At 38.3% G+C, this 72,089-nt stretch overlaps 3 protein-coding genes, 3 long non-coding RNA genes and 1 pseudogene across 14 annotated transcripts; 3 read left to right on the top strand and 4 right to left on the bottom strand.

Moving 5' to 3' along the window:
• Positions 1-2,006: 2,006 nt before the first annotated feature.
• On the top strand, positions 2,007-3,296 carry LOC126611784 (F-box/kelch-repeat protein At3g23880-like). Its single transcript, XM_050280145.1, has one exon. The coding sequence runs from the start codon at positions 2,007-2,009 to the stop codon at positions 3,294-3,296; it is 1,290 nt and encodes a 429-aa protein (XP_050136102.1).
• A 4,106-nt stretch (positions 3,297-7,402) lies between these two features.
• LOC126609724 (7-deoxyloganetin glucosyltransferase-like) lies at positions 7,403-9,235 on the bottom strand. Its single transcript, XM_050277638.1, has 2 exons — positions 8,704-9,235; positions 7,403-8,596 (listed from the first exon to the last, which is right to left on the bottom strand). Exons 1-2 carry the CDS (start codon positions 9,233-9,235, stop codon positions 7,665-7,667), a joined length of 1,464 nt encoding a protein of 487 aa, XP_050133595.1. The 3' UTR covers positions 7,403-7,664.
• A 3,197-nt stretch (positions 9,236-12,432) lies between these two features.
• Positions 12,433-30,195, top strand: LOC126609746 (uncharacterized). Of its 7 annotated transcripts, none has more exons than XR_007618256.1 (7): positions 12,433-12,594; positions 12,709-13,027; positions 13,153-13,274; positions 13,380-13,477; positions 13,570-13,657; positions 29,388-29,669; positions 29,768-30,195. It is a non-coding gene; the product is annotated as an uncharacterized LOC126609746 (long non-coding RNA). The 7 variants fall into 7 exon arrangements; XR_007618255.1 differs by lacking the exons at positions 29,388-29,669; positions 29,768-30,195 and adding exons at positions 15,045-15,134; positions 16,401-16,790; XR_007618257.1 differs by lacking the exons at positions 29,388-29,669; positions 29,768-30,195 and adding an exon at positions 16,401-16,790.
• Positions 30,196-38,163: 7,968 nt separating this feature from the next.
• LOC126609745 (uncharacterized) lies at positions 38,164-40,458 on the bottom strand. The gene is made up of 2 exons (XR_007618250.1): positions 40,036-40,458; positions 38,164-39,897 (listed from the first exon to the last, which is right to left on the bottom strand). It is a non-coding gene; the product is annotated as an uncharacterized LOC126609745 (long non-coding RNA).
• Positions 40,459-50,164: 9,706 nt separating this feature from the next.
• On the bottom strand, positions 50,165-53,101 carry LOC126609737 (7-deoxyloganetin glucosyltransferase-like; annotated as a pseudogene).
• Positions 53,102-56,041: 2,940 nt separating this feature from the next.
• On the bottom strand, positions 56,042-58,393 carry LOC126609725 (7-deoxyloganetin glucosyltransferase-like). 2 transcript variants are annotated; one of them, XM_050277640.1, is made up of 4 exons: positions 58,229-58,393; positions 57,991-58,040; positions 57,338-57,897; positions 56,042-57,031 (listed from the first exon to the last, which is right to left on the bottom strand). In XM_050277640.1, exons 3-4 carry the CDS (start codon positions 57,840-57,842, stop codon positions 56,100-56,102), a joined length of 1,437 nt encoding a protein of 478 aa, XP_050133597.1. In that variant the 5' UTR covers positions 57,843-57,897; positions 57,991-58,040; positions 58,229-58,393; the 3' UTR covers positions 56,042-56,099. The 2 variants fall into 2 exon arrangements, with proteins under 2 accessions (XP_050133597.1, XP_050133596.1); XM_050277639.1 differs by having other exon boundaries at positions 57,991-58,059.
• Positions 58,394-59,666: 1,273 nt separating this feature from the next.
• LOC126609743 (uncharacterized) lies at positions 59,667-61,668 on the top strand. Of its 2 annotated transcripts, none has more exons than XR_007618249.1 (3): positions 59,667-60,023; positions 60,208-60,458; positions 60,618-61,668. It is a non-coding gene; the product is annotated as an uncharacterized LOC126609743 (long non-coding RNA). The 2 variants fall into 2 exon arrangements; XR_007618248.1 differs by having other exon boundaries at positions 60,230-60,458.
• Positions 61,669-72,089: the final 10,421 nt, after the last annotated feature.

Below are 72,089 nucleotides of genomic sequence, written 5' to 3' on the forward strand. Positions count from 1 at the left end.
CGGTGCCTCCCCCTGCCTTACTTAATACTTTGCCAAGTTAACAGACATATCAATCTCAGGGCAAAAGGAAAGATTTCCATCTTCACCAGTCTCATTTTAGTAAAAGAAGTAAGGGACACTATCGCGATAACTAAGGGTATCGCCACGATAATCCCCGACCCCAGGCAGTCAACACAGTGGGTCAAGCACGTGTCAAGACAGGCCCTACCCAGAGGTATGATGCATACATTCGCCCTGATATTACACACGCAACTGTAATTGTTAGTAGGTTCATGTTTAATCCTGGAAGAGAGCATTTGAATGCTGCTAAATGGATATTAAGGTATCAATACTACAACGAACAATGGCAATATCAAGCATAGAAGCAGAATACATGGCGATCCTTGAGGCCATCAAATAAGCAATCTGGACTTTGGGGTTATTAGGAGACTTAGGTGTGGAACAACACAAGTTGGTGGTATATTGTGATAGTCAAAGTGCAATTTATTTGGCCAGGTATCAAGTACATCATCCAAGGACTAAGCACATTGATGAACGATACCATCTTGTGAGAGAAGTGAAAACTGAAGATGAGATTCGTCTCAAGAAGGTTGCTACAGAAGATAACCCAACTGACATGTTGACAAAGATGGTTAATGCAGCCATGTTCGAGCACTGTTTGGATTTGGTGCAGATGAAGCAAGTTTGATCTTGCAAATATGGTGGAGCAACAGAAGCAGTTATGTTGGATTCCTCAGTATGAATTTCATGCCAAGATGGATATTGTTGGATTTGGCATTAAATCAACATGTGCCTAAACTAAAACAAGAATTAGGAAAAGTGTTGTACTTGGATAGCTTGGACGCAAGTTATCATTGAGTACAACTTTCTAGTTTGTTTTGGATTCGATTTTAGTCTATGATTTGGTTTCCTATATCCTATAGGATTTGTGTAAAACCCACGGTATCTATTAGTATAAATAGATGGCTTTGGGAGAGATTTTGTATGTGAGTTTGAGTGGCATAAGTTTGTATACGTGAGAGTGCTTTGTGTTTGTGAGTTCTCTTGTATTCGTTGACAATCAATAAAGCTTCCGTTAGGTACTCCTATATTGGAGGAACTCTAAATCGTGTTGTGTGTTTTATTTATTGCTTGATTGTTTGGTCTAGTTTTCAACAGGAACTTCTACTAAAATTTGAAGGCAGTTGAATGAAAGGCTGATAGAAGTGCATAGCTTTCGAAGAAACAGAAGAATGAAGAATGAAGCTAAGGACTTGTTTAATACTCTATTTGAATCTAACTTTTCAACTTAAAAACACTTTTCAAGTTTTAGTCATTAAAAACTTGTTTGGTAGAAATATTTTCAAAAACTGAACTAAAGACTAACTTAAAAATAGTCTACTCTCTAAAAACACCAAAAGTGAGTTTTTAGAGTACTTAAACTTAAAACTCACTCATTTCTTTTCCCGCTCTCCTCCCCTCTCACTCCAAATCCATCTCTCTTTTCTTCTATGTTTCTCCTTCTCTTTTTTTTCTTCTTCTTTCCCTCTCCTCCAATCCCCTCTCTTCATTCTCTCTCTTCTTTCTCTCTCTCCTCCTCCTCCTCTCCATCTCCTCTAATCCTCTCTCTTCTTTCTCTCTCTTCCGACCCTCTCTTACTTTCTTTCCTCTTCTCTCTTCTTTCTCCCTTCGACTCCCTCTCTTTGAATCTATTTGTCCAGTATAAGTTTTAAGATTTAAAAATTTTAAATCTCATACCAAATGAGTTTTTGAATCTTAAAGAAAAATGATTTCAAGAGATGTTCTTAAGAAATATTTTGAGAAATGATGAAATTTTTTTAATATGATACCAAACAAACTCTAAGCCAATCTCACGATTTGTCTATAACATTTTTTTTAGTTTTAATTTTTTATAATTGTACAGTTTAGAGAGTTTAAAATTGGTATTAAAATTATTTTTAAAGCTTGTGTGTAGTAATGAAATATGTGGGCTCATTCAGACATTCCCATTTTTTTATATATAGTTCATGAAGTACCTTGTCGACACAATGCTTTCTGCAATGACAAACTCAAGGGGTTGTTCTTGTATTTACCGCCTTTTTCCAAGAATCTCCACTTCGAAACTCCCGCCAGCAGCTGGAAGCAACACTACCACTGCGGACGGCCCCAATAGCCCCCGGCAGCTGAAGCAACCTCCCCCCTCTGATGGTAAACTCCGTCAACGAGTACCTCTCATTGACTACAACGACATTATTATCGAGATCCTCTCAAGGCTCCCAGTCAGATCTTTACTCCAATTTCGGTGTGTATGCAAGTCATGGCGCGCTTTAATCTCCAATCCTCATTTCGTTACGAAGCACCTCAGCCACGCTGTACTCACATGCATGAACAACACCAGAACCTTCACCCTCTTTATCTCGTCCACGCGTATCCACTCCATTGTCCACATCGCATTGAATGATCAGCAGAGTGATTCTCATGTTCGTGTTACAGTTAAAGAGCTTGATTTTCCAGTGATGATCCCGGATATTGTTCTTACACGAATTGTGGGTTCCTGCAACGGCTTGATATGTCTAGAAGTAAACTGCAACAAAATTATCATATGGAATCCTTGTACTGGGCAGTCCAAGGTATTACCAAAACCTCTTTATTCCGGTTCGCTGTTTTATGGATTCGGGTATGATTCCACCACGGATGATTACAAGGTAATCCGAGGATCGTCTAAAACAACACTTGGTTCTAAAGAAGTCACGATTCAAGTTTTCTCACTCAAATCCGATTCATGGAGGAGTGCTGACGATGATCACGGCAATTATATTCACTTGGAAGGGAAGGGTTGCTTCTTAAACGGAGCTCTACATTGGGTAGAAGTTAGTATGGTTGCTTCGCGAATTTTGTCTTTCGATTTAGCAGAGGAGAAATTTAAGGAGAAGTTGCCATTGCCCTACCTTGGCAACAACAACTGTGTCTTTGTGGGAGTTGGTGTTAGTAAAAATTGTCTATTTGTGTATTCTTACCCGTTGGAAATGGATCTTCGGATATGGGTGATGAAGGAGTACGGAGTCGCAAAATCTTGGACTGAAGTCGTGAAAATTTCTTTGGATCAGATCCTACCTGAAGAGCGCAACGAATCTTTCAAGCCTCTATGCATTTTAGAGAATGATGAAGTTTTGTTGGACCACAAGCGAAACATATTGGCGTTGTATAATCCGAAGGGAAAGACGTTTAGAAACATTGCTATCGGGACTCAATCGGAAGTAGCGGTTTACATGGAAACGTTAGTCTCGCCGGTTACCGACAGGGGAACGGACATCTGAATCAGACCAAATGTGAGCCCTTGCAATTGTTTCCTTCACACTTTTTGCTTCATTTCCTTCGCACATTAAGCATTGTATTAATTAGTGTATTCGACATGTGTATTTGTCAATTTTTTTTTCTTCCATTATATATGATTGCCTAATATGTTCCTTCGCGCTAGAGATTTGATTAATCATATGTTTGATTGCAGACAATTGTGTGTTTTTAGATATAAAATGAGCAGTAGTTTTCAGCTTGGTCAATTTGGCTTGGATAGAAGGATGTACTGAAAACAATGCACGCATATAGCACTTTGCATTACAATATAATGTTATTTTTATTCATTTATAAGTAAGAGGTCTTAGTTTCAAATATTGTGAATGTTGAATTCGATATCAATTTATTTCTCTCACCCCTTATTGTAAAATATTGTTATATCATTACTCGTCTCTACATACGATCTAACTATCAAATTAACTGTTATTTACCATTATCATTTTTTCTCAAATTTTTTTTTGACAAATGATAGGATAATGTACATTAAACTACGGGAAGGGAAATTTGAATCTGGAATCTCAGGTGCAAGGACAAATGCTCTTAACTAACTGAGCTACAAATCACTTGCAAGTAGGAGTGGGTGTGTGAAATCCCGTCCCCGGAATTTCACTATCCATTACGTATCCCGTAATTTAAATTTGTAATTTACCGTTTACGTTATTTTTATTAGTTAATTTTAATTCCGTAAATTTTGGGAATTAAATTGAATCGTTATTGGGTTTGAATTTTTGTAATTAATCTTAAAAATTCGTTGACCTTTCGAGGTCACAATTAATGTTTTCGAATAGATTTCGAAACCACAAGCACATAGGTGAAAGATGTTTGCGAATCAAGATTATAACGGAAAAGTTACAGGCGTTTGGATTCATGTTTTTTTTAAGTGAATTCCCACCTTGTCGGAGGGCTGACCAATCAGACTCAAGGCAAGGAAGCCACGTGAGTGGCTGGGAAGGAAAAAAAAAAAAAAAAAGAAGCTGCCTGATGGCAGCAAAGAAGAGGGGAAAAAAAAGGAAAGGTGCGGGAGAGTGAGGGATGAGGGCATTGGCTGCCTAATCAGAGAAAAAAGTATGAACCAATTAGGAGAGGAGGGGGAGAGATGGATGAATGAGAAACAAGGGAAAGGAAGGAAAGGAGGGAAGGAGAAAATGAGGGGGAAAACCGGGTTTCCCCTTGAGTCGTGCGACCCGACCGAGCACCACGGCCAAATTTGATCATTTTTCTGACAAATCAAGGCAAACTTGACCTAGAAACAACTCCCTAGCCTGCCCTCTTCCATTTCCACCCAAAATTAGAAGGAATTTGGTAGTAGTTTTAGGGAAAAACGAACGGTGGTTCGTGTGGGTGTACGGCGGCGATCCGCAAATCGTGAAGCTAACTCAACCAATAGGCTCCCCTCAACCTCAGGAACAAAGCCTAAGCAGTGGTGGAGGCGTCGGAGCGAGTATGGAGGATGAATTGAAGCACACCTAATTCTAGGGTTCCGCATGGTTCGTGGGAGGTTTCAGGCGTTTCCTGACCGAATTAAACTTCAGCCCAGGTATGAAAATTGCTCCCCTCACTGAGATCTACTTGCCTGTAAAATTTGGTAATTTTCGAAAATAGTTGAATTTTTCGACAAGACAGGGTAGCCGGCCGCCATGTGCGGCGGCGCGTGGGAAGAGACCCCACCTGCCCTTCCTAGACTAATTTGGATACCTTGATTCCATATGTGATGTTCGATTGATGAAATCTCATCATATGATTATAGTTTTGATAGAGACCGCCACTTGGACATTATATGAATTGACGATCTGACTGTTGGATCGGCACTAAATATAAATACGTAATAGTACATAATAATTGAGGATATTAGGAACTGATGGATCATGAATCTAACGTACGGATCTTCTCGGATTGGTTTTGTAAGTTTGTAAAATTGAACGTCGACCGCCACGTAATTTTATCAATTGATGGAGATCTAATCGTTGGATCGTTCCAAAACTTTAGGATGTTGTTCTAGAAGCTTAATGAAACTCTTGGGAAGTTATGAATTCGAGATCTGTGGGTGGATCTTCAAAACTGAGTTAGGTAGGATTGTCGATCTTACAAGTGACCATGTTGACCGAGGGTTAACTTTTGGATAAAATGTTCCGAATCATTTGTAAATGATGAGTTTAGTGTGACTAGAGACCCAATAGAGCCTAGTGGATCTATCTTGGTTAGTGAGCTATTCCAGTTAATGCTTACCTCGATTTACGTGATTGGAACACCTTATTGTGACATGCATTTGTATATTTAAATTTTTGATAATATGAATGATGTCTATGATTATTTTTATGACGATGTGAACCTAGAATCTTATTAGAAGTATTATGTAGATCTTTTATGCTTGTATGACAAGATAGTTAGTGTTCATGATAAGTTGATAGTGCAGGTGCCTACTTTGGAAATCATAGGGATTGAGGTAAGGGTAGATTTTGTGTTGAACTGATTGCACCAGGTAACAGTGGTGCTTAGGCAGTCCTGCTTGATATATCCGCGATGGGGGACTGTTAGGGGTGATCATGCTTGGTATATCCATAATGGGTGATCACTGCCTACGTTATTAGACTATGCCTATGGTTCTTCTTGGTTTATCCGCGATGGGGGACCATACACATTTTAGGAGTGATCATGCTTGGTATATACACGATGGGTGATCACTACCTAGAGTTAGGATGTGGTCCTGCTGGTATATCCGCGAAGGGGGACCATACGTATTTCAGGGGTGATTATGCTTGGTATATCTATGATGGGTGATCACTACTTTCACGAATAGACTATGCTTATAGTTCTGCTTAGTATATCTGCGATGAGGGACCATATGCATCCTAGGAGTGATCATGCTTGGTATATCCGTGATAGGTGATCACTACTTAGAGCTATAGGATATAGTCCTGCTTGGTATATCCGCGATAGGGGACTGATATGGGTTTTCATGCTTGGTATATCTGCGATGGGTGATCACTGCCTACGTTATTAGACTATGCCTATGGTTCTGTTTGGTTTATCCGTGATGAGGGACCATATACATTTTAGGAGTGATCATGCTTGATATATTCGCGAAGGGGGACCATACGTATTCAGGGGTGGTCATGCTTGTTATATTTGCAATGGGTGATCATTGCCTGCACGATGAGATTATGCTTATGGTTATTCTTGCCAGATTCACGATGGGGGACCATACACATACCAAGGGTGATGAGGATTAGTGGTACTTGGGACATTTCAGTAGGTGACATATTTTAGTTGGATTCTGCTGAGTGGTCCGGAATCATATCTTGGTTTGGATTCTGTTGAGTGGTCCGGAATCCCCTTTGGTGTCTTAGTTTCGTTGAGTGGTCCGAAATCACATCATTTAACTTGTTGGTTCCTTGGTTTTGATCCCATTCTTCGGAGATGTAGGCTTTGGCCGAACTGTGTCACTCTAGCCCCGCATTTCAGTGTTTTGTACGTGATATTGTTTGGTGTGATTATTGAATGCTGTTGGATATAGTTGTTATGATTATGATTAGACTCGTTGACCAATGTGGCTAGAGATTATGTTGCGCTTCGTTTAATGTTCCTTGTGATGTTACATACCTGTGGTGTGGTTTTATGTTGAGACATAGTGAATTATGTGATGATTGTTCGAGTACAGTGAAGGACGAACTATGAATGACTTGATCCCTGTTTAGGATACGTAGGCAGTCTAACGAGGAGGTTAGATGCAGACATAAAGTATACAAAAATTACTACGCAATTTGGATCGTGAGCTGTGCTTTGCACATATCCTAAAGGCGGGGTATGTTAGATATACGGATACTTGGTGACATCACGTGTCGATCTTGGACGTATGTCGGGATCTGGGCGTGACAGGGTACTGGTCGAGCCGGGTTCATTTTTGGTGGATTAGGACTCGACTTGTTTTTTCTGTAATGAGCCCGAGCCGGTCCGGGTTTATGTATTTTCATTAGTGGACCAACTCATTTGGATTGTTTGGAACAGTCTGGCTTATACCTATTAACGAAACTCTCAACTAAAAAGAGGTGAAAAGACTAAACTAACTCTGTCAAAAAAGCTAAAGAATGAACCAAAATATAGTTGTGGGCAATAATAAATTAAACATAAATCCCATAAAACCACCGCAGGTCAGGAACTTCATGTACGCTCTAAAAGAAGTCAATCTAACAGGTGGTATTGCCTATAGGAATAGTCTGTTTTAAACAACATACAATAGCCTCTAAGCACTACATTTTTGTAAGTTAATTAAGACCAACAATAACATCGACTACAACAAAGTTAAGCCGAATAAGGGTTGCCAAGGACAACACCTAGCCTTTCCTTAATAGCACTTGACTCACTAAATAGTCTAAGTTGGTCCATGAAGAGCCATGTGGATCAGTTGCCTTTTCTGCTAGTTTCTTCAACTCCATGGCCTTGTTTTTCATTTTCTTACCCGTCTCTCCCACAATCATCTCTTTGACAATGTTCTCGACGTCGTCTCTCTTGGCATCCTTACTGATCTCCATGCCAATACCCCATTCACTACAAGTATAGAGACAATTTGTTCGTTGTTCGCCGAATAAGGGACAACAGAGCATAGGCACTCCAGCAGACAGACTCTCAATGGTTGAATTCCAACCACTGTGTGTTAAAAACCCTCCAACTGATGGATGGTTAAGGACTTGCTCTTGTGGGCACCAACTTGTTATTAGACCTTTTTCCATAGTTTCTGCCACAAACTCGGGTGGAAAAATCGTCGATTCACCAGCTACCAAATCAGGTCTTATTACCCAAAAGAATGGAAGCTTGCTATTTGCAAGTCCCCAACCAAACTCAATAAGATGTTGTGCCGTGACAACCGCTAAACTGCCAAAATTCACATAAACAACAGAATTTGGCGCCTTGGCGTTTATCCATTCCAGGCACTTTGTTTCTTCTTTCCGCAGACTGTAACCCATAGGCTCCAAAGGGTCTTTTGGTATCTGATTGAGAAGCAACTGGAGAGGGCCAACAACATAAACATGTGGAAGCATAGATGACAAAGCATCCAAAACATCTGGCTCCAACGCATCAAAAGTATGAACAACAACTGCTGAAGCTTTATGAACTCCAACAGCTGCTTCCAAGGTGAAGTTAAAATTGATGTCATTGGGATTAGTAGTTTGAAAGGAAGCCGGAAGATCCCTTAAACGGATAGCTTTTACTCTTAGAATCCAATCTATGACCTTATCCAGAAAACCATTTGTGAAATAACTCTCATCTGCAACGCAACACTTAAATAAGTCAACGAAATTTCATTATTTGTTTAGGAACAACCAGTTCACCATAAAATCAAAAAGTTGCTTCATTAGCATTTATATATCTGACCTTTGAGTGGTGCAAGTCCTTTTTCCACCAAAGTGGGGTATTGCTTACAACTCATGAATCCGACCGCAGCCAAAGTGAAGAACACTGCGATAGGGAGTCCAAGTTCCTCAGCAGCTGTGATGGCAAAAGGCATGAAACCATCTGAAACAATGGAAGTCACAGGAGGTCCAACACTGTTGTTGGAACTCGCCGCTTCATTGAGTTTCAAGAGGAGGTTACGAAATGGAGCCAAGAAATTTTTTCTCATGGAATCACATAACAAAGGGATGTTTTGGGTTGTTGCATCAGCCTCTGAATCTGGAAGGCCATCTGGTATTGTTTGAAACCGAAAATCGGGGAAGTCATCAACAGAATTTGGTCCTAAAGATTTAAGAAAGTGCCTGTGGTTGAACTCCGTATTGACAAAAGTTACATGAAAACCTATGTAGTGTAGGAGCTTTGCTAACTTGAGCATAGCCTTTATATGGCTTTGTAATGGAAGGGGAATGCATACAGTGTGAGGCTTATTACAGACTACAATATTGGAACTCATATCTTAGATTGTGTGGTTTTAACTCACACTGAGGTAGCTCAAGTTTATACGTCTAACAACATTTTTGTGCAAGTCCGGCCGCCATCTGACAGAGTTGTAGAAAGAGACAAGGGTATGGAAATAAATAACGGGTGGCGTCGACGGAGTTTTGTCTATTCTATTGTCATATATATATGTTAAGTAATCTTCAACTAAAGGGGTTAAATATATTTTCGTTCAGAATTATAATCTTACAAAAATAATTCTACTAATAAAAAATTTTAAGATTGAGACTCAAAAATTATTTTTGAGTTAAAATAATTAAATTTAAGTTGAACATCAACCATGCCAACCACAACAATTTTCTTAATATAAAGGACATTTTCTCAATTGCTGGACCTACTACAATTTCTCGTCGATATGATTGCTTTACCATGTTTTATAACTAGTGTCTGTCCACACGTGTTTGTTTGTTTTGTTTTTTTTTAATTGAAGGAAAGAGGAAGAGAGTGAGAGAGAAAAGGGAAGAGAGGGAGAGAGATTTATTTTTTTATTTTTTTTATTTTGTAAATTAGAGATGATAAAATCACCTTTAGGTGAGGATTAAACAAAAACAACAATTTTGTTTTGTTTTGTGAAATTACGTTATTTTTCTTAATTTTTTTGTTGTGGTAGAAAACAAAAAGTATTTTTACCGTTTTTGGTTGACAAAAAGAGTTCCATTAACATGTAGTTTATAATAGCTAGTTTCATGTTACTAACATGCAAGCCATTTGCACATCTCCACCTAAATGATTCCCCCTGTCTAAAAAACTTGACTTTGTCTCTTCTATTCCTACTCATAAATTTAAAGGAAAACTAATAAAAATTGTTTAAAAACTTTGAGTTTTAACGATAAGGACAAAATAAAGGATAAAATAAATAGTATCAGGATTGACTTTTTAGTGTAAAAATATGGTTTTTCGTTAAAGTGAACAGTACCAGAAGCTTTTCGTTAAAGTTCCCTAAATTTAATTTATACTAGTATATGCCCACGGAGGTAGATTCTGCCATCCTGTTTTATGTGGTCACGGTTAAGTCACGTCAACATTTTATATTATTTTTTTATAGAGATAATAAGACAAAAAGGAATAGTAATATAAAATGTTGACGTGACTTAACCGTGACCACACAAACAAGAAGGCACGGGAGGGTAGAGAATCAGCCTCCTATGCCCACACACAAAGTGTGTGTGAAGCTTTTTACTTTTATTTTTAAAATTGAAGAAGAGAGGAAGTGAGGTGAGAGAGAATTGGGAGTGGAGAGAGGGAAGTTAAAAAAAAATATTAGAAATGATAAAATCACCTGTAGGTGTAGGTGAGGTTTAAACAAAAAATAATAAAATTTGTTTTGTGAAATTACGTTACTATCTTTAACTTTTTTGTTGTAATAGAAGATAAAAATGTCTTTTTACTCTCTTTTAGTTGACAAAAAGAATTTCATTAATATGTAGTGTAGAGTAGTGATTAATTGGAAACGATAATTAATCAATATGTTATTAAAACATGCATATTACTATTTCTTTGTCCTTATTTGGCGGGTAAAATATTCCCAAAATGTTAATATAGTTAAAACAGCTTGCGTGCTAGTAGAATCTACTTGACTTGTGTAGAAGTGAAAATGTTGAATAAGAAAGTAAGTGAGAAGGTTGTTAACATTCTTCTGGAGTTCTAGAAATAATTTCCGTAAAGGGATATGGTCTTTCAATCTTTATGTATTAACCGAATAAATGTTAAAAATATCAACCATTCAAACTACTAATGTGTATAATTTCATAGGCTTTTGTTAATCGTTTATGTAGCATGGGTAGAGCTTACGTTTTGTATTTGAGGATACTAATGTGAGAAAATTAGAACGTTTTATCGCCGTATTGGAAATTAGAAGCACACTTCAAAGTGCATATGCAATTTAGTAATACTACGTAAATTAATTTTTTAGACTAAATTTATAAATATTCTAATGTGTCACAATTAAAAAAGAAACACGTTAATCAGTACTTAAGTAATAATTTAATTATCAATAATCATGTTTTAGAGTACCCTTTGCAATTAGTACTACTGGTAAAAAAACGTGAAGGTTGCTTCCTATCAAACGGACGACGTGAAACTAATGGCGCGTTTAATAATCCGTAATCAAATTGAGAAGAATTGAATTGAGAAGGAATTGGATTGATGGGGAATTGAAATGAGGTGGAATCAGAATCGGATTCCTGTTGAAGTTGTTTACTAAAACTGTCTGGAATTGGAGTAGGAATGATGTTGAGTTCATATAAGTTGTTTACTAATTCACTTCAATTGGAATGAAAACTCGGTTGATTACTATGTTGCCCTTACATAAATAAATTATTTTTATACTAATTAATCAAACTAATTTATTGTTCAAAAAAAAAAAAAATTAATCAAACTAATTTTATATACCAAAATTTATCTCTATAAAAATAATTAACTTTACTCAATCCTTCCATTTGCTGTCTTCACCACCATAAAAAAACCCTTTGTCTATCTTCCCACCCACACCACGCCTCTCTCATCCTTTTCCCAGCCGCAACAGCTTCCCCACGACTAAAAAACCCATTGTCTTCCCACACCACCCCTCTCATCCTTTTCCCAGCCGCAACAGCCCTCCCCATCCCCGCCTTTCCCTGCCCTCCACCCCACTTACCCCCATAGCCACCACCCATAGATCGGCAAGTCATGGTCCAGCAGAATGGTCTCGTCGGCAAATCATGGTCCAGCGGAGTGGTCACTCATCCTTTTATAGAGAGTTGCTGCATAGGGTTGCTGGAGAGGATGGCGGAGGACAACCATAAGATGGAAGGGTATTTTGGAAAGAAACATTTGATTCCGGATGGAGGCTTCTCCCCGGAATCCAAATATTAGCTCCATCTCGGTAATTCAATTCCGGGTAATTTCGGAATTCGATTCCGGATTTTAGGTGGACCCCACGCTTTTTTTGATTTCCTATGTGTTAGTAAATGTCGGAATCCTTCCAAAGGAGTGCAATTCCGTTCCCCCCTACTCCTCCCCCGCTTGGTACTTGGTAAACACGCCATAAGCGTTGTTTCGCCTTCTCACCGACTGGGTCTATTGGGCCGCGGTCCACCGAGAAATTTTTTTATAGCCGTTAGAAAGAAAGAGCTCCCTTACATTTAAACCGACGGCTCAGATTCACTCAATTCAAACCTCGATGCAATCAAAACACTACCCTCACAAATCCCTCCGATCCTATCAACAAACGGTCTCTTTCTCTCTCTCTCTCTAGCTCTCTGAGATCTTCGTCTAAAATTCACAACCCTCTCTCTCTAGAACTCGCATTCTTGCTGTGATTCGATTCCATGGAAGGTACTCTCCTGAGTGTCCTCTCTCCCCAATTATTTCTTTATTTATTTATTTAATTTCTCGTTAAATCGTGGAGCGAGTGGTGTAATAATCGCTAATTTTTCCTCTTTAATTCAGATCAAGCGGTGGAAATGTTCCCCAAAACTGCAAAGACTTCGTTCCAAATCATGACTCCAAGCCCTCTTCGACCTCTGAGCAGGTTCCTTTTGTTTTATTTTATTCAATTTGCCCACTTTTTAATTTTTTGAATTACAAGAAAGTGTTGAATTTGAGGTTCGGATTCGATTATTACTGCTTCTTATAGTTTTAATTTTGTTTCCGGTCCAAGAAAATGTAGAAACGGGAAAATTTCCGACTCAATTTCATCCCTCTTTTTTTTGAGTTAGAACTTAAAACCCGATTACAACACGGTTGGACAGTGACGTAAGCGACAAAGGTGGGTAATTTCTGAAATTCTTGGTTTTTTAATCTTTAATTTCTGAAACTTTTCAACTAAACTGTTACATTGTGAATTTCAATTGAGTAGTTGAAGTCAGGCTCTGATTATATCATTATTTTCAGAATGTACTCCTGATAGTCTGATTATATTATTGGTGAGAGTAGCACGTCGAACGGAACTCAACAAGGTTCTCCATGTCAGATGGTCCTTCCAGTTTTCCAGATGATCTCAACTGGCGTATCAGGTATATATAAACCATGAATTTCTGTTTGTTTATTTTGTTTTCATTTCCCCAATCCAATTGATGACTTTGATTACTTCGCCTTCGTGTTCCTGTAATGTCTTACAGGATAGGTTTAAGGACCGGGAATCTTCAGGTGTTGAGATTGTGCCGGTATTATCACAACCCCATGGCTGTTGGACGGGACAAAGTGGTTATATGTGCAGGTAGACTTCACCCCATCCGCCCTAAGTTTCATTCAAAGTGGTTCCGCTTCTGAAGTACAGAATTGATGCTTTCTGTGGTTATACATTTTCAGGCTGGTTTTTCCAGAGCCAAGCAAATTTATAATCCTCTCTCTCCACAGCTGCTGTGCTGTGTTATGCGGGCAGAAGCAGATGACTGAGGTATCCTTACTGTTCTCGTTCACATTTCTCAGTTTGCTTTTGTTACATTTGTTGTCGTTATATTTCAAGTATGCGTGTACTTGTTTATTTGACAATTGGGTTCGTATGAGATCATTTGGCTGAATGTCGATGTACAAGTTTGGTTATGGCCGGACCGGCTGAATCCCTTTTGTCATTTTGCTTGCTCAAAGTTGAACATGGGATTGAAGATAGATATTGTTCTGTGAATATATAACTTCGAAATCGGACAAGAACCTATTCTCAGTGGCGGATCCAGGAAATAATGTTTGGGGGGTTAATAAGGATAGCGCGCGCAGCGCGCAATTTTTTTTTAACAGAAACGACATGCATATCGTCATTTCATACCTGGAGGAAGAAGCTATGGGCGTGGTCAGATATTTACCGACTAGGTGACTCCCTTTGTTACGTTTACAAACAAATATTCTCCTCTTATTGTACATTGATGAACTGTATTGGTGGCTATACGACCATCATCAGTTCACATGAATAAGCCTATTGTTTGGATTTCTGTCGTCATATCCTATCTACCATCGAGACATCTTCGACTTCAGCAAACCTCGGTGCAAACGCATAAGAATATTATGCTGCCATCTTGGTCTTCTTCCTCTAGTTTCCTGCCCTTCTTTGGCCGCAGAATTTTGTACTCGGGTTTAAAATCCTTGTTCAAAGGTCCTGAACGTTCAAACCTGGAGGAAGAGATTGCTTCAACTTGTCGGCCTTCTCGAAATCAAACACACAAAGTGTGTAAAGGTACTTGGAGCACCGAACCTTGAACTTGACAGCATCCTTGGTTCTTTCAGACCTTTCGTCGAACACTTGGTGTGCAGCCAAGGGGTCTCACCAACAGCTCCAAGGGGTCGCACCAGCAGCTCCAATGGGTCTCTACGGTTGTTTCCATGGCTTCCAAGGGGTCGTGTGACCCCATTGACCCCACTGTGGATCCGCCACTGCCTATTCTTGAGTCTTGATCTGCGCCAGACAAGGTGCTACCATTGACTTGTTTACTAGTTTAACTCACAGTTTAGGTGTAAATAATTTGTTGCAACATCACTTATTGTAGTCTTCACCCCGGGGCCGATTTTTGGCCTCTAGGGTTCCTCATCAATAAGAATTTTGCTCTAGGGTTATTCTAAGTTTAAGTAGTAAATATATCTGAAAATGCCGCACGCTTTAATGGTCTTGGACGAAGCCATTTTTTCTTAAGGAAGCAAAGCTGCAAGGCGCACGTTGGAGGGAAGGTTTCTTCATTGGATGATGTTGAGGTCATTGTCTATTTATGTGAAAAAGGTGACATATTCATACTTGCATGATAGGTGTAAACAAAGAAAAAGAAATATGAGTTTTTGGTTTTGTTCTCATGCTTTAGGATTTGAAGAGAGAGCCTTGTCTGATGAAGTCAAGCTCATTACAAATTCCTTTTCGGACCCTGCAGTTCTAAACACCTTTCAGCTGCTAAGTGAGCCTTTTATTTTAATTACTCTCAATTACTTTCGAACTTTCCTTCTCTTTTTAATTGTAATTTGTTGTTTCTGGATTTACAAATGCCGAAGCTTCATCCGAATTGCCCTAGTATGCCTTCTGAAAACTCACTTTATAACTGCTACTTGTTGTGACTATGCTTAGAAACATGCATAGGAGTTAACTGCTAGATAAACAAGATCATGAATGATCTTAGAGACTTAGCAATTCAATGATAGGCTAGGAACCCATATCTGCTAGTCTGCTTTGACTGTACTCTGCGTGAAATTTGATTGCATTGAACTGCTTAAATTTTTTGCAATATGATAGTCTTAGAACTGCCGTGGTTGATGTGAATGAATGAATTGCTGCTGGATGCAGGATCCAATTTTTCTTTATTTGCCTTGCACGTCTTAGATGAAATAGGGCCGCCTTGTATGTCTTGATTGCAACCTGCAAAAGGCCAAAGTTTTTCAATCAATAACCTGTTTTTATCAACTCAGTTTTTCACAATAGAAGTTTCTCCAAGCAAAAATTTACTTTGAAAAGATAAGAATTTTATCCAACAAAACAAATACTTTTTCGAATTAAAAACACACCTAGGCAAACAAAAATTTTATTGCAAACAAGGATTTTCAACTAGTATTATTGAAAGAAAGCAAAACTCAAAGCGAAATGTATTTTTGTTGGATTTTTTTTCAAAGTGTTAAGAAAGTTGGGCTGCCTTCCAATAAACGCTTTATTTATTATGTCTATAGACATGGTAGAAGTCTGATGGTCAACTGATTAGTTTTTTCAGAGTCATTGACTCATGTGTGACATCGTATGATGACTGCAAGTATGGTTTCAGCTTGTGATCATTCACTTTGAATGTGTTACCACTTTACTCAGTGTTGCTCGTTCCAACCGGACTTCAACTTCTATGGAAACAACTTAAACCTTAATTTAAACTACAACACTTTTTGCCCTGGTTGAAACTCTTTTCTAAATTTGATTGTCATGAAACCCCTTAGTTTTCTCCTTGTAGATCTTTGCACTTTCAATATGCCTCATTACGAATTTTGTCTAGCTTGTTGAGTTGCAGTTTACGCTTATCACTAGCAGAATCATAAGCGAAATTTAGCTGTTTGATAGCCCAGTAAACCTTATACTCAAGCTCCATAGGTAGATGACACGCTTTCCCACAAATGAACTAAAAAGGAAACATCCCAATCAGAGTTTTATACGTTGTTCTCAAAGCTTATAGAGCATCGTTTAATTTCAGATTCCAGTCCTTGCAAGTGAAGTAGGATGCGCTTTATCTCTTTGTTGGAGTCTTCAATGTGCCTAGATGTCTGAGGATGATATGCAGTGGCTACACAATGGGTTATCCCATATTTCTCAAGGAGTGCAACAAAAGGCTTATCCAAGAAGTGCTTACCTTCATCGATGATAATAGCTCTTGGAATATTGAAATGCAGATAAATCATACCTTGGAGGAAGTTCAGGACCACTGACCTTTTGTTAGTAGGTGTTCTAATTGCCTAGAACCACTTAGAAACGTATCATATAGCCACAAGAATGTATTGGTCCCCATGGGATGATGGGAATGGTCCCATGAAATCAATGCTCCAAACATCAAATAATTCAACAACCAGAATACTCTGTTGCGACATCTCATTCTGCTTAGACTGAATGCTCACTTGTGGATAACGATCACAAGCTTGACACCAATTATTTGCATCTTTGAAAAGTGAAGTCCAAAACAACTCACTTTGCAAAATCTTAGTCGCTATCCTCTTCGGCTCAAAGTGACCAAACGTATAGTGATGGGCAAATTTCAAAATATGGTGTTAACATTGTGCGCTTTTAGGCGCACACAATGGCGCATACCAAAGAAAAGACCTAAGAGCATAAGGCTCAAGGAGTTCATAGAAGGCCGCCCCGAGCACTCGAGTTGGCTGAGACAAAAATGGAGTTTCCCTCGATTGCATGGAACACGTGAGCAAACTGACAGCTTTATAGCAAAAGCCTCCAAGGGCATAACGACTCAAGTGCCATTTGGATTATGCGGTGGCTCGTAGTAAGCAAGATGCTTAGTATGAGACGTAAAGGTAGTCAAGATAATGCTCGACGAGAAGTGGCAGAGTAATTAAGGTTTGAGTGAGATGCTTGGCTCATTTAGACCTAAAAAGGCATGCCACCCTGACTGGGAAAGGTTCATTCCACTGACGAGAGCTTAGTTAAATAGGTGGAAATGTGTAAGTGAGTTAGTACAAGTTGTTGGCGCATTAAATGCCAATTTGAGAGGCTCAAAGACTGAGAGGCCTATATGAAGAGATTAAGACATGATTTAATATGTGGGTCGGACAATAGAAGAGAAAAAAAGTGATTGTATGAGCTGGGCGCTATTTAGTCTTAAAGCTAATACATTATGAGAATATAGTGGCCATAACCCAATTTTGAGGGGTGAACCCCTTATATCTTTAAGTCCATTTCATTTCAGTCCATATCCTAAGCTTACCCTAAGGGATTTAATTAAGTTTGTTAACCTTACAATTTTGAACGTTCAATCCTTTGTCTGGAAGAATATCGTTCGTCGATTCAAAATTCCGCATACCATACTCATAGATAATGGACCACAATTCATTATCCTTGAAGTCACAGACTGGTACAAGGAACTTGGCATTCGCCACTTCACTTCTACTTCGCAATACATGCAAGGTAATGAGCAAGCAGAAGATTTGGCATCATCTATGGGAAACGCATATGATTTGGTTGTGTATTCTACGCTGTTATCTTTGCGCTATAGTTTATAGTCCACCTGCAAGATGACCAATAGTCTCGAGCCGACACACTGAAGAAGAAGACGAGAAGAGATGATTAGGCTAGCCATTTATGGCAAGAAGATGAATGACATACTTGCTGGTGTTAGAAAGATGAATAAGGTGGGGAGCCTCATCCATGCCCAAGACACCTTACTCCAGGAGAAGCATGATGACCGCCTAGAACAAATCAACCAAACGAATAAGAAGATTGACAACACATCTAAGGGAGGGGCTTGTTCTCCTTTTGGGGATGTTAGAAGCTGGGGGAGGGGGCAAAGATGCATGTGAATCAACAAGAAGCTTAGAGCAGAGGAGGATGCTTGGGACGAAGGGGCGAGAGTTGTTGAGCAAGCACTAAAAGGCTCGACGGGAACCCTGGTCGGCCCTCTCAACCTGAGAAGGACATGGAGAGAAGTTATGGGTAAGAACATAAAAAAAAGTGTGGGATCGGCTTGGAGACATTGAGTGATTATATATCCAAATTCAATAACGAGTTTGCTAGATGCATAGGATGTGATGAGGCAACAACAGATAATGCCCTCATGTGGGATTTGTTGGAGTTGATTTATACTTTTATCTGACTTGGAATCATCCTGACACTTTCAAGGATTTGCTGTGTGAAGTAACCACTTACTCTTGGGTCGAACAACTAAACAAGATGAGAATACAAAGGCAGTAAGGATTGATCGACTGAGCATGTCGGCTAAAGCCAAGCAGGAAGTTGTGTATGACCGCTTGCCAAAAAAAAAAGGTAACCCAAAGCAGATAGTCACCCCGAGCGATATAACAAGTACAAATTATATGCCCCCATGAATATGTCTTAGGGGAAGATGTTCATTCTTGTGGAGCGTCAACTCCCCACTACTTGAATGGTGTAACCTAATTTTCATGGATGGAGAGATAATACTAGGTATTGCCAGTATCACAGAAACCACAACCACTTTACGGACGATTGCATAAATCTCAAGGACGATAAGAAGTGCTCGTTCAACGAGGATGACTCACGAAATACGTAGCTGATAAATTGTCAGCCCAATCGAGCTTTGTTTACGTCGAGTGCCACTGCAAATTGTGATCTGGTAGAAAGGAATGTGATCTACACTTTGTTTGAAAGATCTTCACTTTCGAGGAATTCTAACCGATCTAGGGGCAGTTTCGCATACCTACTTGGTCGTATATGATGCTAGTGATAAAGTTCCCAACCTATGCAGGGGTAGGAATGGTCAAAGGCGATCAAGCGTCGGTAAGGGTGTGATATGCGTCATAAGTAAAAGTGAAGACCGAGGTGACAACCAAGCAATTTAAACGAATGTTTGAAGGTCGCCACACCAGATCCCAGTACTTGTTTAATGGTCTTGATCTCCCTGAATGGACCCTGCAAAGGGCTTGTCGAATAAAAAGAAAAAAATTATTGCAAAAATTATGATAAAGGGGCTGGTCTGGTCTTGTACATTGTAGTTGCGATTGCTGGGTTGACAGCCAAAGAGTCTATGGCTGGTCCAGTTTGGTCAATAAGGGTTTCTCCAGCTCTATCTTTTTTATCCCCGCTCTTCTTAGAGCTGTCGTCATCATCCCTAACATCCAGATCATAATCAAGATGAGTTATCTTCACCTTCTTCTAAAACTCCGCATAGCCTTAGAAGTGAGTTTGTTGGTAAGCTTTTGGCCGGCTACCGTTTGGAGGTAGTTGTCTATATATCCTGACTGCCGATATGGGAGGATTCATCCAAGCCCTTTACTACTCGTTCTCCTTCCTAAAGGCCCGAGCAGTATCTTCAACTTATCCCTAGCTCTAGAAGCTTGGAGTTTCTTTGTGGCAGCTTCGCTCATCTACCACCCCAGGTGCTGGTTCCTTTACTTCAGCCAAACACTTTTCTTTTTTACCGTCTTAACTGTCGTCTTGGCGACCCCAAGCTTTGTCTTTTTAGTTTCCAAGGCATCCTGAAGCCTCCTAGGTCTCGCTCGAGTTAAACACTCAGCTTATTTTTAGAGAATCGGTGTCAGATCATTTGGAATTGAGCAAAGAGAGCATGTACAGGAAAAATACTACGAAAATTAACCAACAAAAGAACGTTTCGTAAGCATAAGGAAGTGAAATGGGAAGAAGAACTTCAGCCGGTAGATCAAAGGCAATGGCAAATTGTTTGTGGGCGTTCCCCTTTGTGCACCCTTAATTCATCCACGATGTTCGCTCCCCGAAGGATCTTCTTGCAAATCTTCATGAAGGAGTCGATATTTTGGGGTGAGGCATCTCTTGAGCGAGATACCATTATGGCGATCTAAGTTGGCCAGTCTCCTAATAACTGGGGCTTCTGGCTCATTTCTAGCTAGCGCTTGATCGAGGATTTGCTTCTGCTAGCGCTTAGAATGGTCTGCACCGACGAAGAAGGCCTTGATCGCTGAGCTGAATGCCTGACCTACTTTCTTTCCCTCATAGCTCGGCGGGTAATCTGCTTGCAAAGTATAAATTAGTTAGAAGTGAGTCCATTCAGACCAGGGACAAATATTGAGAGATCATGCAATTTACCTCTTAGAAGGACAACCGGTTGTAAACAGGAGTCGGTTATGATAACGCTAGTGGAAATTTCTCTAGAAGACAAATAAGTGATGACAACCAACTGAAGCTATTCCTCTTCGGAGCCCAAAACAGTCAATTGCAAAGAAAAAAAAGGGAAATTGTATTTAAGTTAACATACTACGAGACACTAAGATATGAAAGAGGCAAACTATGTTGTTACAAGCTTTATTCTTAAAGCACCTAACAACCTGAGCGTCTATTGCTTCTACCTTAGCTGGGTTTTCCCAGTTGCAACTCATAAGGAAGCATTTATCCTTGTAGGGTTGTTGATTTGATGGGTTATCGGTAAATAGTAAACAAGAGCTGAGCACGTGGTAGAATCAAGCCTGGCCAAGACTGTTTTGTAGTTTATAGTAGTTTTGGATAAGGGCAAGGTGATGGTCGATTTTGAAAAATTGGTGTGGGTTATCACACGGTAGAGGAAGGGGTGCAAAGGAATGCCAGATTTGAAAAACTCAGCAGAAAAGGCCATTCAGTCATGTAGTGGTTGGCTAGGTTTTTCCCTCGAATCGGGGTTGGGAATATGACATTAAAAGGGATGCTATACTAACGTCTTAACTCTTCTAACTAAGCACCTGTGACCGAACCTGAGACTTGTAATGCGCATTGCTCGGATGCATTGGGCAAGCCTACACCTCCCATTTGGTGAGGTTTATCAAGTCAACATAGTGCTCCAATAGTCTATCGGGTTTATCGGGCATTCCTCAAGAACAGACGCAGTAGGAGAATTCGTCAAGTCCACTATTGGCAGTTAGGTTTGTGGCCGATGAGGAGGAATAAAGGACGACCCAATCAAAGGCTCATCAAGCGTCTAGAAAGAATTGACAAAATTGGTGGAGTTGGCCGTTTCGCTACTAACTGACTGATCTTTAATTATGCCATTATGATACGCAACAGAACGATCGGCCAATTAAAAGATAATCAATATCAGATTTGGTTCTCCTTAACCCAATCGCCAAAAATAGTATAAGACATTAAATTAATAATACTAGCTTGTCCAGTAAAATTGCACTGCATTGTTCCGTTAGAATCACTTTCTCGAAGTCCACAAGTTTCTTCTTGTACAACATATCCTTCAAAAAAATTGCATATGAAGGAATCATCTTTATAGCATCCAACATGTTGATTTAAACATTCATCAATGGTTGCATGAAGTCCTTCAATTGATGATCTTTGAAATTCGATTTTAACCTCTCGGGGTATGGAAGAGGTGGTTCATAAACACGCCAGGGGTATGAAATTTGCGAAGGACAACTTCCCTTCCCATGAACTAGAGTTTCTTTACATTCTTAACGGTGGTATATCCATGCTTGGCTGCCAAGTTGTTAAGCTGGCAGAGTGTCGCAGAATTACTTGGAGAACAAATTAGTCAGCGCCCAACTTCTGAAGTACGCTTTTGAGGGGTAAGCTGACAAGGGAGATTATGGAGTGGGTTGAAGCAGAATCGGAGCCCAAGGTTGATGATGTGCTCTAAAATGTAGCACCAATATCTTTTGATGAATGATTGCACAAATGGAGAACAAAAGTAATATCCCTCATTTTCCTTTTTGTTGGCTGCTCTCTCCTCACTTTGAAACCAAAAGATTGGTGCCTTATAAACAAAAGGCAACAAATTTTTGTTTATAAGGCCAAACAAATAGGCTGCTGGGCTTATAATATTGAAAGGCTCAATAAGAATGAGTTACCAAACAAAAGTAGCAACAAACTAGTACCTGAACGTGTTTATGATCCCCCGCTTCCATACCCCAAGAGGTTAAAACCAAAGGTCAAATCAACTTACCATTGTTGGATGCTATAAAGAGGATTCTTCATATGCAGAATTTTTTAAGGACACACGTCAAGAAAGTGATTTTAATGGAACAATGCAGTGTAGCTTTACTGCACAAGCTACCACCAAAAAAGAAAAATGCAGGGAGTTTCACTATCTCTTGCATATTGTGAATTCTAATTTTAAACATGCTTTAAGTGATCTAGGTGTTAGTATTAATTTTAGCGATTGGATCAAAAAGAACTAAATCGTACATCAATTATCTTTCAATTGGCTAATCGTTCAGTTGAAGGTTTAATCATCAAAGTTGACAATGACTATGAACAGTCAACTGGCAATGGCACAGCCAACTCCACCGATTTTGTCAATTCTTTCAAGACACTCGATGACCCTCTGATCAGGTCGTCCTTTATTCCTCCTTATCGGCCACAAACACATAGTAGACTTGACGAATTCTCCCATTGCGTCTGCTCTTGGCGAAGGGTTTACCTCCGATTGTCGTGAAGAAGACTTAGTGCACTATGCTAACTTGGAACACCTCAGCAAAATGGGAGATGTAGGCTTGCCCAACGCATTTGAGCATTACGCATTACAAGTCCTCTAGGTTTAGTCGCAGGTGCCAAGTTAGAAGAGTTGAGACATTGGTATAACATCCATTTTAATGTCATCCTCTAAGCCCCGATTGGAAGGGAAAAACCTAGCTAACTGCCACACGGTTGGGTGGCTTTTTCTGCTAAGCTTTTCAAATCTGGTGTTTGGTTACCTTTGTCGGTTTTTCAAAGTCGACCCTTGCCTTGTCTGACACTACAATAAACTATGAAACAATCATAGCCAGGTCGAATTCTGCCACTTGCTCGACACTTGTTTACTATTTGCCGACAACCCATCAAATAAGAGCTAGTTTCTTACGAGTGGCAACTGGGAAAGCTCGGCTAGGTAGAAGCGACAGACACTCGGGTTGCTAGGTGCTTTAGGAATAAAGGTTGTAACAACATAGTCTGCCTCTTTCATATCCTAATGTCTCGTAGTATGTTATGAGTTTTCAAACTTAAATACAACTTCTCCTTTTTTTTTTCTATGTAGTGTAAGATGTAATCTGAAAATCAACAAGTTACTAGAATCACAGATAAAACAAATATAACTACAATAAACCAATCAAACAATTAAAAGGGAAATAAACTTATCTTCCGAAGTGGAGGAAGAAGAAGAAGCCATGACTGCTAGGGTTTCAAGGAGGAACTTCTACACTCTAGCAGCCGAGATTCCTTGTGCACAAAAATAGGGTTTTGCACTAGAATAGGATGATGTTGTGAGTGCAGGGACCTCCTAATATATAGACGCTCATCCCTTTAATCCAGCCTATTAACTGATTAAAGGGATATTCCATATCAATTAGGATTTCATTATAGTCCTAAATGGTAACGAACTCTTTGTCAACTAAATAAGGTTTTCATAATTAATTGCACTAAATAAGGACTCCTAAACCTAACCAAATAAGGCTCCATAATTTTCTCAACCATTAACTCGGATTGACCAAGTTACTGTATGTCAAGAAACAGTAAGCACATGTTCTTTGACACTCACAACTTACATTCTCCCACTTGAGTGTCCAAGAACATGATCCTTATTTGGCTAAGTGGTAGGTGATCACTGAGTCCCACAAAATTTGCAACTATACCTTTAACAACTTGTCACTAGTAGTTTAAATATTAGATTATAGAAAATAACATGTAATTGCTTCTACATGTTTACTCTATTACCACGAATATCAAATTACGAGCACAATGTTGCTTGACATCATTCGTTAAATTCAGGTTGATAAGCAAAAGATCAACTCCTGAACTGAGCCTCATGCAAGCATGGCTCATATTTTCTGTCAATTTATAATATAATAAGAGGACAAGTAAAATATAACATACTATTTACAAAATTAGGACCTCTTATTAAACTTATGAACAAAACTTAAACAAAAACTCTTAAAATATCAGCCACTAACACTTCAAATTTTAAACACAAAAGGTAATCTCTTACTCCCACTGATTAAAAGAGACAAAATTATATAAATTATTATTACTCCCACTGATTAAGAGAGTAAAAAAAAAACTTTGTAAATGTCTACAAAATGAAATAGATACCTTTCCAATACTCCCATTAGCAAGACATTAGTCATGGGATCTAAAACATAAAATTTGTGAGCTCAACATCTTTATTCCAGATATCTGTAGGGAAGTGACTATTGTGACTGAAAAACTATACAAAATCATTTGGTCCGTTTTGTTCATCTAACATTTGACAGAAATAGAAAACTTTAACGGAACGTTTTCTGATTGCATCAAAAGCATATAATTCCAGAATCATCTTTGGACAGAAACTAATTATATTAGGTTTGCATAGCTAAAACACAAAATACAAGGGCAAACATATATAACTTCAACACTTTTGAGCAGATGAAGTATATGCAATCTTGTCAATTTCATGTTTCACTATACATTGATTTATATTTGTACTGAATAAGAAAACACTTTTGAGCAGATTAATTATTCATCAATAACATATAAATCACAAGTCCAATTTCTTGAACAACATATAAGAATTAATAAGTAAAACACTTTTGAGCATAATATACTCATTAACCCTTCTTGAATTTCCTACAAGATTAGTTGCATATGTAACAAATAAAATATAAACAAGTATGATAATGTACGTTTTATCTACCAAAACTATGATCATTAAAAGCATGCAAAATTGATGAGTGTGAAGCCCATAATACATTATTTCTCCCACTTGGGCAAACACTCAAAATTGCAAGATTAAACACTAGAGAAAGTGGTTTTCATATAACAAAATATAGGCTAGTTGAATAAATAAAGATAGTATACACGATCCATTATATAATATAAGATGACAAATTTTTACAAAGTTTGGAGTTAGAAAATCTATCAAAATGGTAATCAAATAGGACACGTTGCAAGGTATGCAAAATTGCAGTAGTATTTCCCAAGCTCTACCACAATTTCAGATTTAATCATAATTTAAATAAAACCAATTTACAATCTTTAATATGCTCAAAACACAAAAAAAAATTTCTTAAATAAATTTGTTGAGTCACAAAATAGTTGGTTTGGACATAATAAACCAATCTATATGTATCAAAATTAGGCTTATATAAGGAACAATATCTCAACATTATTAATCGATCTAAAAGTGACAAGTGATTAGATAAACCAATGGCTACAAAATTTATTTTAGTGTATGAGAGAAGACCCACATATGTGTTAAATATTAGATCATAAATTAAAATGAAACCTAATAAGAGAATCCAAACTCAAAATTTATGTTTTAATTCTAAAACAAAGTCGATTAAAGTAAACACATAGATATCTCAACAACATCAATTTTTTTAATAATAATTTTAATCAAATTTAGAACTCACAGAAAATTAAGGAAAAAGATTGGCAAATTTACCTACTCATTCTTGATTCTGCAAGATTCATCATGGAAGTAGTGAGTTGTGGAGGATCGAACCAACTCCAAATTGCATGATTGTTACACCTTTGGGCAGAAACTAATCATGCAAAGAAAATACCTGCATAGCTAGCCAAAACATAAAATACACAAAATACATATAGCTTCAACAGCTTTGGCTAGATGAAAATATGTTAGAAGTACTTTATGATTTGCTATAATACTAATTTATAATTGGTGAGTGATTTCCTGAAATTCCCATTGGGACAAAGTATTCACCATATAAATTAGAATTCTGATTTTTCAGAATAATCCTTTAGAACAATATTAAATAACCGTTTTGTTGGATATTCAATGATTCTCAAAAGATTCAATCAGACGCAAAAGTATGTCGTTGTTGACATTGAACAATAGAGTTCTCGAAAGAGGAAACATGGTTATTCAGTTGTTCGATAGGGACCAAAATGATCAATTAGTAAACTGATGCCACTTTCCAATTTTCTCTCAAAAGACAATTATCATCATAATCAGAATTGATGACCAAACAAAACATTGGTTTAAGCAAAACAAACCAATACATCTTTAAATCAAAATTTAATCAGTGTTGTCTATAAAATTCAATAGTGTTGATAATTTGCATAAAATAAGGACATATTGGAACCATAAACTTGTATAATAACCGGTACCAATAGATGTGCACAAATCAGTGAAACAATATCACATAACAAAACTAGTTTTGAAGTACCAAAAAATTCAGCAGTACTATTTTAGTGTGCAAATTCACCAAACACTCAATTCTCTTTAGATTGTCATGAAAATTTTTTTTAGGTATGAACTAGACATATATGACTACTATTTTGCAAAATTTCATGATTTTTTTTAAAATCTTATAAGTGAGCCAAAAATGAATTTGAAAAGAGAGGTGCTGCAGAAACAGCAGAAAATGTTCAGTACATACCTGAGATTACAAATTCACCAAATATTCATTGTTCAACTGATTTGGATCAGAATTTTCAGACATAAAGTAAACATAAAAATCTGTTATTTCCCAAAATTTCATAATTTTTGAGATTTTACAAGTGTACTAAAAACAAATTTGAAATAAGTTGTGCTGCTGAAACAACAGAAATTCTGCAAAACATACCCGAGTCTAAATAATTCACCAAAACTTCAATCTTCCTCCAATGTGTATGAAAATTTTCAGAAATAAAGTAGACATGTAAATTTATTGTTACCCAAAATTCCATGAGTTTTTCGATTTTAAAAGTGGGTTAAAGTAAAATCGAAATGGAATTTGCTGCAGAAACCGCATACATTCTGCAGGACAGTCCCGAGATTAAAAATTCACCAATAATTCTTTTTCAAACCAATGCTCTTCAAAATTTCCAGATTTGAAATAAATATCTCAATGTATATCATACTAAAATTTCATGAATTTATGAGTCACATAGATATGTCAAAATAATATCACAAGCAGACTATTCTGCGAAAGTCTGCAGAATTCCAGCAATATGGTATCAAACTTAAAAAATTTACCATAAATCCATTTCTTGTCTAGAAACGTGAAAAAAATACCAAAGTCTACAATCCATTTGATATTATGACATGATCAAATTTCATAAAATTTGGAGTTATGAAAAATCTATCAAAATCAGAGACTAAAATAGAACAAATTGCAAGGTATGCTAAACTGCATGAACATAGCTAGTCTTGTTTTCATAACTTTACTAAAATTTCATTTTTCTTTTAAAATAACATTTAGCATGTCCATTGTGATATATCAAAATCTCCTTTTAAGATAGAAAACAATTTAAAAGTGACACCAAAATGGCCACGGCATTAATATGTGTATATAGATCAAGCTCCTTACGACGCAAGATTTGAGAATTGAAAGGGATCTCAAACCTTTCTAATTCCTGCAGAATGAGTTCACACATTCATCTAAGCTATGAATGAACATGTGTGCCTGCATAAAACATGTTAGTGTCATGGTATCCAAATTCAGAATTTTAAATCATGAAAATCCTATACAATGGCTCACCCACGAAGTCAGTATCCATAAGGTTAATTCAATCCATCAACTCAAAATAATTTCAAAAGGTTGCTTTAGACAACAACAAAAAATATGAGCAAACTTACTAATTTTACTTCCGTTGGGTCAAAATTTATTCTCACCTTTGAACGGGATATGCTCACTAGGGTTTTGGGCGAGCCCTAGGAAACCCAACACTAACACTACCAATCAAATTAAAGCAAGATATGCAAATCTCGTAAAGCTCAACCCATAATAAAGCATGGCAAATAATTCATTATGCAAGACTTGGCAGCAAGCTTTTCATAATGGGGTTCAAGCTCGATGCATAAACCCTAGTGCATGGGTAATGAACCATGGCAGCATACTAGAGCTCTCTGATCCTTCAACCAAACAGATTTACTCCATCGGAGATATCATGTGATAGAAAAGGAATACTAAAAACTACAAAATCTTTGGAATAATGTATCTTTCACCCACCATACATCTTATGTATAAATATGTCGTATGATGTAACTTGACATCTAAATCATAAAGTTAATTGAACATGTTGGTCAACAGTCATTCACAAAATAAATTTTGCCATGAATCTTTGTGATTCATGCCGCAAAACTGTAGTTAGAAAAGCAATTACAAAAATATTCTAAGATTAAGCGGAAGCCTCAGGATCCACAAGTAAAAGACATTTAAACAAAACAACAAATAATTATGCCTTTAATTTGTTAAGAATTTGTTCAAACTGATTACCAATAATCCGAACCCCCAAGCTTTGCAAATTCCCTAGCAGATTTGTATCAATATATTCAAAACCAACCATGATCGAAATTATGAATTCTAGGCGAGTTGAGAGGCTTTGATACCACATGTAAGATGTAATCTGAAAATCAACAAGTTACTAGAATCACAGATAAAACAAATATAACTACAATAAACCAATCAAACAATTAAAAGGGAAATAAACTTATCTTCCGAAGTGGAGGAAGAAGAAGAAGCCATGACTGCTAGGGTTTCAAGGAGGAACTTCTACACTCTAGCAGCCGAGATTCCTTGTGCACAAAAATAGGGTTTTGCACTACAATAGGATGATGCTGTGAGTGCAGGGACCTCCTAATATATAGACGCTCATCCCTTTAATCCGGCCTATTAACTGATTAAAGGGATATTCCATATCAATTAGGATTTCATTATAGTCCTAAATGGTAACGAACTCTTTGTCAACTAAATAAGGTTTTCATAATTAATTGCACTAAATAAGGACTCCTAAACCTAACCAAATAAGGCTCCATAATTTTCTCAACCATTAACTCGGATTGACCAAGTTACTGTATGTCAAGAAACAGTAAGCACATGTTCTTTGACACTCACAACTTACATGTAGTTGACTGGCCTGGACATATCTCTTTCTCCGATGAGGAAGAGCTTCAGTTGGTAGCCATCACTTCTTTATCTTCTAGAGAAATTTCCACTACCTTTATCCCAATCGACTCTTGTTTATGAGCCTTCTAAGAGGTAAATTGCATAGTCTCTCAATACTTATCCGTGATTTGAATGGACTCACTTCTACTTGTTCATTTCTAACTCTTTTGTACTTTGCCAAACAGATTGTCTATCGAGCTATGGGGAAAATAGTAAGTTGCCAAGAATTGGTCGGTGTAGAGCACCCTTCCAAGCACTAGTCGAAGCAAATCCTTAGCTCATTTGAGAATAGAAGGGTCAGGTTCGACCGCTATGATGGTAGCTCTCACTCACGTGACGTCTCTCTCTAAGAGATCGACCTTATTTCTAAAGAATTTGCAAGGGCTTCGCAGATGAGGTAGGGGTGCGCCGAGGGGAATGCCTACGAGCAAGTAGCTCTTGTACTTGCCTTTGATCTGCAGGCTAGAGTAAGTTCTTCTTCCCATTTCATTTCCTTATGCTTACGAAACATCTTTTCCTTGGTTAATTTTCATAGTCTTTTCCCTTGCATGCTTTTTTTGCTCAGTACCGGGGGCTCTGACATCTCTTCTTCGAAAAGAAGCTGAGTGTCCAACTCGAGCTAAACCTAAGAAGCTTCAAGATGCTTAGGCAGCTAAGGAGATAGAGCTTGAGGCAGGGATCAACTCCACAAAGTAACTTCACTTCAAATTTCCATCTTCATCAATGTAATCACAGGCCTGAGCATTAAGACTAGTAGGTGGAATCTGGAGCATCTTAGCAGACACTGGAGAAAAATCCATAGTCCTGTTGTTACTCCAAAATCTTTTGGCAAACTCTGAAACATGACTTATAAAAAAAAATATTTTAATTGAGAAACTTTTTTTTTTTCTTTTCTCACTTTTCAATATATACTATTAGATCAATTCTTTGGATCTTTTTTTTTTCTTCAAACAAAATGAACAAAAATAGAATCAGACCAATTCCCTAAATGCCTTTCTGGATATTCTTTAATGTCTTGTTTATTCATGAAAGAAATCGAAAAATTTCTTGGGAATCCTACAAGATCCATTCGTTCTTTTTTCTCTGATAGATGGTCATAACTTCATTTGGGTCCGGAAGTTTGCTTATGGCGACTAGCTTCTACCGCTAGCACTTGGACTTGGTAGCTTGGTAGCTTCCACACTTAGGCCATCTCCAACCGAAGGGTCCAGAGGGCCGAAAATAGCCCTAAAACCGTCTCCAACCGAGGGCTAGGCCAGAGGGCTCTGGAATCTGGGAGGGCCCCACGGGATCGGAGAGGGCTGGAGGGCTGGAGGGCTGGCTGCTTTCGGCCAGCCAGCCAGCCCCGGGCTGGCTTATTTTTTTTTTAATGTTTTCTATTGCTGTCGGTTAAAACCGACAGCATTAAAGAGGTTTTATTTATTTTTTAATAGTTCTACTATTAGTGTCAGTTATAACCGACACTAATAGTTTGAATGTTTTTTAATATAACGGCTAGTAGCCGTTGTATTATTAGGCTTTTTTTTTTTTTAATGAATTTAAACTTTTTTTTCCCTTTTTTTTCCTTTTCATATTAATCAAATTTTGTTTCATATTTTTTTTCAATTTTATTTTACAAAATTTGTTTCAATTTTTTTTTAAATTCTATTTTTTTCCTATAACTTCTATTTTACAAAATTTGATTCATATTTTTTTTCCTATAACTTCTATTTCACAAAATTTGTTTCATAATTTTTTTCAATTCTATTTTTTTCCTAGGCCATTTATACAACATTAAATTAAATTAAGTAACATGAAACAACATTAAACAATATGAAATAACATTAAATAACATTAACCAACATACAAATTATACAACATAAAAAAACATTTAACAACATGAAACTTAAACAACATTTTTAAAAACATTTAACAACATAAAACTTAAAAGCCTACTCCATGCTTCTTTTGGCCCAAAGATGTGCAACAAGATCCTGTTGTAGGTACGTATTTGTGGCACGAGAACGTATCATTCTATAGCGCTTCATATACTCATTTATAGAGATACTACCAGTTCTTGGATTGAAAGGCAAATTAGGCCCATCATATATTTTTGCTAGAGCCCTTCTTGACCTATTTGGATCTTCTTGGTCATCATCGGACTCTCCATCAATATACCTATCTCGCTCATCCTCCACTATCATATTGTGTAATATGATGCAAGACATCATGATGGAGTTCAAATTTTCTCGACTCCACCCTCTTGCCGGTTCGCTAATAATCTTCCACCGTGCTTGTAGAATACCGAAAGCTCTCTCAACATCTTTCCGGTATGCCTCTTGATGTAAGGTAAACAACTTTTCTGCATCATTCCTAGGGTTTGGAATTGCTTGGACAAGTGTCGCCCACTTTGGGTAGATGTCATCTGCCAAGTAATACCCCATATTGTATTCACGGCCGTTGATGTAGTAGTCAAGTTGAGGTGCTTTACCTTCCGTCAAGTTATTGAAGAGGAGTGAACGCCCAAGAACTGTAATGTCATTTTGGGATCCAGGGACTCCAAAGAAAGCATGCCAGATCCATGTCTCATATGAGGCAACTGCCTCTAACACAACAGTTGGCTTTCTCGACCTTCCGCTAAAGCTTCCTTGCCATCCAGTGGGACAGTTCTTCCAATCCCAATGCATGCAGTCTAATGACCCTATCATGCCCGGAAACCCACGGTCTTCAGCTTTGTGAAGGAGCCGATTCAGATCTTCTTGATTTGGCTCTCGGAGGTACTCGTCTTTGTAAACATGAACAATTGTGTTACAAAATTCTTCAAGAGTATCAAGGCATGTAGACTCAGACATACCATAGGTTTCATCCATCGAATCAGCTGAGGAGCCATATGCCATCATTCGGAGTGCAACAGTAACCTTCTTATGAGGTGAGAAACCAGGGCGGCCTGCTTTGTCCCGCTTCTGTCGAAAGTATGGATTGACCTGCTGGACATCACGAAGTAAACGCTCGAAGACATGACGCCTTATCCGGAAGCGACGTCTGAAATCCTCTTCTGTGTACACCGAGTCGGGGTTGAAGTAGTTGTTCATCAGATTGGCATGCGCCATCGCTCTGTTTCGTGGTTTGTAAGAGCGACTAGCAACAGAGCCACCCCATTGAGGTTGTTCCTCAGTTGGCTGACACACCATGGCCGCAGCCATGGCTGCTGCCATGTTTTGTGTGTTGCGCCTTACTTGAGCTTCTTCATCAGACTCCTCATCTTCTTGTCTCATTTGCGCCCATTTTGCTTCCAATTTGGAATTGGATGAGGACCCCCAATTAGAATTGGATGAAGATCCAAAGTTGGAATTCATTGCAAACTTGAATTGAAAGAGATTGAATTGCAAGAGATTGAATTGAAATAGATTGAATTTAAAGTTGTGTGAATTATAGCCCAATATCCACCCTATTTATAGCAAAAAAAATTCAAATCCAACGGCTAGCTGACGTCAGCATGATGTCAGCTACCAACGGCTAGCTGACATCATGTTGACGTCACCTAGCCGTTAGATTTGAATTTAAATTGTAGTTTTTAAATAATAAATTATGTTTGGCCCTATGGCCCTTTGGCCCTCGGTTGGAGACGGTTTTTTGTGACAGGGCTAAAACGAGCCCTTTGGTCCTCTAGCCCTCGGTTGGAGACGGAGGCAAATATGGCCCTGTATTGTTCATTAAAATATTAATATCTTGGAGAATCTTGGAGGGCCAGAGGGCTCAAACGAGCCCTCTGGCCAGCCCTCGGTTGGAGATAGCCTTAGTAGTCGCCGTCTCTTTGGCCGTTGACTCTGTAGTAGTAGTTGACCAGTCTAAACCAGCCATATACTCTTTAGTCGCCTGCTCAGCAATCACAGTTGCAGTCAACTAGAGCAGACTAACCCCCTCAACATAATTTTTGTGCTTTTAATTTTTAAGTGTTTTGTGGCAAAACGAAAAAAAATTTAAGTTTGTAATAAATTTTTCTTTTTGTTGAACAAGGCCTTTTAGGGGTCTGATGTGGTAGAAACTAACACATAAATTAAACTCTATAAATTATTGTAGTACGAGTAAGTAGGGATCGTTCTATTCTGGGGATTAGAAGGGATGCTAATCAACACAAATTAAACTTATAAAACTGAAAACTAAGTTAAACTAACAACAAAACAATGACTGGGGGGGGGTTTAACCGAATTTAATTAAAACAAAAGTAAATGCCACCAAGTAAATTCAGTTGTGAATGAAATATGGATGAAAGTATAGCTAAAGGATTCTCCACACATGAAACATATGCATACAAATCGATTTCTAGTTATTCTTCCTATAAACCATGAATGATAATGCCCTAAATTAACCGTGAATAACACTAATTAACTCTCAGATTTTCCTAAGTTCATTGAATTGGACTTAGCGATGCAACCAAATTATTCTTCTCAAGTTCCCTAACTATGAAAAGCATGATAAAGATATATCTCAAAGATCATTAAGTTCTGTGAAAATCATAAGCATTGACAAAGCATTCATAACTATGAAAAGTATGATACTCTTGCCAATAATTTACTTAACTCAATCATGACTAGTGACTTTTACTACTTACAAATATAAGTTCATAACGATTAGGTGGAATTCCCTTATATTCTAGCATCAAATCCCTGCATGCAAACTAAGTATGCATCCTTAATAAACATACAAGAATAAGTTCTCTATAAAGCAGATAAGTAAATCGTATTCATGTTTTATGAAACAATAACTGGATGTAATCAATTTATATAAAACATATGATCATGGCCTTGAATTCACCTCTAGCTAAAAAGAAACTTAGTTACACATGTTCATCATAACTGAAAAACAATCTAAAATAAACATTGAAACTTAAAACAAAGATAGAAAGAACTCTAAAAATTCTAGCAACTTCAATGGATGAATGGTAGGCGCAGCACCCCCTAAATCGTTGTAGGAATTTCATATATAGGGGGGAATGGCTGAATCCAAGGAGGAAAGGGTTTTGGCATTTTGAATTATTTTAGGACTCTAAGAATCAGGTAAAGAGTGTTGGAATGTGACTAGAATTCCTCCTTGCAACTGGAGATAAGATAAGATAAGATAGAATAAGATAAGATAAGATGAGATAAACATAATGATGGATAAGATAAGATAATGTTCCTCTCCAACTAGGATTCCTCTTTCTTGTGCAATTCTTTGTCTTCCAAGCCTCAACTTTAATTTCTCCAATTTTTAGCACATATCTAGCACCATTTAAACACCAAAAACGTTCAGCCCATATGCTATCCAATCCAAGTCCAAAACTGCCCCAAATTGCTCCATTTGGCTATTTATTGTCATCTTTACCAACTGGACCTACAATAATATGAAAATAACTTAAATTACCAAAATAAATAGAAATTATCTAAGTAAATGCAAAGAAATAAGATAACAAAGTCGCATAAATATGCTCCTATCAAATTCCCCTACACTTAACTTTTGCTAGTCCCCAAGCAAAACAAAAAAAACAAAACAAAACCTAAACCTTCCAACAATTGTCTTAGGGATTTCCAATGAAACATGACATGTTAAAAATCATTACTTACATAGATTTTAGCCATCCTTACTCTTGAGCTTATACTTAACCGCAGTAACCACTCACTAGCTCGCATTTAATCAATTAAAACAACATTTAAAAGTAGTAACATGCCTTAGAGAATTCACTCAATTCCTCACTGGATATACTCTCTATTTTCGCACAGATTTTTTGACTACACTCCCTTTACTAAGTATATGTGAGAAGATTGATGTAAATATGTAGACTAGCACTCACATATGTTAAACCTACAATACATAAGCAAGGGATAAGGCTTTTTGGCTCTGGTGGTAACTAAACAACTTCATCTTGTTATTTGTTATGCAATCAATTTTATGCTTTGAACGAAACAGGCATGAGTTATAGTATTTAGAACTAAAATGATGAAAAAGCATTCTACGTAGCAACCAAGCAAAGAAATAATGAGATCATGCAACAACTTTAGAAAACAAGAATATCACAAATTAATAACTCTCCAAACAAAGAATAGGCTCAAGTCTCACAGGGTTGTAGCGTTAGTTTGAGTTTCTTCCTTCAAACATGTTACAAAAACTGATTTTTTTTTCTTCATGATTACATGTGAATTCGTAAATAACAACTACAACTAAGTATTAACCAAAGAGCATATCAAACTTCTACCCATGTTTGTAACTTTCTTTAACAGTCATACAATTAAAAACCAAATCCTCATCATTGTGTTGGAAGGTACCCTAAAACACACACAAGCAACAAAAATGACTCTTTTTGGTATTTTCTCAAGCATTTTCGATTTTTTTTCTTCAAAATTTTGTTATATGACACACAATAAAACACTTTAAAATAGTGAATAACAATATTAATAGTGATAGATGGTGAAATTCGAAGAGAAATCATGAAAAGCAATCTGTTTACCCCCCACACTTAAACCAAACATTGTCCTCAATGTTTTAAAAATAAACTTAAACAAGAAAGCAACAAAAGATAACTAGCAAACAAAACAATCATGGCAAAGTAAAAAAAATAAAGAGAAGGGTAAAAGAGAGCAAATCTGGTTGTAGGAGCTGGAAAGTCCATGGTCTTTTTATTTGAACACATGGGTTGCCTCCCAAGAAGCGCTTGCTTTAATGTCTTCCAGCCGGACGATACCTCCATTTAATCCTCACTAAGACCAATGGCATGGAGTTGATCATTGAATGGAAGGTGATACTTAAAATGATTTGATTATGGTTTAAATTCTGTAGTGGGTGCCTGAATCATTGAAATCAACATCATGTTAGTAGAAAACGAAATTGAAATTTGAGGAGGTGGCTTACATGTGTGCTGTGACAAGAACTCATGGACAAACACTACTTCGAAAGTTTCAGGAATGTTGCTCTTAGCCAAATTTGGTGTGAAGGCAGTGACTTGTCCTGTGTTATAAAATCCAACTTCTTCGAGGATGGTTGTCTCAAGTACATCATTTTCGAAAGTAAAAATTGCCTCCAGCAAATCCCTCATGAGGGCATTATGTGTTGTCGCCTCATCACATCATATGCATCTGGCTTACTCATTGTTGAATTTGGATATATAACCGCTCAGGGATTCATCTAGACCCTGTTTCACAGAGGTAAGGTCGGTCCGTGTGTACTACCTCTTAAGATGATCATATAGGTGTCCAGGAAAACTTGTCTCAATCTTAAGATATTTGTATGGACCGTAGGGCTATTTGCTTAACCCAACCTTTGCAGCAGCTCCCTTGAGGATAGTAAAAAATAGCTTGCATTTGGTAGTGTTGTTTTCTCGACCCTTGGTAGCATATATGAACCCATTGAGATGGTCATACAGATCAAGAAGCCCCTCATAGCTTCGCATCTTAAGCACTCGAGTGTCCTTGCTCGTCAGCTTGTCAATAGCTTATTGGAGAATGAAAATGACTCTTTATCCTCAGAATAATCAAGGTTCTTTGGTTTGGACAATTGCTCAATGTCTCCAAGCCGATCCCACATGCTTTTAATTCCTTACCTATAACTTCTCTCAGGATGTTTCTCAGGTCGAGGAGGTTAACCAGAGTTCCCGTCCAACCTCCCAGCTCTTGCTCAATGACTTTCGCCCATTCGTCCCGAGCGTCATCCTCTTCTCTGAGCTTCTTGTTAATGACTTCACATACATCTTCGTTCCCGACATCCTAGGGAAAAGACAAGCTCTTCCCTTGGATGTGTTGTCGATTTTCTCGTTAGTTTTGTTGATTTGTTCTATGAGGTCGTCATGCTTCTTCTGAAGTAGGGTGTTTTACGCATAGAAGAGGTTCCCCACCTCATTCATCTCTCCGACACCAGTAAGTAATTCATCTTTTCCTCATAGGTGGTGAGTCTAGTCATCTCTTCTCGTCTTCTTCTTCGGAGTGTCGGCTCGAGACTGCTGGCCATCTTGCTTGGTGGTCTACAAACTATGGAGCAAAGGTAGCTAGGCAAAAAACACAACCAAATTGTATGTGTTTCCCAAAGACGATGCCAAAGCTTCTGCTTACTTGTTGACTTATGTGTATCGCAAAGTAAAAGTGAGGTGGCTAATGTCGAATTCCTTGTACTTGTCAGTCGATTATCTGTAAGTATGGTGGTATGTAGAATTTTGGATCGACATGTGTTCTTCTTAAGAAAGGATTGAACGCTCATAATTGGAAGGTTAATAAACTTAATTAAATCTCCCTGTGGTGGGCTTAAGATATGGAATAAAACGAAATGAACTCAAAGATATAAGCAGTTCACTCCTCAAAATTGGGTCACATCCATTGTATTGCACATAATGTTACTTTAAGACTAAATAGCTCCCGACTTCTACTCGTCCGACCCCTATATTGGATGAGGTCTTAATCTCTTTATATTGGCCTCTCAATCTTGGAGCTTCTCAAATTGGCATTTAATGCGCCAACAACTTGTACGAACTCATTGTCACCTTTCCACTGCTAAGCTCTCATATAAGTGAAATGACGTTTTTGCAACTTGGGTAGCATGCCTCTTTAGGTCTAGGCGAGCCGAGCTTCCCACTTGCCATAAAGATATTAGTTAGCTCACGTGTTTCGTGCGATTGATGGCAACTACTTTTTTTGTCTCATTCGGCTCGAGTGTTCGGGGTGGCCTTCTATGAACCCCTTGACTCTTGGGCTCCTAGGTTTTTCCAAGCCTGCCCATTGTATGGGCCTAAAAGTGCCCAATGTTAACGCCATACTTATACCAGACCATTCGATGGTGTGTTCCAAAAGAGGAGCAGGAAAATGTTTTTAAGTTTGCCCATTAGCATGTGGATGACACTTTGGGCTGAAGAGGACAAGAACTAAGATTTTTCAAATTGGGTTGTTTTGGCCTTCACTTTTCAAGAATGCAAATAATTGGTGTCAAGTTCATGATCGCTGTCCACGAGTGCGCAATCAGATGTCGCAATAAAGTATTCTGGTCGTTGAATTATTTGATGTTTGGGGCAATCATCGTCCCATGGGAACCAATACATTCTTGTGGCTGTGGAATACGTTTCTAAGTGAGTTGAGGCAATTGCAGCACCTACTAGCAAAGGGTCATTGGTCTTGAATTTCCTCCAAGGTATGATTTTTCTGCGTTTTCCAAGTGCTATTATCAGCGATGAAGGTAAGCACTTCTTGAATAAGCCTTTTGCTGCACTCCTTACAAAATATGGGATCACTCATTGTGTAGCCACTACGTATCATCCTTAGACATATAGGTAGGTTGAAGACTCCAACATAGAGATAAAGTGCATCCTAGAAAAAACAGTCAGCACCACTTGCAAGGACTGGAGTCTAAAATTAAACGATGATCTCTGGGCATACAGAACAACGTATAAAACTCTGATTGGGATGTCCCCCTTTCAGCTTATATACGGGAAAGCATAAGGCGTATTGGGCTATCAAATAGCTAAATTTTGCTTATGATTCTGCTCGTGATAAGTGTAAATTGCAACTCGACAAGTTAGACGAAATTCGTAATGAAGCATATAAAAGTACAAAGATCTACAAGGAGAAAACTAAGGGGTTTCATGACAATCAAATTTAGAAAAGAGTTCAACCAAGATAGAAAGTGTTATTGTTTAATTCAAGGTTGAAGTTGTTTCCACAGAAGTTGAAGTCCGACTGGAACACGCAACACTAGGTTACTAAGGTTTATCCCATAGGGTTGTCGACATTATTAATGAGTAAAGTGGTAAAACATTCAAGGTGAATGATCACAAGCTGAAACCATATTTGGAGTCACCCTACGTACGATGTCACACACAAGTAAATGATTATGAAGAAACTAGTGAGTTATAGAAATTAACTAAAGCGTTTATTGGGAGGTAGCCGAATTTTCTAACACTAACTTGAAAAAAATCCAAAAGATACGTTTTCGCTTTCAGTATTTTTTTTCTTTCAATAATACTAGTTGAAAATCCTTGTTTGCAATAAAACTCTTGTTTGCCTAAGTCAGTTTTGAGTTCGTAAAAGCATTTGTTTTGTTGGATAAAAGTCTTATCTTTTCAAAGCAAACTTTTTGCTTGGAGAAATTTCTGTGAAAAAACTGAGTTGATAAAAATAGGTTATTGATTGAAAAACTTTGGGCTTTTGCAGGTTGCAATCAGGACATACAAGGCGGCCCTATTTCATCTAAGAAGTACAAGGCAAATAAAGAAAAATTGGATCCTGCATCCAGCAGCAATTCATTCATTCACATCAACCACAGCAGTTCTAAGATTATCGTATTGCAGAAAATTTAAGTAGTTCAATGCAATAGAGTTTCCCGCAGAGGACAGTCAAAGCAGACAAGCAGATATGGTGTTCCTAGCGTATCATTGAATTGCTAAGTCTCTAAGATCATTCCTACTCTTGTTTATCTAGCAGTTAACTCTTATGCATGTTTCTAAGCACATTCACAGCAAGCAGCAGTTATAAAGTGAGTTTTCAGAAGGCATACCAGGGCAATTCCGATGAAGCTTCTGGATTTGGATATCCAGAAACAACAAATTACAATCAAAGAGAGAAGGAAAGTTAGAAAATAATTGTGATTGATTAAAACAAAAGGCTCACTTAGCAGCTGAATGGTGTTTAGAATTGCAGGGTCCGGAAAGGAATTCGTAGTGAGCTTGACTTCATCAGACATGGCAGTATGCTCTCTCTTCAAATCCTAAAGCATGAGAACAGAACCAAAAACGTTTAGTGAATTTGTCGAATGATTCAAAACAGAACGAATATACAAATGCTTCCAATCACTTTCTTCCTCAAAGCGACGTTAACAAAACACAATGCTGGATTAAAGAATTACCTGAATTTTGGTAGTCAAATCAGATGATATAAAGTTAGATTGAGGACAAGCTCATATTTCTTTTTCTTTGTTTACACGTATCATGCAAGTATGAATCTGTCACCTTTTTCACACAAAAACAGGAATGTACGTCCATAAATAGACAGTGACCTCAACATCATCTACTACAGAAACCTTCCCTCCAACATGCTGTTGAGGAAAGATTAGAGTACACAACTCTAACATAAGTATTGAAGAGACAAAACAAGTAAACAAATTACTTGTATTACACTCACAAAATATTACAACACAAACTCTCAAGGACACACTTTAGAGGCTATGACACTCACTCATTTTCTAGAGACAAACTCTAGACAACTCACACTCCTACAAAACTACTCTTGCTTCTCACTCTCTTAATTAGCTCTCTCTTGATTCTTACTTCTTCTTAGTTACTTACATAGCACCATACCCATATTTATAGTGAGGTTTGCCGACTTTGGCATTGCTAGAACTTTCTAGCTATTAATCATGCATTGCCACCGACATATGGCTTTGCTAATTGGCCTCATATTTTCCTAACTTCTAGTATATTCTACAAATGCCCACTGACATGCTTGTAATAGCCATACGTTACCTTCTAGTCCTTTCTACAAAGAACTAGTTTAACTTGGATAATCTTAGCTAACCGACTCTAGTGAACTTTCTAGAATTCTTTATTCTAGATTTGTGTAGGTCTTTCAATGAGATGGGGTTGATTTCTTTAACACTCCCCCTCAACATCATCTCATTCTTCTCTTTACGTTGGGTTGACAACGCTTTATCTTGAACACCCATTTGCATGATATGGGTTTCGCATCTCTTGGCCTTGCCATTGGATCCCAAGGTTGATTTTTCTTTAGAGCAGCATCCTCTTCACCCAGATGTATGCCACTCAGAATTTTGTGATGCTTCTTTATGCGTCTCAAGTTCAACTTCTTCTACTATGGCTACGTTGGCGTATTTGGGGTTTGGCTTCGGTATTCCTGTTGACCTCCTTAGTTGTGATTGTGGAGTTGATACTTCCACTTCACTAAGTCTAACTTCTCCTGGTTGTTGATACACACCAGTTTGCCAAGGACTCTTAGGTACTTCTTGTTTGATATCGTCACCATCAAGCAATTCCTCGAGCTTTTCTGGACTCAATTGGATTTGGGCAGCTTGGTCTCCCATTTTCTCCTGCAACATATCTTCAATCTCTTTTGAGTCAGGCAACATCTCATTTTATGAGCATCAACACGATGATGTTTCTGCATCCCATTCTTCCTCCATAGCTAGATATGCTACGGTGTCCCAATCATCTTCAATTTTCTTCTTTGAGTTGGCAACGTTACTTTCTGCGGGCTTTTAAATCAGTAATCTTTCGCCATGTGGCCCTTCTTTCAACAATTGTAATATTTGCCCTCAAACCTTTTATTATAGGATTGACCATTAATGTCGTGATACTTCGGAGCTCCCCCTAGCCGAGAACTCCCTCCTCCTTGATGACCTTTTTCTTTGTCACCATTTCTTTTAGATCCACCACCAGCATGCTACTTAAAACTGCCTTTACTTTCGGTGTAGAACGCTTCCTCCTCACCTTTTAATGAGACCCCTCCCATTTGCTTTGCCAGAGCTTCTTGATCGGCAAGCAAATTCTCAAACTCAACAAGTGATGGTTGGGTCGGCCATCCTACGAAGCCTTGATATTCGGGTCTCAATCCATGGATAATTATTCTTTTTATCCTAGATTCTACAATGGCAGCACTATGATCTAATTCAGAAATAAACTTCTTAAGAAGAAAAGATTTGTTTAAAGAAGCAAAATTACGAATACCAAGACTCCCTTCACTATAAGGAACACAACAGTTTTTCCAAGAGACTGCCAAAAATCCTTGCGAATCTGTAGAACCAGTCCATTAAAATTACAAGCCCAAGAACGTACTTGAGCTAGAATAGAAGCAGGCCATGTATAAATTGAAAAAAATATGTGATAACATACTGACTACCACAAATTTAACCAGTGTGAGGCGACTCGCTATAGATAGAGAGTGACCATTCCAATGTGACATACATTGCCGCACCTTATCAGCTAGAGGTCGGAAAAAAGAGCGCTTGGGTCTTCCACGAAAAAGAGGAAAGCCTAAATAAGTGAAAGGTAACTCACCATAAGAAATCCCCAACCAAGAAACAATTAAAGAACGATGTGGCAGATCATATTTTCCGATGTAAACACGAGACTTTGGCTTGCTAATAAATTGACCAGAGTTAACACCGTACTCATCCATGAAAGCCATGAGGTTCTGTAAACTTCTCTTATAACCTCTACAAAACACAAGGATATCATCATAAAAAAGAACATGTGATGGAGCCACTACCCCGCGAGGAGAGGACATAGAATTAATACAGCCTGAATTACGAAGTTCAAGGATTCCTCTACTAAAAACCTCTTCAGCAAGACAAAAAAGAAGATCAGAAAGCGGATCCCTTGACGAACCCCTCGTGAACAACCAAAAAAGCCAACTGGAGATCCATTAAAAATAATAGACAAATGTGCTGAGGCAAGAATAGCACCAATCCACTTGACGAACGTTGCATGAAACCCAAAAGCTGATAGAACATTTGTGAGAAAACTCCAGCTTAACGTACCAAAGGCCTTAGCCACATCATATTTAATGGCCATATTCCCGCCATAATTCATATTATCAAGCAAATTAATACCTTCTGAAGCTAATAAGATACAATCTAAAATATGTTAGAGTATGAGTGTGATTCTTACAGTTTAGTAATAATCATTGTTATTTTAGATTGGTATAAAGAGGCCTTAATGTGTTTATAAGAGTTAATTCAACTTTGGTTTGGATTGAAACTCTACTGTTGGCTCGAGAATAGAACTCATACTTATACAAGGATTTGGTCTTGTATTCCTTGTAGGATTGTAATAGGGCAATCTATGTTTAGTATAAAAACATAAGCCACTGCTCTCACAAAACATACACTCAATATTGAACTAAGACCTATTGTTAGTTTGAGTACTTTTGGTTTTGCAAGAGAGGAGAAGGTGCACTGTTTGAAGTCTGATTTGGCTTATTCTTCTACTGCTTTTACGGGTTAGTTTGTTATTGTGTTTATCGAATTGTGATTTTAATACTTGTATAAATTTGTGGTTCATGAGCTTAATCTCTTAACTTATATTTTTGATAAGTTTAATCTTACAAAATATTCCTGCCTTTGAGAAAAGCAAACTGGTTTGGCAAAATAATTCTGGCAGCAATAGGAGCAAGACAACTAGCAAGTATCTTGGTAATAATTTTAAAAGAAAAATTAGCCAATGCAATTGGACGTAATTGGGATATAGTATTAGCCTCTGGTGATTTCGGAATCAAAGCCACAAAATTAGAATTGAGATTAGGGAGAATATAACCAGACAGAAAAATGAGCAAATTGCTCTCACAACATCAACACCAACAAAATCCCAAGCGGCACGAAAAAAATGCCCACCAAAATCATCTGGACCAGGAGCACTGTTAGGATCCATAAAAAATATTGTGGAACGAACTTCATCAAAGGTAGGGACAACTAATAATGAATCATTTTCAGAGGCAGAAACCATAGGAGAAATGAGCCTTGAAACCATACCTATATTAGTAGTGGAGCCATCATCAAAGAAAGCAGTAGAAAAATGATCAACAACAACATGATATCGCAAACAATCAACATTTTCCACCAAGTCCGAACCAATTTGCAAAGAGGAAATAAAATTACGAGTGCGACGAATTTTAGCAATCTTATGAAAGTAACTCATATTTCGATCCCCATCTTGTAACCATTTTAAACGAGCCTTAGTACTAAAAAAAATTTCCTGAACAATTAAAGCATGATAGAGATGAGAATGCACTTGTAACTCAGCCTCATTTTGAATCTCGGGAAACCCCAAAGTAGAAATCTCAAGCTGAATAGATTCTAATGCATTCTGAGCAGAGTCAACTGTGGTGTTAACATTACCGAAAATATTAGAATTCCAAGCTTTGAGAAGAGGCTTCAATAATTTAAGCTTTGCTTGCAAAACATACTTTGGACACCCAAAATCTGGAAAGAACCCCAAGCCTCCTTTACAAAATTGATAAAATCCGGTTGGTCCAACCAAACACGCTGAAACCAAAAAGGTGTTGTGCAACGTAATGTTGAAAAGAGACTTAAAGTGGATTATGGTCCGAAGAATGACGTGCAAGAGTTGAGCAATTAGTAATTGGCCAGGTGTCATACCAAGAGGAAGAACAAAAACAACGATTAGAAGCATTTCAATGTGTGAAGAAATACCATGACCATTAGTCCATGTAAAAGGGGAACCTTTAGTGTCAACCGGTAAAAGACCACACGTATCAACCATTGCCTGAAATTCCTCGCAAGAAGAACATCGTGGTAGAATGCCACCAATTTTTTCATGCGCACCCAAAACAACATTAAAATCTCCCAAAATAAGGTGAGGTCTAGCAAAAATAGAACAATCATGAGCAAGTGAAAGCCAAAGGGAACGACGTTCCACCACAGTAGTAGCCGCATAAACAAAGGAAATACCATGAGTAATACCATTCAAATTAAAATGAACAAAAACATGTTGATTAGAGCACTATAAGAAAACAGTTCATTTACCACATCAAATTTACCACGGACACCATGTGCCTGTTATAAAAAATGAACATTTATCACAGGCCTAGTCAGCATGTTATGGATAACAATATTTTACAACGGGCAAGTAGTAGCTCGTTATGATAAAACAACTTACTACCACGGTCTTAGTAGCCACACTGCATTTTTTTATCTACCACGGACATTAAACGTGATGCAGTTACACACTATTTTAAAAAGTTTCAGAAGGTGGGACTAGAAATTCTCTCAAATTTTCAAATCTTTAAATTTTCACAATATTCCATTACTTCCCAAAATTTAAGTGAAATCATTCCTCAATCTTTTTTACTTCCTTTTTATTCTCTCCCACCGACGCCAACTTCAAAACTTCCCAACCGTTCTTAGTTAGCCAAGGTACAAACTACCTTAGGAGAAGAGGCTTGCACTGAATGAAAAATCCATAAGTTAGGTTGCTGAAGGCCACGATCATTAACCCCTAGTAAATTCATACTAATTGACCTCCAAAAGTAAGGATGAACCCGTTTGAGAGGAACAAATGGTTCGGCAATACAAATAATATCTAGAGAATATTTATGGACAATACTACGAAGAGTTCGGCGTGTTGGACGATTGCCAACGCCCCTAATATTCCAATAAAGCACCTTCATTGAGTAATTGTTTTTTTAGAAGTAGTCCTAGCCCGTGTCTCGATGGGCTCAGGACGCGAATCACCATCATGAAGTTTTTTTTGTAATCGTTGCTTCTGTAATTTCGAAAGAACTAGAGTCATGTCGGTATCATCAATATCCTTCCCAAGAGTGGACGCACTAACGGTATTCGAAGGTACCTCCGATTCCGCCATATCAAACCAAGATGTAACATGTTGAAGATCCCTTTGTGCCCTTGAAGTAACCAAGTTCACCAGACTAGGCAAAATGATAATCTCATTAGCACAAGCATGGGTATTTTCAAACCCTGGAGGAGGGCCAACAGGTTCCACAACAATAGAAAGTAAATCTGAATTGCTCAACTATTTATATGCACATGCAAAGTCCCTTCTTTTCTCAAGGTGAAATTCACTCTCAACACCAGATACCAGCTAAACCTTGTCTCTCTATATATACCAGGCATTTCAGCCTCCCCCTAGTGAATCATACAATAGTGGCTAGGGGGAAACTAAAATGCCCCTGTGAGTTTTTCTGGCTCCCGAAAAGGTGAACTATCGTGGCAAAACCACCAGCTGTTCCCTTTTTAAAAGAATACACACACACACCACCGATCATTTTTTTTTTCTTTCCATTTATCTTTTTGAAACCCCTGCACTTTTTTTTTCAAGCTACATCTAATTATTTCGAACCTCACAACGGGTTTTCAAACCTGTGCGAATACGATGAACTTGTCTACGCCAGGTCTTCTTTGAAACCCTTAATTAACAGACTAACAAACCACATTACAAACTACAAACGAACATATGTTTATCAATTGAGAAGAAAAATTGTCATGACGACTATGCACTAAGGGTGTGTTTGGTTGCTATCACTAGCTTTCATTGGACTAGACTGGACTAAAACTTAGAGCAATACTGTGATTGTTACACAGCAGGACAACCTTTAGTGGGATTAGCCAGAACTCACCTCGACAAAGGATGTCGCTAGACGGTCTTAGCGAGTCCCATCCAAAAGCATCGGATTGCTAAGACCATCTCTAAAGAAGATGTCAAAGTTTAAACACAAAATTTAAATTTGAAAGCTTATGTGGCATAGGGATGACAATTCTAACCGTTAAACCCGATAACTGTGGATAACCGCTCAAATGGAATGGATTTGGGTATATTCTGGATATGGGGAAAAACCGTTTATATTATTCGGTTATGGTTTTGAATATGGTTATAGAGGTCCCCAAACCGTATCCATAACCGAATCCGACCCGATTAGTAAATAATATAATTTATATATAATATTATAGTATAATATATATATATTTGTATATCTATTATTCACCGAAACAAAAGTTGCATTTTGTAGGAAAGTAAAGTTTTGAATCAAAATCAATGTGAACTCAATGGTGCTTATGAGAGATATCAAAGATAAGCCAACATCATTAGTGTTTTAATTTTTATACTCAACATGATCCATTCATTGGATCGTTTTTTACGTCAATATATATAGATATAGATATATTTGTATATCTATTATTCATCGAATTATTACCTTGAAAATACAAAAGTTGCATTTTGTAGGAAAGTAAAGTTTTGAATCAAAATCAATGTGAACTCAATGATGCTTATGAGAGATATCAAAGATAAGTCAACATCATTAGTGTTTTAATTTTTATACTCAACAAGATCCATTTATTGGATCATTTTATACATTAAATGTTTAATGACGAAATTAATATCTACTAACTTATAATGTCTCAACTGAACGAATATATTTTTTGTATTGACGAAGATGGATATACCCGTTAACCGATGGGGAATCCGTTACCCGGTGGGTATGGTTATGGATAATACCCGATGATTAATTTACGGCTATGGATATGGTTAATTTTCGTGGTTATAGAGATGGATATAGCATTTCCGTCCCCAAACCGAACCGTTGCCACATTGATATTTTTATAAATTTTATTTCCCAACCGATATGTCAAATTTAAACTATTATTTATTACATTATTTACTTTTTATAGTTGTAATTAGTATTTGAAAACAAAAGATAAGTATAAAAACTATGAAAAGCATTTATTAATTACTAAAAATATATTTGAAGTCTGCTGACAAATTTGATAGCAACTTCTTCTGCTGCTTTTTCATGTCATGCCACATAAGAATTGACATTTCGATTGAAAAACATTAATGATGTCTTTTATTACCATTATTGCTAATGTGAACTTTTTAACAGCAACTTCCTCTGATGTGACCTTCGCTGCTTCTCTTCATCTACTTGTGATAAAAATATATTTGAAGCCTGCTGACAAATTTGATAGCAACTTCCTCTGCTGCTTTTCCATGTTATGCCACCTAAGAATTAGTATTTCAATTGAAAAACACTAATGATGTCTTTTATTATTGTTATTGCTGATGTGAACTTTTTAACATTATCTTCGGACATGCTCTTAAGACCTTCGCTTCTCATCTGCTTCTCTTCGTCCGCTTCTCTCCCTTGCTCTATCCATCTGCTTCGTCTGCTTCTCTCTCCTTTGCCCTATCTATCTGCTTCTCTCTCTCCCTCCATTCATCAAGCCGGTCGAGATCGGCGCCCCTCTCAATTGCTTCCCGGAAGCAAGAGCCGTCGAGCATGTTCGAGTCTTGGCCCAAGAAATCGACGACCGCCAGGTGAGCTCACTTTTCATTGCCCTCGCTGCATTTTTCTCCCCTTTTTGTCCAAATTGATTACTTGTTTTACACGTGCTTAAGGGATTGAAGTCATAAGAGTTTGGGATGAACCATACTTGTAAAGCTATTAGGGAATGTATTTGGATTGATACACAGCTATAAGTAGTCTCAGTTTTCAATGTTAACTATTCTGATATGATAACTTTGGTTTGTGGTGATAAGGATACTTGTTTATATGATTTTATTAGGATTACATGATGGGAAGTAACCTAATCAAATACCACCACTGAAGATATATAATAGGGGTCCTGCATTCACACTAATTACGCAAAAAGAACAAGCCCCGTTATTTGTTAATTGCATACAGTAGTGTTGAGTGTAGAAGAGCTCTATTTTCTTAAGCTACAATGGTTTCGCAAGGTTAGTGGTTAATTGTATTTGTGTTCATGTTTGTTTCCGCAATAATAATCTTACACTTGATGCATTAGTTTAACTTTAGGTTCATAAATGCCAATGCATTATTCTTGTGAGCCCATAAGTTTCAGATGTCAGCAGCAAGCTTGGTTCTTTTTCTCATGGGTTTACATATTTTGGACACTCTGTAGACTGCGCTGTTGCAATTCAAGCACTCAAGATGTAGACAAGTGGTTGAAGGGCACTGAATATGTACTGAAGGAACCTAAGTTTAAGCACTAAGTAGTTGCAATTTGTAAATGTATTGGTGGCTGACAATGGTGAAAAAAATATGTAGACTTTCATCTAGAGCAAATGAATGGTATTCTGAATGAAGCATCTTCTCTCTTGAAAAACGTTTTTTGACAAGAAAGTGGAAGTTTTCATAAGGGATACTTTGGATGTGATCCCTAATCCTTAACATTATTTGATTAAAACCTTAATAGTATTCAAAGTTTGATCTAAGTCTCTTGACTTTGTACACCTCATTATATTACTATTAATATTTATATTTTTATAGTTTTGACATTAATTGTTTGATATTTTATGAGATTTATAATCCTATAAATTTAAAATCCCTCAGTATAATACTATTAGAAACGGTTACAATAAAAAAATTCAAACATTTTGATTTAATAAATGGATAAAAACTATGTAAAAATAAGAAATAATAAATGGCAAAAGAATGTATCCATAGTGTTAAAAAAATTAGTACATTTTACAAAAAAAATAGGTACATTTCACATATAACAAAGTGGTACATTAATAAAGAAGAATAGATTCATTATAAATAAATTAGGGTACAGATAAAAGATTAAAAAATTATGAGTACAAATGAATTTTTTTAAAATATAGGTGCTAAAAGAAATTAATACATGGGTACAAAATAAAACTAAAAAGAAAATACTACAAATTTAAAAAAAAAATGTTGCAAATTAAAAGTGGGTACAAACTAAAAATATAAATATATGATACAAAGTTTAGGCATAAAACATAAATATATCATATGTAATTTTTCTATCATTGATTAAATATACAATGTCACGTGGTGGTATACACATGGGTACAAACACAAATAAAACTTTAGAAAATTGGACACAAAAAGAAGCTAATATATGGGTACAAATTAACAATGAAAATAAAATTGGTACAAATTAAAAAAAAATTTGCAAATTAAAAATAGGTACAAACTAAAAATAAAAATATATGATTAAAAATTTAGCCATAAATATAAATATACTAATTGTAACATTTTTAACATTAAATCAATATATTTAAAAATAAAAATAATTTATTATTCAAATAATTAATGATGTTATTAATACCCAATGACCTTGATAAAAATTGAAAATGAATAGGATTTTAATCAATAGAGTAACAAAAAGAAGGATGTGAACCTAATTTTCCCTTTTCATAATTAAAAATAAAAAATAAAATTTAGTCTAGGCTAGTCCAGAACTGCACTAAACGTTTCATAATTTTAGTACTGCTTAGTTCACTAATACAACTTAGTCCCTGAAATTAGTTTAATCTGAGATAGTCCAATGCAACAAACGCACCCTAAAAGATTATATTGACTCATTTATTGTAAAATAACTAATATAAAACTCTTATTTATAGGAGAAAACGAAAGCAAACTCAAACTTTTTTTTTTGAGGTGAACTAACCCCTGTTAAGAATACTAATTCATGGTCCACAAAAAAATCAATAAAATAACAATAAAAATAAAACTAATTTTCAACAGGGCCTCAAGAAGCATTCAACAAATGCTTTATACATTCATTCTTTTTCTGGCGTGAGGAAGAAGACAGAGGACCACTATCGCATTCAATTCCATTTGTCTGTATCGTTCAAGGCTGATAATGAATGAACAGGACTAGTAGATGAATGTTTCTATCATTTGGTATCACGTCATATCATCTTTACTAGCTTTGATGAAAACAGGTTAATTAATCGCATTCTTATGGATAACGTCCAACTTTTCTCTTCGCTGTATTCGATTCACCAAATTGTTTAAGTTTACGGATGAAGAACCGTGTGGACTGGTGGCTTCTTCTGCAAGTTTCTTCCACTCCATGGCCTTATTTCTCATTCCCGTAGCTTTCTCTCCCTCCATTAACTCTCTAACAAGCTTCTTCACTTCCTCTCTCCTCACATTCTTATCCATCTCCATACCAATGCCCCATTCTTTGCAAGTATAATGACAGTTTGTTTGCTGATCAGAATGGAATGGGCAGCATAACAGAGGCACTCCTGCAGACACACTCTCAATTGTTGAATTCCAACCGCTGTGTGTTAAAAACCCTCCAATCGATGGGTGGTTAAGTACTTGCTCTTGTGGGCACCAACTCGCTATTAGACTTCTTCCCTAAGTTTCATCCACAAACTCAGGTGGTAAAATTGCGGATTCACCGATGACCAAGTCAGGCCTAATTACCCAAAAGAAAGTAAGCTTGCTATTTTCAAGTCCCCAACCAATCTCCAGAAACTGTTCTGGTGTAATGAACGATGCGCTGCCAAAATTCACGTAAACAACAGAATTTGACGCCTTGGCGTTTAGCCATTTAAGGCACTCCGTTTCTTCTTTCCATAAGCTGTATCCCATAGGCTTCAAAGGGTCTTCTAGTATCTGATCGAGAAGCAATTGCAGAGGGCCAACCACGTAAACATGTGGAAGTATGGATGAGAGAGCCGCCAAAACATCTTGTTCCAGTGCATCAAAAGTATGAACAACAACTGCTGAAGCTTTATGAGCTCTGTCCACTGCTTCTAAGATGTGTCTAAAGTAGATATCGTCGGGATTTGTAGTTTGAAAGAGGGTCGGTAGGTCCCTTAGACGGATAGTTTTCATTCCCGGAATCCAATCTATTACCTTGTCCAGAAATCCATTTGTGAAATAACTCTCATCTAAAATATTCAAGTAAAGAAAAATGATCATTTGATTAGGACAAGAAATTAATAAATCTAGTTTAAACAATTGCTTCCATTATTTCTTCACCTTTGAGTGGTGCAAGTCCCTTTTCCACCAAAGCGGGGTACTGCATAAACCCCATAAAGCTGCTTGCTGCAAAAGTAAAGAACAGTGCTATAGGAATGCCAAGTTTCTCAGCTGCAAGGGTCGTGAATGACATGAAACCATCTGAAACAAGTTGAATATCAGAGTGCGCAATGAATAAAACTAACAAAATAAGAATATTATTAAACAAACGAGAATGCTAAATCGGCTACAAAAGCCTAAAGGTTACATTGTGAATGACTTGTTTTCAAACTAAATTACAAGCTCTATTTATAGAGAACCAAACCTAAGAAACTCTAACTCGGATGGGCTAGGCCCAAATCCTAAACTAACAAGAAAAACCCAAATATTAAAATAAACCTAAATACTAATATTTTCCAACACCTCATGTCAAACTCATGGCAGTACACAACATGAGTTTGCCAACAAGCAGATGTGGATGCAAGCCTCCAAATTCTAATGTCAATGCCGATGTCGATGCCGGTACACAACATGAGTTTGCCAACAAGCAGATGTGGATGCAAGCCTCCAAATTCCAATGCCAATGCCGATGTCGATGTCAATGCTGATGCCGATACTGACTTCCGAACAAACAAACAAAAAATCCAGCCAAATTTTTTTTCCCTTTGCCAGCATGGGCCTCAAACAAGCAACCAATTTTTTCTTGTTTCTTCCTTTTTTTTTACTCCCCTTTTTTTCCTTCTTTTTTCATTCCATTCTACTTTTTCCTCTTTTTTCCTTTGCAGCAATACAGACTTGCGGATACTCTTGCAGGCTGTGGCGTTCAAAGGTGCAGAAGCAGAGTCACGGGACAAAAAACGAACGAACAATTTTTTTCTTCTTGCAAACAATCAATACCAACTAACAATCTGAACACGAACGACAACGGAAACAAGCAAACAGATACCAACCCGAAGCAGATTAAATCCCGAAGAATCAAACCTGCTCTGATACCAAGTTGAATATCAGAGTGCGCAACGAATAATACTAACAAAATAAGAATATTATTAAACAAACGAGAATGCCGAAACGGCTACAAAACCCTAAAGGCTAGATCGTGAATGACTTGTTTTCAAACTAAATTACAAGCTCTATTTATAGAGAACCAAACCTAAGAAACCCTAACTCGGATGGGTTAGGCCCAAATCATAAACTAACAAGAAAAACCCAAATACTAAAATAAACCTAAATACTAATATTTTCCAACAAAACAATGCAAGTCACTGGAGGATTAACATCATTGGACGTTAATGCAGTGTTGAATTTTTCGACGAGGCTAAGAAACGGAGGTAAGATACTTTGCCTGATGAAATGAAAGAGCAAAATGATGTCTTCTGGGGTACGTTTATCCGAACTAATTGTATGACCATCTGGGATTGTTTCGTATCGAAAATCAGGCAAGCCATCAAGCGAGTTGGGTCCAAGGGATTTAAGAAATTGCTTGTGGATGTACTCCGTGTTGACAAAGGTTATATGAAAACCTCTATGGTGGAGGAGCTTTGCTAATTTAAGCATTGCCTTTATATGACCTTGAAATGGAAGCGGAACTTATACAGCATGAGGCTTCTTGCCTTCTGCCATGGAGTTCATCTTGGGTTGTGTGGTTCGTCTAGTCTGACCCTTTTATCGAATACGGTAGATTGTTGTACATAACACCGTTTGACAGTGAGTAGTGAGAAGCCTGTGGGTTTATCTTGTCCCCGTACGTATGTGGTCGAGTTAAACTCAATTGTCAATTCTTTAGGTTTATCGTGTTTCAGTCTGTACATGTGGTTGTATTTAACCGACAAGGCTCGATCGTCCTATTCTTATAGAGACAACGGGCTACACAGTTCATATAATTTATTTTTGGGGCTTTTTGATCCATTTCCAAAAACATAAATGATTTTTAGAAGTGAGTCTAATTATCTAATTACATTTTTTTATACTCTTTTTATATTTTCTAAATATATTAAAAATCAATTAAAATCTTCGGCTAAACCACACAATGAGCAACTAATTTGGTATCGAATTCGCCATCCACGAAATTTGAACTTAAGACCCCTCACTTCCAAGTGAAAAGGAATACTACCAAACCGTAATATTGAGTGACAATTGAAGAGAGAATTATTGATAATAAAATAATTAAATTTAAGGAATTGGACCTATTTTAATAAATTGGACTATTCTCAAAAGATTGGACTAATATCAAGTTTCCTTTTTTTTTTAAGAAAAATTAATGAAAATGGCTTGAAAACTTTGAGTTTTAATGATAAGGACAAAATAAAAGGTAAAGTGAATAGTATCAGGATTGACTTTTTAGTGTTAAAATATGGTTTTTCGTTAAAGTGAACAGTATCGGGAGCTTTTCGTTAAAGTTCCTATTTTTTTTTATTAGTTTGGAAAGGGCCTTGAGGGGTTCATTCTAGTGGAGTTAGTTATTTCTAATTTCTCTTAGCAAATGGGAGTGGCCTATACTCGTAGTTTCCCAAAAAAAAAAAAACAAAGGAGGTTATAGTTGTCTCCGAGATGTCTTTTAAACTTCCAAAACCACATTTTAAATTCTATAATAAAAATCAAACTTCTCATTTGTTGTCCGATTAATATCGTTTTGCTTTCATTTAATTTCTCAAGGCCTTTGAGTTACCCATAGGGTGTTGTAATCAGGTTATTTAAGCCATTCATTGACTCCTATTATGGTGATCTTTCAATCTTAATCAAACAAATCCTTTGGGACTATTCTCAAAATTGGTGGATTCCAAAATTTTGCCTTTAAATTACGTTTGCAATCCTTTAAACTTAGTATTGCGTCAGTTTCGCCCTATGATATATATATGAGAATTGTTATTGGCACTCCAAACTTTCTATAATTAGAAAGAAAAATACATTTGTGAGGAGTGTAGAATGAGATTTTAGGAGTGTTAATAACACTTCCCTATATATATATATATATATATATATATATATATATATATATATATATATATATATATATCAGAGTATAATAAGGTTCCATTCAAGCATATTCATATGGTATATATGCAAAGGATAAAATTCAAAGCTACGTACTTTCCAGTATAGGTCAAACTACTCGATTTGATTATGAAAATATACGACTCTTGTGCTTGATTAGGGTTTTCGTACTTTTGTTTTTCTTTTCTGAATAAACGACATTATCTACACTAAGGGAAAGTGAGTGATTTATACTTGTAGCTCTTTTCAAGAAGGTATTATGCGCTCAAAATGAAGCACAGACGCCAAATTTGTAAATTCCCATTGTGTCCTATTGTTTTGTCAATTTTATAGCGCTTCCTTTTTTTTTTTACTTCTCGTACAAATTCACCCAAATCTTGTCCTAGATCAGTCACCTTCACTTGTAAAGAACTCGCCCTCGAGTTCATCTTAAAAGAACTAGCGTTGACAGGAATCTTGATAAGTTGTTAGACATAGGATTCAATCCGAAGAACCCAACTTGGCCTTTAGTTGGAATCACAAAGGAACTAATACCATACAAAAGGATACATGCAGTTACTTGAAGGAAAAATTTTACTACCGTAATCCCAAAGGGTTTGTTTGACTAATGATTGAAAAATCATTACAATAGGAGCCATCCAATGACTTGCATAACCTGATTACAACACTTTGTGGGTAACTCAAAGGCCTTAGGATATTAAATGAAGGAGAAACGACATTAATCAGACAACAAATGAAAAGTCTGATTTTTATTACAAAATTTAAAATGCAATTTTGGAAGTCTAAAATCAATCATAGATCACTGGAAAGTAGTGAGTTAGAACAAAGACGTCGTGCTCTTTTCAAGAAGGTATCATGTGTCTAAAACGGAGCTCACATGTTAAATTTGTAAATTCCCACTGCGTCCTTTTATCTTGTCAAATTTAAAACGCTTTTTTAAGACCCACTTCCTAAGGTATTTCAACTATCCGAAATATCAATATTTTAGATATTCCGTCAAAAATCATGTCTACCAAAAAACACCTAAATATGAACCCATATGACCATTGGAATAAGGATTTAGAGTTTCTTTGTAGAACTGTATTTGTCTATTTTCTTCACTACAAATGAATGTCTTAATAATGATATATGAATTATGTTTTAGAAGATAAACGGTTCAAATCGTTAAAATACATCATAGAGTGACCCCCACAAAAACTCTATCAGAAGTCATGCAAAAAATATAGTGCAACGAATCCATCCCTTATAAATATAATCACCAGATTCCGCTCTTCTATAAAATTTGGGCTTTACAATGGTTACAATAATTTTTAAAACTTGCATATTTTTCTCAAAAATTCTGAAAAAGGACATTAATTACCAAATTATAAATTTCATTCTCAATGTGGGTATTAAGAAAAGCCCTTGTGGTTGTATTTTGATTTCAACACCGTTTGACGATGAGATATTGTATGTTGTGATACTCCATGTTCTCAGTTTCTTGTTGTGTTGATGAACTTGAGAGAGTCGATTCTTTAGGTTCGTTGTCTTCTTTTTTGTTCAGGTCTGTGTATTTTGATTTCAACACTACACTCTACATTCGCACTCCTGCACGTGCCAAAGTCCTTATTTTAATCACGCATGCTATGTAATTTCAAAGCATTGTTCTTCCCATTGTAACAGTAGAGATTTTTATGGATACACGATCTACCTTTTTCTTAATAGCACTTGATTCACCAAATTGTCTAAATTTCTAGTCGAAGAACCCTGTGGACTGGTAGCTTCTTCCGCAAGTTTCTTCCACTCCATGACCTTGTTTTTCATTTTCTTGCCCTTCTCCCCTTCCATTAACTCTCTAACAAGCTTCTCCACTTCATCTCTCTTCACATCATTATCAATCTCCATGCCGATCCCCCATTCATTGCAAGTATAGTAACAGTTGGTTGTCTGGTCGGCAAAGAAGGGCCAACAGAGCATAGGCACCCCTGCAGACAAGCTCTCAATGGTTGAATTCCAACCGCTGTGCGTCAAAAACCCGCCAACCGACGGATGGTTTAGGACTTGCTCTTGGGGGCACCAACTCGCTAGTAAACCTCTTTCCTTGGTTTCAAACTCAAACTCTGGTGGAAAAATCGCTGATTCACCAATAACCAAATCAGGTCTAATTGCCCACAAGAAGGGAAGCTTACTATTTGCAAGGCCCCAACCAAACTCCCAAAGCTGTTGTGGTGTCAGGGATATTAAGCTGCCAAAATTCACATAAACAACTGAATTTCGCGCCTTGGTGTTTAACCATTCAAGGCACTCGGTTTCTTCTTTCCACATACTATATCCCATAGGCTTCAAAGGGTCTAGTGGAAATTGATTGAGAAGCAATTGGAGAGGGCCAATGGAATAAACAGGTGGAGGTATAGATGACAGAGCACTCAAAACATCCGGCTCCAATGCATCAAAAGTATGAACAACAACTGCTGAAGCTTCATGAACTCTTTCAACTGCTTCCAAGGAGAATTTAAACACAAGGTCATTCGGATCTGTAACTCGAAAGCAAGTTGGGAGATCCCTCAAACGGATACCCTTCATTCCTGGAACCCAATCAATTACCATCTCCAAAAATCCATTTGTCAAGCAGCTCTCGTCTACAACACAACATCCAAGTAAAGGCAAATTAATCTCATCAATAGTTTGTCTGATAAATTGGCAAAAGGAGTATTTAGGGCCTCTATGGAACTGCATGACAAAGCTAAATGCACTTTCTAACAACCAAAAGCACTTCCAACTATATTTCGAAGAAAAACTTAAAAGTGCTTATGATCATGTAGAAGGGTGTTCTGGACTCATGAATGAAACCACTTGGATTTTTAATAAATTTCGTACAAATTTATAATAGAAGCTGAAGCACTTAGGCAAAAAATCTTACTAGGAGAAGTGCTTCAGCTTCTCACCTTTCAAAGGCGCAAGTCCTTTTTCCACCAAAATAGGATATTGTTTAGAACCCATGAAGCCGGCTGCAGCAAAAGGAAAGAAGGCAACGATAGGAATTTCAAGCTGTTTAGCAGCTGTGATGGTCGATGTCATAAAACCATCTGAAACCATACAAGTCACTGGAGGATTCCTGTCATTCAGTTTCTTGAGGAGGTTAAGCAACGGAGCCAAGAAGTTCTTTCTGATGGACTCCTGAAGCAAAGGGAACTCTTGGCGGGTATCGTTATCTGAAAGGCCATCTGGGATTGATTCATACCGGAAGTCAGGCAAGCCATTGAGGGAGCTGGGGCCAAGAGAGTTAAGAAAGCGCTTGTGGTTGTACTCTGTGTTAACAAAAGTAATGTGAAAGCCTTTGTGGTGGAGGAGCTTTGCAAGTTTTAGCATTGCCGTTACATGGCTTGGAAGTGGAAGCGGAGTACATACAGCATGAGGCTTATTGCCTACTACTTCTTTGGAACTAGTCATCACGTCACGGCCGGTCTTGAGTTTTTTGGTGCCTGGGGCGAACGCTCAAACTGTGCTGTTCTCAATACAAGAACAATATATTTAAAAGAAATATTCAAAGCAAATATTCACAACCAAAGCACAGATTCACAATCAAAGCACAAGTTACCTGAGGGGTATTGCAGCAGCTCTGTGCTCTTCTGGTACTTGCGGATTTCACTGCGGCGTATTCACACACCTTACAATCACAATCCAGCAACATAAAACCATATATCTTAAAACACCCAGAATTCAAATTACAAAACAAGAATAATCAATTACCAAATCTTAATTTATATCAGTATTAGCCAGAATCAATACAAATTTTAAGATTAACTGGGCAGCTAAATGCGGGTTTGATTACATACCCAAGAGTAACAGTTCCAGGACCGACGGGACCGTTGGTCAACGTGTGGGTACACAGCCACTGGGTGGACGGTGCAGCCGCGCAGGACCGTTGAGTCTGGGTCTTGCCGTCTTGGCCGAGCTCATGTTAACACCGACCCAATGCCGACCCTCCATCTCATATTATATGTATATATATGTGTGTGTGTGTGTGTGTATGCGTGTGTATATATGTATATATTATATGTGTATTGTATGTACACATATATTTGGTATATACTTCAACTTTGTATGATGATTATTCATATAAACAATGGACGGTCGAGTTCGCTCTTTGTATTTTTGACCTATGTGGCACATGTGGTGGCACTTTAGCTTTGTCGTCTATGCTCATTCGTGTGGTTCGTATTCATTTTAATTTTTTTTTTAACAAACAGTATTTTCTATACTAAAATGTAAGGGAGAGGATTAAGTCTCATACTGGACTAGATGTAATATTGCGGTTCAAATTCGTTTTTAGGAAGAATTGAACTTAAAGACCTCTTACTTACAAGTGAAATGAGAGTTCGGCTAAACTATATAATAGGCAACCTAATTTAATATTAAATTCGTCACCTACGAGTTTTAAACTAAAGATCTCTCACTTACAAGTGAAGAGTAATACTACCAGACCGTAGTACTGAATGACAATCTTTTCTTCTCTTTAAAAATGATTTATTTTTCTCTTTTAAGATTCTACCATCTAATTCTAGGACACTTACGCGTTCCCAATTGGATTGCTTTCTTAGTGTAGCATCTTTTTGTTCGCTGTACACGTGATATTTTCATTTCTCTTTACAGCCCCCTAATTCCCAAATCCCAATTGACTCACCCTAACCCAAACGGATCCCTATCAAACCACCACCACTTGGTCCACCTATCTCCTCTTCACCGCCATCTGGTACATCTCTATCCACCACTGCCTAATCTCTAATTTCCAAATTAAAATTGATCTGTATTTGATGAAAATTTTGAATTTTAGAACAGATTATAGTTAATGCTATGATAATTGGGATGCAATTTCTGGTTCTTGTTTTTATATTAATTTGATCATGTGTTCATAGCTCATTTATAATTTTTTTAGCTTAATTAACTGACATAAAATTTTGTTTTTATCAACTGACATGTGTAGAAATTAAAAGTATGGAATGATATTAAAAACAAATATCATCATCTTAATTTAGACAATCCTATTTCAGATAGTTCCGCTCCAATCTTGGATTGTTTCGATCTGATGATAGATTATCCTCCTAATATTTGGGATGAGCTGTATATTGGTGATACCTTTAGACCTACAAATCATACTTTTTTTCGGAATATAAAACCTCGTCGTGGACAAATTTAGTCTTTGTCGTTTGTAATGTTATTTGTACCATGAATATGAATAAAAACTTAGTATTACAATCTAGCTTTTAAACACTACAAGAAAAAGGCCCTTTAACGACACTTTATTTGCGACATAGCACACAACCATCGCAAATTCTCAATAATATAGCGCGCATGGTGTTTGGGATGAAACCTTTGCGACTCTAGTTTAAGTAACGTCGCAAATGATGTATTTGATACGACGCCCTTCCAAACAATTTCATTTAGCGCCTGATTTTCATTTAACGCGCCCCATCTTTAAAAGAAAGATATTTCGCCGTTTTTAATCTTTCGGTAAAGTTAATGGCTGCTTCTCAGATCTACAATCAAGTTGCCCCAAATCAAATCCCCTCTCTCTCTCCGATTCACAGTCAAGCGCCGATTTCCAGCGAAGCTATGCTCTGATCACTTGCCGTATGCTCTCTCTCTCTCTCTCTCTGTTTGTTTCCTGAGAAAAGTTTTGATGAATGAAAAATACGATTCGGTTTCTTGCGTTTTCTCACTAACTAAACATAAATATCGCTCAGTGTTCATAATTACGGAATGGTCTTTGACTTCTCTTTGTAAATGAAGTTTTGATTTCTCTTTTTGGTGCCAGTGCGTCTAAATATGATTTACAGTGTGAAGGAGTTTTTGGAAGATGGGGTTTATATGTACCCACTGATGTGAAGGTGAAGCAGATGAAGAGGGCAAAGTCGGACTGCGTGACGGTGCATAAGGAGTTTAGCATGCAAGGATAGGGATTCGGTGGTGATTGCTTATGAGGTTAAGGATAAACCCTCGGTGTTGAAGGCGGAGGATTGGGACTGGGTTGTGGTGGTTTTCGTCTTGTTGAGATTTTCAATAAGAGTAAGTGGAAACTTTCAGTTCTAAGGTTTTAATTGCATTAAGAAATTGTTATCTTGGTCATTGAGATTGTAGCTTTCTGAATTTGTTTTATGTAACTTTTGAAAGCGCATTCTAGCTGTTATGGATTGTGTTGTTTGTGTATGTTGTCTTGTGATGCAGTTATGGGGGTTTTCATGCGATTCAAAGATGATAGTGTGGAGTCAGAGCAAAGATTGTGAACCCGTGGAATGTGAAGATCATCTCGGTTGGTTGGTAAAATTTATTTGATTTAATGTGTTACCAATAAAAAACTAAGTTATGCTTGTAGGAAAAATCAAATTAATTGTCTTAATTTCTTGCTGCAATGGAAAAAAAAAATGGTTCCCTTTCATTTATGCTTGTAGGAAAATCAGAATGATTGCTTTCAAGGTCAATGGTTTGTTAGACCCCTGGAACCATTATGCACACAAGTAGTTAATAGTTACCCCTTCCTTTGTGCTTTAATTATCTTGATTTGTATCGCTACAATGAAATATGATTGCTATTATTTACCTGTAAGAATTTCACTGCATCGAATACGTATATTTACCAAAATAAAAAGTACATGGGAGGGGGGATTGCTCATGAATTTCTAAGATTGGTCCTGATTGTATAATGGCTTGCTCAAATTGGTTGCCTATGTTGTGAAGCCTACATACCAAATAATTTTCACACACCTTATCATTATTTAAGATTTGCATAGAAAAAGGAGGACACACTTGTTATTGCAAAGGGAAACTCTTTTTTGTTAATAGCTTGTGTTATATGAAAGTGTTCTCTCATGATTTTGCGCTTATCCTGTGTTTCTGACTGCAGATTCCTTGTCCGCAGTGATATGCCTCTCAGAGTGCTTCCCAAGTTTATTGGGGTTCAACTTGTTAACTTTCATATTCAATTGTATTTCAAGAACACTACACCTCTCATTGATAAGCAGAGCTGCAGTTTTTTCTTTTTGTTTCCCAAATTATTTGCCTACCTTGTGTTTGAAGAACTTCAATTCTAGCACTGTTGCAGAGGCTTTGATGTCTGAATTTGATGCGGAGAATAAGGGTGACAATGGAGATCTTCACACAGCCTACACTGGCAAAGGGAAAGGAGACGACTCTGAATCATTAATGTGTTACCAGTAAGAGTTCCATTGAATTAGATACTTTTAATTCCCAGTCAATTGGCGGACATACCTCTGTTTTAATTTGAGCCTCTATGAAGAGGACTAAGAGTAGAGCTGCTGCAAGGAGTGACATAATTACTCGCAGGATCAAGGGGAGGAAGTTAGTTGTCGAACTAACAAACCAATCTGGAGTGACAATTCCTGTAGGATTATAGATGGTATAAATGTTTAGGATAATGTATATATGTTTAAATACTAGAAGTGAAATACATTCTTCATTCTCAAAGAAACCAAATAAATATTTTTGGATTTGTGAATTATGAATAGTATCAGTGAGGTTGGATTGTTATTTTAGTTTGGAACCTATAGTAAATTTCAAATGAAATAATTTTGGTGAAGCTATTAAAAATAATGTTGTTGTGGCGTCTCATTTGATGCACACTTTTTTTTTAACCTGAGACCATTTATTTGCGATGCGTAATCTACTGTTGCAAACCCGTAGTAAATAGTATTTGCGATGCACTAAAAGTGTTGCATATAATCGACCAAACATTTACGATACCACTTTGTTGCGACGCGTTACTAACCGTCGCAAGGCCGTCGTTAAAGGGCTATTACGACGCATTTGGCTACTTTTGCGACGCGTTTTAAGCGTCCCATAAGACCCATTTTTTTGTAGTGAAATAAATAAAAAAACGACAGCGGTATGAAGGAAGCTTATTGATATTGAAAAAAGAGGTTACACCAAGTTAGGGAGGACATAAACCTTACCCCTCATAGAACAAGAAAATAAAATACAAGAAAAGAAGGGGGTACATGGACATTACGTACCTCTCTTGAAATAGAATATACAAGAAAGGAAGGCGTGGACATAAGACCAAACCTTTCTAAAATAAAACCTGAAAGGTAAGAACCTGCAACACAAGCTACAAAACAAAAAAGGGAATCCAGAAGGATTAGGTAAAAAAGAAAACTACAAATTAAGCAAGGGAGACAAACTTGTAGGCCGGCATGCCCAAAAAAATTTGAATGCAAAAAAGGATGAATGTGTATAGGAGGAGCGGCATGCCAAACAAGTGAAGACGAGAGAAACCCTAAATTGACTAATTTGTTAGCCACTGCATTCCTTCTCGAAATATATAAGGGCAACGGAATACCATGGCATGTAATTGAGAATACAAATTTTCCAATGTCCTTGGAGTGACTGAGGAGGAAAAAAAGAACCATAAGCAAAACAAGACATCACGCTAGAAGAGTCACTTTCAACTTTCAAGCCATAAATTTTGCCAACCTTGCACGTGAGCCAACTTTACAGCAAAGTTGACAGCATGAAGCTTCACATAGAAAGAAGTATGATGCCCCAAGCTCAAAGAAAAACCACCAAAAAAAGAACCTGCAAAATCTCGGAAAGCCCCATCACAAACCCCAAGACCCAAGTTACCTTTAGCAATGCAATCAATATTTACCTTTGTTTGTACCATACTTGACCAATCCCGAAACTACCGAGCACCGGCCAACGCTATACTGTCAAGGACCCAGAAGAGTTCCCCTCCGACCAGGAGGCCAATCACTACTCGACACGTGTCAAGATTAGAAGCCAATCAGAGCGCAGCACGTGTCGACATCAAGAACCAATCACAACATGACACATGTCAATGTGACAAAGCTACAAGTTTTTCTATAAATAGGGGTCATTCCCCCACAATATTGCCTAATGCCATTTTGTGTTAAATCATTCACAAGAACTCACTAAATTGAGAGCTTGATCCTTTGTACTTGTGTAAGCCCTTCACTACTAATAAGAACTCCTCTACTCCGTGGACGTAGCCAATCTGGGTGAACCACGTACATCATGTGTTTGCTTCTCTGTCTCTATTCATTTACGTACTTATCCTCACTAGTGACTGAAGCAACCAAGCAACCAAGCGAAGGTCACAAAACCTGACACTTTCTGTTGTACCAAAGTCCTCGCTGATTTTGTGCATCAACATTTGGCGCCGTCTGTGGGAAACGACACTTATTCCTACTCTCTTCAGCTGTGTCAAGCTGGTTTCTATCATTCGTACACTTTCTTTTGATCAGGCATCCCTCTCCAGCATGGGAAGCGAAGGAAGCCACAGCACACAGAATGACACCCCCCTTGCACATAGTGCGAAACAACGAAAGAAGGAAGGAAAACGAGTTCTTCTTCAAGCTAAAGTCGATGAGTTGGAAGCTCAGAACAACAAGATAGCAATGAAGAATGAGGTCCTCCAGGAGCAATATGAGAAGCTCTTCGAGACACTCCACGAAGCTAGGCAAGCTCAGACACGCGAGCTTGTTGCCCCCGTGGGAGAGCTTGTTGCCCCCGTGGAAGTCAACCATCAACTGGGTGCCCTCCAACATGGAGGGTCACATGCATTCGACATAGATATCCCTGATAGGGAACAGATTACCCCTCGACTTGATAATCAACATGAGGCTTCTCTTAACCCAGTTGCTTCGACCCGAACCATGAGAAGTGGAGGGAGACACCTCTTTGCTGAAGGGGCAGAAGGATCGAAAGCCGTCTTTCGCGATTGTCGGGATTTCCTGAAGCAACGTCGAGAGAATTCCATCCATATAAGCTCAAAGATCAATGACCCAAGGATTTCTGAGAGACTCGGTCCCCTGCCACGGCCCAAGCCGGCCACCAATTTGGGGAAGGGGCAACAGGTCCTAGAGAGACATGAGGGTACAGGGGACTCAGAGGTGTTCCGACAGACATACCCTGGAAGCCAGTACAGCGAGTCCAGGGAAAAATCACATGCCCTTGATCAAACCTTCCTAATTCCAAAAGGAGATGGAGATTTACGAAAGAAAGCTCCAGTGACACATAACTCCGCTCAGGACCCCCTTGTCCTACAACTTCTTGAGGAAGTAAACAAGTTGAAGGCTGAACGTCAGGCTGAAATACCTGACTGGAACCAACCCAGGCCTGGCCCTCTTACAAGGAGGATCCTCAACACCCCCCTTCAAGCAAAGACAAAGCAAAAGCTTGGCTTGCAACTTTATACTGGAAAAGAGGACCCGATTGAGCACCTTAACCTCTTTGAGTCCACCATGGCATACCGGATGCACACCGACGAAGAGCGATGTCTTCTCTTCCCCTCCACCCTCTCTAGTGGAGCTCTAAATTGGTATTGTCGTCTTACACCTGAGACGGTAGACTCATTTGAGGAATTGAGGAAACTATTTGTTTCCCAACACATTTTCCAAACCGATCGCTTGCACTCTGCAGATGACTTGTACACTATCCGCCAGAAGCCAGACGAGTCATTACGTATGTATGCTGGCCGCTTCAGCCATGAATACTCCCGGTGTGCCGAGGCAGACGACAAGACTGCCCTCAAAGCCTTCACGGCAGGCCTACGTGATTGTTTCTTTAAATACATGATCAATGCCAATACTTGGAAGACTTACTCTGAGGTGATGGCGCAGGCTTATAACCATGCCTCCGCCGAGGCAAAGACATATCAGGAGAAACCCCCTACAACCATCCTTTATCAACAAGTGGGAGGTGGAAGCCAGACTCACCTAAATGAGAAGACCTCGACTTTCCAAACAGCAGTGGCACCTCCCCATGCCTTGCATAATGCTTCACCGAATCAACAGACATATCAATTTCAAGGCAAGAGGAAGGATTTCCATCCTCACCACTCTCCTTTCAGTAAAAAGAGTAAGGGACACTATCCCGATAACCAAGGGTATCGCCACAATAACGCTCGCCCCCAGGCAGTCAATGCAGTGGGTCAAACCCGCGTCAAGATACCCCCTACCCCAAGGTATGAGACATACACGCCCTTGAATGCCACATGCGCGGCCATTTACCCCAGCATAGCTCACCTGATACCAAAGCCAAAGCCGAGGCACCCAGATTACACGCCCCCGAATAACGCGGGCATGTTTTGTTGCTACCATGAGCATAACGGCCATGATAGCGAGAAATGTATCATCCTCCGTGATCGTATTGAAGCTTTGGCACGAGAAGGAAAAATTGATCAATTCCTCCTTCACCCTCAAAGGGATAACCGTAACCAACGCCAGGTGAATGTCATATATTCCATAAGCGGCGGCACACCCATATCTGAATCTTCCAATAGGGCCATGAAAAACAGTGAACGAATTCTGAGGCCTGGTCACCAAGTGTTTCACGTGGAAGACATCAGGGGAGGGAAGTATCAAAAGCCTAACTGGGATCCGATATGTTTCTACCCTGAGGAAGAAAGAGGCATCATCTACCCTCATAACGACCCATTGATCGTGGAGGCTCACATAGCCAACTTTGATGTTCGACGAATCCTCGTAGACACAGGGGCTTCGGTCAATATCATGTTTGCCGAAGCTTTCAGGGCACTCAGTGTAGCTGAACACTTGCTCGATCGCTCGATTTCTCCTCTGATAAGCTTCTCCGGTGATATCGTGCAACCCTTAGGGAGCATACATTTACCCTTTACTATTGGTACAGGCCCTTACACGGCTACCATTACCACTAACTTCCTAGTGGTTGACTGCCCAACGGCATACAATGTCATATTTGGGCGCACAGGCATCAATGATCTCAAGGCTATGGTATCCACGCATATGCTGTTGATGAAATTTCCAACCCCCCATGGCAACGGCTACATCAGAGGAGATCAGCTTAGTGCACGATCATGTTACAACACTTCAGTTAAGCAACAACACTTGCCCGGACCCAAGGAAACCCTGTCTGTACATGACCAAGTCACAAAGACCAGCCTAGATGAAGCGAACTTGGATCTTCCTGATAGCAACAATCAACCCGATGATCCTCGAGATGACTCTTTCACCCAGCAAGCCCAACCTGCTGAAGAGTTGGAGAAGGTACCTATCTCAAGAGATTATCCAGATCGCATGGTGAAGATTGGCACCACATTGTCACCACCCCTTCGGTTAGCATTGATATCTTTTTTGAAAGAGAACACTGAAGTCTTCGCCTGGTCATACGAGGACATGCCAGGCATCTCTCCCGATGTCATCTGTCATCGTTTGAGTATTGACCCCAAGATCAAGCCGGTGAGACAGAAGCGAAGATCTTATGACGCTGAACGATACGAGGCAATGAAAGCAGAAGTTGAAAAACTCAAAGGCATAGGCTTTGTCCGCGAAGTCAATTACCCGACATGGGTAGCAAATGTGGTCCTTGTTAAGAAAAATCCGACCAAAGAAAGTCTTTTGCTTCAAAAGGTCTTGTGGAGAATGTGTGTTGACTACACCGACCTAAACAAAGGGTGTCCGAAAGATAGCTTCCCTCTTCCTCTTATTGACAGACTTATAGACTCTACGGCCGGGTGTGAACTCCTGAGCTTCATGGATGCTTACTCAGGATACAACCAAATCCTCATGAACCCTTCGGATCAAGAACACACAGCCTTCACTACCGACAGAGGACTATACTGCTATAAAGTCATGCCTTTCGGCCTAAAGAATGCATGAGCGACTTATCAGAGACTAGTCAACTCAATGTTCGCCGAGCAGATTGGGAAGAGCATGGAAGTTTACGTTGATAATATGTTAGTCAAGAGCAAACATGCTGACCAACACATCACCAACCTATCTGAAACTTTCACTATTTTGAAGAGGTATCGAATGAGGTTAAACCCCAACAAATGTGCCTTCGGCGTAGGCTCTGGCAAATTCTTAGGTTTCATGATTAGCCAACGAGGCATTGAAGCTAATCCCGAGAAGATCAAAGCAATCCTCGATATGAAGGAACCGGTAACTTCAAAGGACATCCAGAGCCTTACTGGCAAGGTGGCAGCCTTAACCAGGTTCATTTCTAAGGCCACAGACAAATGTGCTCCCTTTTTTAAAGCACTTAAGGGAAGTAGGAAGTACATTACATGGACTGATGAATGTGCCGAGGCATTCAAAAACCTCAAGGAGTACATGAGTAAAGCCCCTCTACTCTCCAAGCCCGAGGTAGGAGACATTCTCATTATCTACCTATCGGTATCAGCTTCAGCCGTAAGTTCCGTTCTCATTCGAAAGGATGGGAATATTGAGCGACCTGTCTACTACGCTAGCAAAGCCTTACAAGATGCGGAGACACGGTACTCTAACATTGAGAAATTGGCTCTGGCATTGGTCATGTCTGCTCGAAAACTCCGCCCTTACTTCCAAGCGCACTCCATCATCGTGCTTACCAATTATCCTCTTCGACAGATACTCCAAAGTCCTGACACTTCAGGGCGAATGATCAAATGGGCAATAGCGTTGGGTGAGTTTGACATCTCCTACCAACCAAAGCCAGCTGAGAAGGGCCAAGCAGTGGCAGACTTCATTGCCGACTTCACATATCCGGTTGACATTGCTTCTACACCTGAAGCAGTGGCTTCATTACCCCCGGAAGCTCAGAAGACAGAACCAACAACCCCAGCATGGAGTCTGTATGTTGATGGCTCATCCAACCAACAGGGCTGTGGAGCGGGACTAGTCTTGACTACACCCGACAAAGTAGCAATGGAGTATGCTCTTCGTTTCAAATTCAAGGCATCAAATAATGAGGCCGAGTATGAAGCCCTTCTAGCAGGATTACGTTTGGCCAAACACCTCGGGGTTAAACAAATTGATATTTTCAGTGACTCCCAATTGGTGGTCAACCAGGTTACCAACAACTTTGATGCTAAGGACAGCTCCATGGCAGCATATCTTGCGCAAACACAACTTTTGCTCAAGCACTTCCACTACCAGATCACCCAAGTTCCTCGAGCGGCAAACAGTCATGCAGACGCCCTGGCTCGCCTCGCCTCGGCTGTGGAAGACAAGATTGGAAGAAAAATTCATGTCGAACTGTTGGCAACACCAAGCACCATGGCCGCAGAAGTATGCAACTTACAACGGGGGGATAGTTGGATCACCCCGATCTATAATTTCCTTGCTCATGGCACCCTCCCAAATGATAAAGTCCAGGCTAAGCAAATTCGATACAAGTCTACCCGCTACCTGATCATCAATGATCAACTCTATAAGCGAGGTTTTAGCCTGCCATACTTAAGGTGTCTTACGCCTGCCGAGGCGGAAATCGTCCTTCGGGAAATACATGAGGGAGTCTGTGGAGATCATGCTGGATCTCGGTCCCTAGCACACAAGACTTTTCGCCAAGGATATTACTGGCCAACACTCCACCAGGATGCCATCAAAGTATCCCGCTCATGTGATAAATGTCAACGATATGCGACTATTCCTCATTCCCCTCCAGAGCCTCTTACTCCTATGATCAGCCCTTGGCCCTTCGCCCAGTGGGGACTTGATTTGATCGGCCCAATGCCGGCAGGGAAGGGCAAAGTCTGTTACGCAGTCGTTGCAGTGGACTACTTCACAAAGTGGGCCGAAGTAGAACCCTTGGCAACCATTACTGAGGCAAAGATAGAAGACTTCGTGTGGAAGAACATCCTTTGTAGATTCGGCATTCCCAATGCGATAGTCACTGACAATGGGCGACAGTTTGACAACAAGAAGTTCAGGTTGTTCTGCTCTAAGTTCAACATCAACTTATGCTTTGCCTCTCCAGCTCATCCCCAGTCTAATGGACAAGTTGAGGCCATCAACAAAATAATCAAGCGCACTTTGAAAACCAGCTTGGACAAAGCTAAAGGCTGTTGGCCAGAATTTGTACCCCAAGTTCTTTGGTCATATCGCACTTCATATCGGACTTCAACAGGAGAAACTCCATTCTCACTTGCCTTTGGCACAGAGGCGGTTGTCCCTGTTGAGCTCGAGCAAGCAACATTCCGAGTCCAGAACTACATTCAAAGTGAAAATGACAAACAACTCACCCTCAACTTGGATTTAGTCGAAGAACACAGAAACCAAGCTCACTTGAGGAATGTCGCCTACAAGCAGCGCATCTCCAACTATTATAACTCTAGGGTCAAGCCTCGTTCTTTCAAAATAGGAGACTGGGTCTTAAAGAAAAGATTACTCTGCGACAGAGTCCCGAGTGAAGGCACACTTAGTCCAAACTGGGATGGACCGTATGAAGTCATTGGCATCAGTCGCCCTGGCTCTTACACACTTAGAAGCTCTGATGGCAAGACCCTTGGCCATCCATGGAACGCTGATCACTTGAAGTACTACTACAAATAGACTCACGATGTACAAGTGTTGAGCTATAGCCGTTCGGCATCCTATGTAATGAAGGCCATTTGGCAATGAATTCAATAAAGAGGTAATTTAGCCAACTCAGCCCTCACTCTTTTACATTCATAGCAAGCGATGCCGGAACCCTTCTCAATCAGAAAGCAATCTGTCTTCCACAGTCACTACAAAACAAGCAAATGAAGACCGTGTCAAGCGCCAAAAAAAAAAAAAAAAAAAAAACAACTTCATCCAAAAAGCTTCACCCGAAAAGCTTCACCTCCAAAGCTTCACCCACAAAGCTTCACCTAAAAAGCTTCACCCAAAAAGCTTCACCATCAAAGCTTCACCTAAAAAGCTTCACCCAAAAAGCTTCACCTAAAAAGCTTCACCCAAAAAGCTTCACCATCAAAGCTTCACCTAAAAAAGCTTCACCCAAAAAGCTTCACCCGAAAAGCTTCACCTAAAAAGCTTCACCTAAAAAGCTTCACCCACAAAGCTTCACCTAAAAAGCTTCACCCAACAAGCTTCACCCGAAAAGCTTCACCTCCAAAGCTTCACCCACAAAGCTTCAACACAAAACCTTGCTCCAAATAAACAAATTTTGTTCACAAAACCCAAGATGCCCTTGAACTTGTACAAAAACACTTGGGTAAACATAAACATTTTTTGTTTTACACCCACAAGGGCCCAAAATTTTCCTTCTTATTTATTCACTTATATATGTTCCCAAACATATTATAATAGATCCAACAACAAGCCAAAGTCCCAAATTTCATAATGGACAAAAGTACAAGCAATTCATCAATAATGAAGGTGCTACAAAAATTGGAATCTGCCCCAAAATAGAAATCCAACCCAAGAGACTTTTTCTCTCTCTCCCTCTTCCGCCTCCTTTCATCTATCAAATTTCTGCAACCTCTGCTCTTCTCCAATGGAGCTGAATTTTGGACACCCTATAGTTCTTGAGCATATGAACAACTTTCAAGAAGGAACCATTTCTGTTTGAGCGACGGAAATTAAAGTGTTGAAGCTCCAAACATGATAGTCGGCTTCTTGCAGATTTCGAAGCTGTTGTGATGTTTTGAAGATCTGGAAATATTTAACCGTTAGTTCATCCTGAATTTTTGATATGTTATGAAAGAGTCGATGAGGAACAACTTCAATGAAGAAAGCATACCGATCTGAACAAGAGAAAATGGAGTTTCGAAGCTCACAACAAATCTGACGGGTTGACAGAAAAATAATAACCAGTCATTCATCATACCTGAGTTTCTTGAGTTATACAGCTCCGAGGGATCTCAAATTTGGATATGTTGTAGTTCACAAGCTGAGGAACAACTTCAATGAAGAAAGCATGCTGATCTGAGCAAGAGAAAATAGAGTTTCCAAGCTCACAACAAATCTGACGGGTTGACAGACAAATGATAAACAGTCACTCATCATACCTGGATTTCTGGAGTTGTACTGCTCCGATGGCTCTCCAATTTGGATATGTTGTAGTTAAGGAATTAACGAACAACTTTCATGAAGACAACTTTGTGATTCGACCTACAGATGATGGTGTTATGTTGAAAAACAATTCCGGTTGTTAGGGGAAATGAAAAACAATTCCACCAAAGAAACATCATTATGATGTTTCATCATTATGGTGTTTTCATCATTATGATGTTTCATCATTATGGTGTTTTCATCATTATGATGCTTTCATCATTGTGATGCTTCCATCATTGTGATGCTTCCATTATGATGTTAATGCACCAACGGTTACACCTTCTGCAATTCCACTTATTCGGGCCTAGCAACCTTCATCAACAAAATCTATGAAGAAAAAGTCCGGGGCTACCACTTAGAAAACAAAAGAATGAAGTTTTGGTACTTACGACATGGACTATTAGCAAGACACCTCATTCGTCAACTCCCTCGACTAGAGACTTGGGGGACTCCCACCATATGCTACTACGCCTTGGTACTCAAAAGTTCGTGACTATTAAGGGAACACTACCTCAAACTACATGCTTCACTCACAAAGCTTCAACAATACAGGTTTCAACAAAAGCAAAAATTCAAAGAACTTTATGAAGAAGGCTTTGGTGTATTTAACACAATATGTTGAAATGAAGCAAAGCTTATTTATTAATATTTTCGATAAGCCACAAATATGTACATATACATGAGTCAAAATAAACAAACAAAAGGGAGCCTTCACAAAGGTTGCTTAGGGGAAGTCTCAGCAGTCGGTAGAGCCCCAGAAAGAGAAAGCACCGGAGGGTGGTTATCCGGAGCCTCAGTACTTGACAAAACCCCAGAAGGAGGAGGCATTGGAGGTTCATCATTTGAAGCTTCATTACCAGGTACAGCCCCAGAGGACGAAGGCAATAAAT

Source organism: Malus sylvestris, chromosome 17 (genome assembly GCF_916048215.2).
Source record: "Malus sylvestris chromosome 17, drMalSylv7.2, whole genome shotgun sequence".
NCBI lineage: Eukaryota > Viridiplantae > Streptophyta > Magnoliopsida > Rosales > Rosaceae > Malus > Malus sylvestris.

Bases quoted from the DNA above. Each gene is read 5' to 3' on its own strand.
- LOC126611784 (XM_050280145.1), top strand. From the start codon at position 2,007: ATGAAGTACCTTGTCGACACAATGCTTTCTGCAATGACAAACTCAAGG.
- LOC126609724 (XM_050277638.1), bottom strand. From the start codon at position 9,235: ATGAGTTCCAATATTGTAGTCTGTAATAAGCCTCACACTGTATGCATT. The intron at 8,597-8,703 runs GTCAGATATATA...GTTGCGTTGCAG, and splicing joins AGGACTTGCACCACTCAAAG to ATGAGAGTTATTTCACAAAT.
- LOC126609725 (XM_050277640.1), bottom strand. From the start codon at position 57,842: ATGACTAGTTCCAAAGAAGTAGTAGGCAATAAGCCTCATGCTGTATGT. The intron at 57,032-57,337 runs GTGAGAAGCTGA...GTTGTGTTGTAG, and splicing joins AGGACTTGCGCCTTTGAAAG to ACGAGAGCTGCTTGACAAAT.